At 38.3% G+C, this 72,089-nt stretch overlaps 2 protein-coding genes across 2 annotated transcripts; both read left to right on the top strand.

The window, feature by feature from the left end:
* The first annotated feature begins 2,178 nt into the window (after positions 1-2,178).
* On the top strand, positions 2,179-4,923 carry LOC143887175 (PTI1-like tyrosine-protein kinase At3g15890). Its single transcript, XM_077391276.1, has 4 exons — positions 2,179-2,471; positions 2,573-2,717; positions 3,729-3,991; positions 4,077-4,923. Exons 1-4 carry the CDS (start codon positions 2,422-2,424, stop codon positions 4,705-4,707), a joined length of 1,089 nt encoding a protein of 362 aa, XP_077247391.1. The 5' UTR covers positions 2,179-2,421; the 3' UTR covers positions 4,708-4,923.
* A 10,383-nt stretch (positions 4,924-15,306) lies between these two features.
* On the top strand, positions 15,307-57,619 carry LOC143887815 (Nucleotidyltransferase family protein). The gene is made up of 6 exons (XM_077392007.1): positions 15,307-16,446; positions 21,478-21,849; positions 27,493-27,716; positions 27,832-27,895; positions 44,060-44,256; positions 57,147-57,619. The coding sequence occupies exons 1-6, from the start codon at positions 15,364-15,366 to the stop codon at positions 57,355-57,357; spliced, it is 2,151 nt and encodes a 716-aa protein (XP_077248122.1). The 5' UTR covers positions 15,307-15,363; the 3' UTR covers positions 57,358-57,619.
* The last annotated feature ends 14,470 nt before the right edge of the window (positions 57,620-72,089 follow it).

The raw sequence follows: 72,089 nt of genomic DNA, 5'->3' as shown, positions 1-72,089 counted from the left end.
GCTATATATGTGGACTCCCTCGACCCCACTGTGTAAATATTGTCCTTCCCCAGTTTTGTTTTCTAGCAGCACTACCATGCCCGGCCAACTCCCCAGGGCTCCGCCCTTTGGAAATGCAAAAAAATGCGTCTACACAATTAAGGGAGAGAGTCCACATATATGATGTAACACCTGACCCCACAACAACTAGATAAAATTTTATTACATTGAATTGTAGATTAAACATAGACATTTGTAAGGGAATTTGTGACGAACCGACCCCAATGTGTAAATACTGTCCAGTTCCGGGATTCCTGTCCTCCTCGGTTTTGTTTTCCAGCAGCACTAACATGCCCCACCCACCCAGCAGGGCCCCACCCCTTGGAGTGTCTACACACTTTAGGGAGAGTCCACATATATAGTCCTCTCTATAAGCACAATCCCTCGTGAGCACTGATCTTTCTTGATTGTTGCCCAAATTTATGTTGATGTGGTAAAATAACCTAACGTTGGCAATTTGTGTCTCTGAAAAGAAGGGTTTATATGTGTCTGTTAATAAAGATTGCTTATGGAAATCCAAAATTCTAAAATACTTGTGAAAGTGTGCTGGAGTGTTCACATTGACCAAAAAAGGGTCACAATTTCAGCTCTTCACCTACCATGACTAAAAATATTTCATTATTTTAGTTCTTATGATGCAATTAGAGCTTATTAGAATATAACCAAATTATATTATTTAAAAGCAAGTAATCGTTCGGATAGTAAAATAATATTAATAGAAGAGATATTCCAAGTTCTCGATTAAAAAATTTCCAATGCTTGGAAACTCCGTTCAGATTGAAATTTTTCTGAAGAGTGTGATGCACAGATGACCAATGGAAGGATAAATTTCACCAACCTTAAGCTATGCTTCTTGTCACCTTCACCTACATATTTTAAATGAACTATTCGAATGTCTCTGGTATCAAACGTAAAAATATACAACACCGTGGGCCCAATAACCATGCTCATTCCTTCAAGCTTTCTTAAAACTAAGAAATATTTTCTTGACCAAGCTCTCTCTCTCTCTCTCTCTCTCTCTCTCTCTCACACACACACACACTCAATTAGCCTTGGATTTAGGCTCAACTGGTGTGTTGCTACCTGATTAAAATACTAGAAAAATGTTACGGTTTTTTTTTTCTTTTCATGTTATTACTATAGGAATGATTTAGATTTTATATGATGCCCAAGCGTGAATTCCAATGCGGGGGGCACTACTCTTGATATTTGATCCAACAACAGCCCACTTCTTAAGAGGCTGCTGTTGGATTAGATATCAAGGTGTACTTCTGTAGTGCCCCCTACATTGGACTTCATGCTCGGGCACCAGATAATCAATCTCTCTCTCTCTCTCTCTCTCTCTCTCTCTCTCTCTCCACACAAATAGAGCACTTATATGATGAAAGGGGTACAAACTACAACCACATAAACATCATCCCATCCTTGATATTTGATCCAAATGCAGCTCACTTTTTGAGAACCTGCTGTTGGATCAAATATCAAGGGTGGTACTTCCATCGTACCACCTTTACATGTTTGTACGCCCTTATCATATAATTTCTCTTATATATATAGTTATTTCATTAATTACTAACACGTCATGTTTTTTGCTTAGTCAACCTCAATTTTCTGTCAAGCCGAGTCAACTCAAACGAGTGTTTTACTAAAATAATTGAAGTTCTTAAACTAAAGCTTTTGGACCCCTTTGGATGCCACAAGAATTGGTCCTTATTTGCCAATAAGATTATTTTTATTTTATTTGCAAATAAGACATTAAGTCCTCTTTTGAAATCTGTTGACTACATAATTTATAAAGCTCTTTGTAAACAATTATATTTAAAATCAATTGGGTATAAGATTATATGAAAATAATTTTTAGAGGTATCCAACTAGCCATGCATTTCCCACATCCCCCATGAGCGAATTTAGGGAGTTGTTCGGTGTCGAGCCGCTCTAGCTGTGTCTGTCCAAATGTTTACTTAACCGGCTGAGCTAGCGAAGGTTCTCCCTTGTTTGTTGCCCTATTAGTAAGCAAGGCGGAGGCCCTATTAAGTTTAAGTCAGTTCGAAGCACTAAGAATAATTGGCTGAAGGTTCGCTTCTGGTTTCAGCCTATGCGTAAAGGGCTAAGCTATCACTATGCATTCTTTATTAAGAAAAAAAAAGTGAAATTTCCTATGAAAGGAACTTGGCATAAGGGGACAATCAATAAAGTTCAATAGTCGTTTTGATTATCTTGTTTGCTTCATCCATTCTCTCCTTTCTATGTCGTCTGTCTATTCTTCTTCAATCATTCAGCCTTGATTTCTCCGGAGCTTTCTTCTTGCTCTATCTTATGATATTGTGTTTTCTCTAGAAAGTTATATCATTATCATCTACAACCCTCGTTTTTACAGTGAAAATGTTCTTAAGGAAGTGTTTATGTTGCCTTTCTGATGAACCCACCTTCAGGTATGTTATGTTACTTGACAATTCGCTTCATCGGCCTCGATTTATTTGGGGACTTAATTCAATTGATAGATATTGAAATTCAATGGCTTTATTGGTTTCAGGTTAAACAAGTGTAAAGATTATCCATGGGAGATTTACACCCTCAAGGAGCTTCTACAGGCCACAAGCCATTTCCATGATGATAACAAGCTTGGCGAGGGTGGATTTGGAAGTGTTTATTGGGGACGAACGAGTAAAGGCGTAGAGGTAAGCCTCTCTTTTTTAGGGGTTCTTCAGAAACCTTTAAAACTTATTTGCATAAAATCTTATGTGAAAATGGTCTTAAAGTTAAATATATAATCATTAGTCTATCGCTTCTATAAAGGCCTTAATGTCCCATTTGCATATAAGATTACATTAAAACAATTTTATTTGAGGGAAGATTGATGTAGCTAGGAGCAAATTTGTTTAAACAAGGTTATAGTGGAGGGTGGTTCCTTAAATGCATGGTTTTAAATTTCGGTTTCGGCTAAAATTTAGGAGTTATCCGAAACCGAAATTTCAGCCGAAATCCCGAAATTTCGGGCGAAATTTGGTATTGATCACAAAATCTCAGATTTTAGGGACGAAATTTCAATCGAAATTACCGAAATTTCAGGCGAATTTTCGGTAATTTCGTTCGAAATTAGTTAACTCAATAAAAAAATATTATTTTAATAGAAATTTCGACGAAATTAATGAAATTTCTAACGAAATTAATGAAATTTCGAACGAAATTTTGTCAATTTCAGGAATTTCGCTTTGGACACCTTTTCGTTTCGGTCCTTCGAAATTTAAAACCATGCTTAAATGTGATTAAGTGGTTGAAGGGTTCATCATCTCCTCTTGGAGGTTTCCTCAGAGGATGGATGAAATATCCGACCAAGTAGTGGGTCACTCTATCTCATATCACCATGTTAGGAGGTCGGCTAATTCTGAAGCCAATAGGTTAGCAGGGGAAGGGTGCTCTAGGCCGGAGTTGGAAGTGTTTGATTTCCTTTCCCCTTGAGTTGTATCTTTGTGGTGTTTTGTTCTTGTTCTAGCATTGCTTTGATCATCTTGATTGGCAGGAGTTCCACTTGATCATTAATATAATTCTTTGCCATTCAAAGGGAAAAAAAACAATTTTATTTGAGAGTAAAGGCCAATTTGGTGGCATCAAAGGAGGCACGGGTGGCAATCTTATTTCGTTTAAGCGCGATTTTAGTTCATTAATACCCTTTTTTTTTCCTCTTACAGATTGCGGTTAAACGTCTAAAGGCAATGACAGTGAAGGCCGAGATGGAATTTGCTATAGAAGTTGAGATACTAGGAAGGGTGAGACATAAAAACTTGTTGGGTCTAAGGGGATTCTATGCAGGTGGAGATGAGAGGCTTATAGTTTATGAGTACATGCCTAATCATAGCTTGATCGCACACCTCCACGGCCACCTCGCCCCTGATGTTTTATTAGATTGGCATCGGCGAATGAACATTGCTATCGGATCCGCAGAGGGATTAGCGTAAGTATATGCAAAATTTTCTTGATTTGAATGGTTTCTTGATCCCCATTTTCCATTAAATATTTTATATTATTTGTTGTGCAAGGTATCTGCACCATGAGGCCAACCCTCATATCATTCATAGAGATATCAAGGCCAGCAATGTTCTTTTAGACTCTGAATTCCAAGCTAAAGTTGCAGATTTTGGGTTTGCAAAGCTGATACCAGAAGGAGTGAGTCATATGACAACAAGGGTGAAGGGGACTCTTGGTTATCTAGCTCCTGAGTATGCTATGTGGGGGAAGGTATCAGAAAGTTGTGATGTTTACAGCTTTGGGATCCTGTTGCTAGAGATAATCAGTGCAAAAAAGCCGATTGAGAAGCTCCCAGGTGGAATCAAGAGGGACATCATCCAGTGGGCGAAGCCTTTTGTTGATAAAGGAAATCTCGATCAGATTGCCGATCCGAGATTGAACGGTAGGTTTGATAAAGCGGAGTTGAGAACCGCAGTCCTACTTGCGATGAGATGTACCGATGGGAATCCAGAGAAGAGGCCTACTATGATAGAGGTCATGGAGTTACTTAGGGGTGGTGGGGAGAGGAAGAGGAAGGAGGTAATGCTAGTGAAAGACATGGTTGAGGAAGACGATGAGGAGGACTATGATGATTATGGAGAATATGGTGTAGCTCAAACTGCGGGGAGGAGGACATGGAAGAGTTCAAGAACAAGAAGATGAACCCAAGTCTGTTCTACATGTAGCTTGCCATTTGGCATTAGAACTGAGGGGTGGATTTGTTGCCTTTGTAACAAAACCCGCAAAAAAACAATGGACTTGGATTTTACCATGTCCCTTCTGTTGTGTTTTATGATGTATATTGACAATAAGCAATTGTTTCCATAGTTTCAAAACTATCCAGGCAAGTTGACTCGCCCGATTCGACTCCATTTTACCTGGGCCGTGTTCTTGTCTAAGTCCACGTACGTTTTCTCCTACAATGTTAATCGAAACTCCTTTTACCCTCCCAAGTTATGACCACATCAAGTGAGTGCTTAGCTGCGTCAACCGAGTACTATATGATTTACTATTGCTGCATTTTTTCTCGCAACCATGGGCGGATTTAGGGGGGAGCAAGGGGGGAGTGTTGCCCCCCTAAAAAATCTCAAAACAAATTTCATATACATTTAAATTCTAAAAATAGTGCAATTGGCCTTTCCAACTTTTGCATATATCGTATCTTTCTGTTTACTAAAATATTTCCCCTTTTTTTGGCCATGATATACTTGCCCACTTTTTTACACAGGACAACCCACTATAGTGTAAAAGAGTTGTAAAAAATTCACTTGAGGGGCTGTCCTAAGTGAAAAAGGTGGGCAATCCCTTTTTGCGCAAAACTATTACTCTACAAAAGTTAAATCGTATCCTACTTTATTGTAGAAGTGACTTTCTTGTAAGCATTTTTCTTTTTGAAATAATGGTTGTCTCTTAGGGGTTGTTTGGAAGAAGAGAATTTTTTTGCCATGGAAAATTTATTTTCAAGTATTTGGTTAACTCATTTTTGTTGGTTTTTTTTCAATATCATGGTGCCTTTGAGGCTTTTAAGAAGATTTATTAATTATTGAGAAAAGTGATCCTGTGAACATGCGCAGGGAGCTCCCTACGCACAAGTGGCTTAAAAAGCCACTGATTGGTCACTTTTTGTGGACCCCGCAGAGGTGGACCTGCCATACGAACCAATCGGTGGCTTTTTAAGCCACTTGTGCGCAAGGAGCTCCCTACGCACGTGCGCAGAAACACTTTCCTCTCAATTATTATATAACAATATTTGTTCGCCCCCCCTTTTGCAAATTCCTGGCTCCGTCTCTGCTCACAACCGCGTTTTGAAATACTGATTGTTTTCATGAATGGACTGTAACCAACCCAAGAAATAGTGATGAGTGCCAACTTGGTAGCCATGTCATGGCTAGTTGGCTTGGATGGCTAGTTGGTTTGGATGGAGTATCCAAGGTTGTTTTGAAATAAAAGCTAGAAAGACGTCTTTTACAATTACCTCATTTATTAGTTCCCGTGAGTTGTATTTCATTAGAGTTCTAATAAGATGTGCTTCATTAACTAGTGTCTACTAAGTTGAGTTTCATTAATTAAGTCTAGTAAGTTGTGTTTATTTAAGTTTAGTAAATTGTGGTATTGAGAATTCTAGTAGTTAATGTTTTGTAGAGATTCCTAAGAGTCGTATATAATGTGTTGTATGAGATGGAGTTGGGGAATTTTTGGACAAAATTATATTATTGATAGGGATTTGCTAGCGTCCATCGCAGAAGGCATTTCGCGGATGGGTTGTGGCATGTGAGAGCAGCCACCTCGTGAATGAAGAGAAAATATGCTGAAATTGAGCCTGCGTGGCTGCTCTCACATGCAACAGCCCATCCGCGAAATGCCTGTTGCGATGGATGTTAGCAAAAACCTTATTGATATTATATCAAGGGAAATGTTTTCAGCACTACTGTATTTTGATGAGGGCACTCCTCACTATATTAAAAGTACGGTATGGCCCGCACCATAGGATGATCCAAACCGTCCATTAGATGGGCCACAGCCTAAATAGGTTGTGCCCCAAAAATCATTTCCATAGGTTGATCTCTAACATTCAGATCCCCTCATCAAAATACAGTAGTGCTGAAAACATTTCCCTATATCAATTTGGTAAGTATTGCTTCCATTTCCTTGTTTCTTCTCTTGTTGTGCTCCTGTCTTATACGTTCATCTTTGCTCTTAATCACCCACATCAAATAGCCTGTAAATATTCGAGTATGAAAACTTGACTGTATCATGTATGTGCAATCCAGACCGTATATCTTGTAGATCATAATGATGCGACGCATATGGTCATGGTCCTATCCCTAATGGGCGCATATGGTCATGGTCCTATCCCTAATGGGTATCCCATATGTAAGATTGTTGTAAAAACATATTGGCCTAGCAAGGTCTGATTAATGGCTTGATTGAATCCAGAAAAGATATAGGTTATTCTGTCTCTAAATTAGCATTGTTTTAGATTTCCAAGGAACTAAAAAACGAATTTGTACTCATCTGTTTTGTTGAAAACGTTGGTAAAATCAGATTTGTGGAAGAAAGGCTGAGTCGTGCAACATTGTTACTCTCCTTAAGAATCGTATTCGCCCCCTACGGTGCAATGGGATCCGCGAACCGACGCTCCAAGATAAAACAGCCAGAAAGGCTCCAGTCCACGTGCACTCTCTAACTAGTCCACCCATAACCACCTTGGAATAGTACTTAGATACAGAGGGAACAGAGGAAGAAGATACCAGAAAACAGAAGCAATTTGTTGTAAAAGCTGTGTGCTCCAATGGTGCTGTTCTCTCCTTTTTATAGATGAGAAAATGACTGTTGGAGGATGATTAATCACCATTATTAGTGCCTACCGTTGTTGGATATGAAACGGCGGAGAGATTAAAAATTGATTTAATTTTAATGGGAAAATAAAAAACGTTTTGGGCACTAAAAAGATACTTTACTCGGACCACGGGTCCCTGGCCAGCCCGTGCGCGCGTGTGTGTTTTGAACATGGATTTGTTATCTTCTAAAAGTCTAGAATCCAACAAATTCTAAGGCCCCTTGAAGGCCCAAGCTTTTCTTCAACTCTCCATCTTATATGGATGAGAAGAATTTTGTTCCAAAGCAATGTGGGCCGGACTATTTGTTTTTTACTTGTAAATGAGAGCTCCCTTTTCAAACACACACACCAAGGTCTTGGGTTCAAATCCCCATCCAAACAAAAATCTTTTACTTTAAAACAAGAGAGGGAAACATTAATTTGAATTTTCCCTCCAAATTTTTAAACTAAAAGAAAAGGTATCTTTGACTTTTCAACTCTTTTATCTTTTAAAAATTTCTAACAAAGATTAAGGCCTGCAAAAATCGATATGGCTTAGCTACCCTTAGCTACCCTCGGGAGAACTAAAATCTAGGATTGCTAGATCAAATGACTAATAGTATTCGATCAAGGTGGGTTCAATTGCAAATTTGCAATGTGCAGGCTATGGTTTAGGTAAGAGGCTCCTATCATAGATAGCATAGCTTCCGCGAAAACAAGTCTTCCTATCAGAGATAAAACAAATGGAATATAAGGGAGGTGGTGACTTTTTCTTCTTTGTCTCTTTCGTGGATGTGAGCAATCACTTATTTTCTTAACATAATTTTTGCATTGGGAAATGATACGTCCCACGCCCTTGTCTTCAAAATGGCACTCTGCACACTACTAAGACTTTTTTTTATTGGCTGTTGATAGCATTTCAGGACTTTTAATGGAATTTAGCAGAATATTCAAACCCTTTACGATCAGAAAAAGGGCATCTGATAGCTCAGTGTGGTTGAAGAGTGGGGGAAACCGAAGCCCCTTACAAGGGCAATTCGGCTTCGACAAGTAGTGGCCTGTCTCACTGTATGAGTTACGAGCTTAGGCCCTATTCGTTTAAGATTATGACAACCGATTGTGAGTCGAATTGATTTTGAGTCCAACAATTCGACTCACAATCGGTTGTCATAATCTAAAGGCCCTGTTCGTTTCAGATTTTGAGTCCTATAATCAGTTTGGGGCCCACAATCGGCTGTCACAATATGAAGCGAACGACCCAAATGAACAGGGAGTCTTAGGCCCTGTTCGTCTGAGATTGTGGCAACCCATTGCCACCCCCAATCTGATTATTGGACCCAAAATTATTGTACTTTTGGGTCCAATAATCGGATTGGGGGTTATCAATTGTTTGTCATAATCCCAAATGAACAGGGCCTTAGATTGTGACAACCGATTGTGGGCCCAAACCAATTTTTGGACTCCAAATTCTTTTGGGGCCCACAATTTGGAGTCCAATAATCGGTTTGGGGTCACAATCGGTTGCAACAATCTAAAACAAACAAGACCTTAAGAGCTTGGTGATGGGCAGTAAGAGTAGATTTCCACAGGCAGTTAATGATCTAAACACATGAGAGTAAGCTTTGATCCAAAGGCAATGGGTACTCCATGAGAAGGTTGCAAGTAGCTCTCCTGTGAATTCGTTTTCGGAATTCCGGAGTTTTGCTCGTAAATTGGGGGAACATAGGCTACTCTGATAGTATTGGTAAACTTTTTTTTTTTCTAACGTCAAGTTAGAGAATCTAGAGACCGTCGTTTAGCTGCCCCTCTCTAGGTTTTTGTTTTACAGTTGAATCTCTCCAAAATAAATCTTCACAGGGGATATCATACTAATAAGGGCATTTAGGGGCGCCGCTTATAGAAAGAAAAAACATTAGTCCTTAGGTGGGGATGCTGAAAAAATCCATAATTGCACCCTTCATACGAGTTGACGTGCGAGAGAGCATTATAACATAATGTTAATCAGCAACAAGCAAAAGATGGCCACATATGAGCATGGTTTTAAATTTTGGTTTCGGTACCTGTTTGAGGAGTAAGCATAACTTTAGAATAAATGGTCCATCATTTCGAATTGCTTCTTGCAAAGGATAAAGACACGGCCAGCATAGATGCCAAATCGGATGACACAATCAGCAGAATTCAGCTTCCCTTGGATGTCTTGCCAAGGCCCTGTTCATTTAAGATTATGAAAACCGATTGTCAGGGCTAAACTAATTATTGGACTCAAATTTAAACATAATTTTGAGTCCAATAATCGGTTTGGCACTCACAATCGGTTGACATAATCTTAAACAAACAGGGCCCAAGCTTTGACGGTGTGTCGAGGGATGTGCCCTTTGAACTAAATGAGATTGCGCCAATCAACCTTGCTACACCTTGAGCGAATAGAGTTCAAAATGCCGCTAAGAGATTAATTGGCAAAAGATGTAGAAGTCCAGACTGCAATGTTAGCTGAATCAAGAAGTAGGTAGCTTTAGTAAGGAGAAATTTACTGAAGAACCACACTACTTTTCCTATGTGTAAATCAATGAAATTACACCAAGTAAAACAAATACGATGACTATAAAAGAATGGGATAAAAAATCTAGCAAACAAATAAGATGGCATACCAATCTTTTTAACTTAATAAACCCTTCAAAGTAATGGGAAAAACTACGTGACCACCAAACCATCGCAATTGCCGTCAAATGGATGAGAAATGCAAGCTTGAAAGGGGCTGGAATCACTACCCATATTTGCATCTATGTATTATATCATCAATACATAGCTTGGATGTATCCTTGAGGTACTTGAGAATCCACTTCCCTACTATCCAATTCTCTTTGCATTTGCAATAAATCTATTAACAATGCCAACGGCGGCTGAAATATCAGGCCTTGTACACACCATGACACACATCAATCTTCATTTGGATGAAGAATAGAGAACTTTCTTCATTATTTATTTTTCTTTCTCACTTCATGGAATTCGTTTAACAAGTAACTTAAACTAACTTGCAAGTGGAGAACCAAAAGGTTTTGCTTTATCCATGTTGAATCTTTTACTGCACCCTTTCGATGTAAATTTCTTGTGAGAGCAATGGCTTTCTGAAAAAGGTCTGCTCTTTCTTCAGCTTGTCAATTTTGTTAGTCAGACACACACACACACACGAAACTTAAAGAAGCTTGAAATCAGCAAGTTTAACTCATGGATATCGAGAACTATCTATAGTTTAAACTCTTTATTTTGCTAAGATGACAGTAGCAGCAGGTCACTTTAAACTTGAACTTTCAACAAGATCCAAAGTTAAAATAAAAAGAAAGAAACAAAATCGGTATTTGTTTGTCTTCGATTCTTGACTGATGGCCACCCTAGTCCCTTTGCAATTTATTTCTGAACGTTACAATGATTCCAAATGTAAACATATATCATATCATAAAAAGACAAAGAGATCTGCATAAGAATCTACTTGGTAATCGGGAAGCTTGACCACTTGCACTTCATGGAATAAGTTCCATAAGAGGCAATAGCTGATCTTCTCTAAAACTGGTACGTGGGTATGGGTTGCATCTCAGTGATCGGATGGTCGGAATTGTCTGATCATTGGATCCAAGAACGATCCTACAAGATGAGAATTCAAGTTGATCACGAAATGAGGACAAGAGACGAATCATGCGAGAGGCCCACAAAGGAGACCATGGCTCGATAGAGAGGGACGAAGAAGCAAGAAATAGATGTCCGAGACATAGTAAGAGAGATGAATCGAAGAGAAGGGGCCTAAACCGGAGCCGCGGACATAAGAAAAAGAGGATTTAAAAGATGATTTAGGCCATCAGCATGAGGAGGGAGAAAGGATAACAAAAGGAGTAGTGATTTAGAGGGAGGGAAGGGAAATCTAGCACTTTCACATTCATATAGGCTAGTCAATCAGTAGTGATCATATATACACTATAATATAAAGATCTATAGACTTGTTAAGATAACTTTATATCAACCTCCCGACTCTCAAGATATAATGTAATAACATCATAAAAATGGATACGTGAAAATATTTTATTAAAATTTTTAGTGCATGCATCGATTCTCAAATAATTCATTCTTCCTATTGAACCTAGGTTACCAACAGTAGATTTGCTTCAACTCAGGATTTAATGAAAAATGAAAAGATTTCATTAAAATTTGCAGTAATACATAAATTCTCAAATAGTTCATCCAATTGGACCTAGGTTTTCAATAGTACGTACAACTTTTATTAAAACTCATTTCCCTTGATAATGCTGCTATCAACTTTCTTCTTAGGCCATTGGAGAGAGAATCAACTAGATTTTTCTTGGATTTCACGTAATCAACTTAAATTAATTACTTCATCATAGATAAAATCTCTTCCAATGCTACAAATTCTTATTCCATGGGGGAATGAGTGATGAATGTATGTTTCCTGGACTTCGAAAAAAATAATACCTCCTTACAGGGGCAGAACCAGGAATTTACACCTGGGGGGCCGGACTAGTTGTAAAAAAAAAGCATGATATATCCTTTTCAACAATAGGAAATGCAATACTTAAAAAAGTAGAATTTTTGCAATTCAAAACAAACCCAAAATTAAATTTTCAAGTAACCAAATATGAAAGGGATAAAGACCAGAGTTCTACTTCCTCCAAGAACCAAGCAAGCTTTACTATAGAAATAGAATTGGTTCTCTTTTGATGAGTGGTGCTATGGAGAGTATATGTTTGACCAGAGTTCTTGGAGGGAGTATATTTTTAGAAATGGTCAGTAATCAATGCCAAAAGGCCAGATTCCATGGAAACTTAATAATGATAACCCAATTGCCTTTAATTTCAGTTCACACCCAAATGGTAAAAACTCATAGAAATGGAAATATAGATATTGGAATAAGTATAAACATTCATGTATGTGTATTAACACTTCAGAGAAAGTTAATGGAAAAGACAAGGTGGGTTAGTGTAGTTGTGTAAACAAATTGGTTGTTGCCACCATATCACAAGTGACGTACAACCAGTTATTTGGTTTAGGAAAAGGGCAATGATAAATTCACTCCCCCTATAGGATTTTTCGCACTCCTTTTAATGTGAATTGGCGTTAAAAGGTGTTAAAGTCGCCTCAATTTACGTCAAAAACGGTGCGAATTATCCTACAGGGGTCCGAATATATATCGTCCCAGGAAAAAAAGGCAATTTGCCCACATGGCACATTCCCCTCAAGTCTCTCCTTCTCTCAGCCTCGTTACCCCTCTGGCCCTCTTTCACTACATTATAAACTATTTTCCCATGGAAAAAATTTCATGCTGCCAAACATGGTGTTAATGGTCCAGAGTCCAGACCCCTCTAACTTCACTTCGACCCTCATATTTCCACCCATCTGACGGATAAAATCGCCTTTTAACATTTTTAGTTAATTTTTAAAGGCAAAAAAAAGGTTAAAGGGGGTGAATTTATCTTCGAGCAGTTAACCACTCTAACATAAACGTTAGGGGGGATTTTATCCCTATTTTAAAGGGAATATCATGGATAAAATTGCCTTTAAAATTATTTGTTAAGTTTTAAAGGCAAAAAAAAACGTTAAAGGGGGTGAATATATCCTCGAGCAGTTGACCATTCTCACAGAAACGTTAGGGGAGATTTTATCCCTATTTTAAAGGGAATATCACTTCCCTTTAATAAAATCCCTATTTTATAGCAATAAATTACCGATAAAATTAAGAGTTTTTTAAAATTCTATCCGAAAGTATACGTTTTAATTAACGATTTTGCAAATCTTTGATATACGTAGTTCCGCCCCTGCCTCCTTATATAGTAAAAATATATGCACTCATTGATATGCACTCATTGACTTGGATTCATTTGGATCTGAAATCCAAGTCGAATCGCTAGCTATAGCTTTCAATCACAACATGCATGATATATTTTAAAATGTAGCTCGACATAAGATAGTGTATATTAGACTTCAGATGGTACTTTAATATTTGAGTGCAACTGATTCTTTTGTGTCCATCATCAGTTTTGACCAAGGTTTTAAATTTCAGTTTCGTAAAGTGTTTCGTTCCTCAACTTAATTTACAGCCGAAATCCTAAAATTTCGGGCGAAATCCACGAAACTAATTAAAATAATATTTTATTCAATAGAAAACTTCGGCTGAAATTACCGAAATTTTGTAATATTGGCTGGAATTTCGGATAAATATTAAATAAATTAGAAAATCGTGGAATTCCTTAAATTTAGGCCATCGAAATTTCAAAATTTCGAACGAAATAATGTAACATTTTGGGCATATGCAATTTAGATTTCGTGGTTGACCGAACCTGAAATTTCGGATTTCGGTCGAAATTTAAGACCTTGGTTTTGACATTTGAATTATACGGAGGGACGATATGATTAAAGTAGAATTGCTCTAATCATTTAAGAACCTTCTATATGTAGCTTAATTGTGACTACAAGTACATTATCTTTTATGATCATCTTTATTTCCAGAATCCCATCAGCTTTCCCGAGATCATTTTCATGTTGAGTTTAAATAAATGATTTTTTCAATATCTAAAATACATTGTGTCTATAAAAAATGAGTAGTTTTGATTGAATTTATTAAACATATACACATTTCTCATCTATTCGGCAAATATCCACTTGAATTGCTTCACTTGTCATTGCTTTGGAACTTGAATTAGTCCTTAGAGTGATTTTATCTGTTTGTAAATTTTATTTCTTACCCTTATAGAGGGCGAGCCTTGGCGCAACGGTAAGGTTGCTCCATTGTGACCTAGTGGTCACGGATTCGAGTCACCGAAATAGCCTCGTTGCAAAGCAGGGGTAAGGTTGCGTACATCTAGCCCTCCTCAGACCCCGCAATGGCGGGAGCCTCGTGCACTGGGCCGCCTTTTTTTTTTTACTCTTGTAGCAAATCATTTATCTAACTCTAATTAGAAAAACAATCTTCACATCCATGTCATGAATTATATAGTTTTGGAAATACATAAGACTTTTAATTTTGACGGCTCTAGCGAAGCCAAAGTCATTGCTTCTGTCATAGCGTGGGCTAGGTCACTCTCTTTGTTCCTATTGGCTTATGAGCATTGGGAAGGATGGAAGGAGGTGTGTGCTAACAAGGAAATCCGCCCAAAGATCAATCAAACATGGAAATGCCCTTCGAAAAGTGGTGTGAAACTTAATTTCAACCGCTCTAGCGAAGGCAACCCCGGCCCTAGCGCCCTGCTGGCATTGGTGGCTTATTGAGGGATTCCGATGGTGGAGTAATTTTGACTTTTTCGGAACCCATTGGCCATTCGGATGCTAGCGAAGCTGAAGTTAGAGCAGTTCATGAGGGGTTGAAAATTACATTTGTCTTAGATTGTGACAACCAATTGTGAGCCCTAAACCGATTATTGGACTCATTAAACCGATTATTGGACCCATTTTGAGTCCAATAATCGGTTTAGGGCTCACAATCGGTTGTTACATTCCCAAACGAACAGGGCATTAGATTTGAGTCCATAATCGGTTTGGAGGCTAACAATCGGCTATCATAATCTCAAACAAACAGGGCCATAGTAGAAGACGTGAGATTGCCAGACGTTTAAGTTGTGGAAGCCAAACAACTAAACAAGCCCGACTCTACAAAAAGAAATGGGGAACTGGGGAAGTGATACATTCCCACCCTGTACTTCCTCAGGCCAGCCCCCTCTAGTCTATTTCTGACTACCCATTTCCAGTAAAGCTGGGTGGCCCAAGGAAGAAAAAGGGACGAATATATCACTTCCCTGTGAGAATATACGGGGGAACAAACACTACACGTCGGATGCGTGGTCGTGTGGTACCAAGTACGGTAAATGGAATCAACGACGCCTTTAACTTTTCTCGATCGCGTCTTTCCCGGAAGCTCCAAATTAATATTGCCACCCCCTCCTTTTTAAACACTGCCTCCCGACCTAACTTCCCTGCTAAGTTTCTTCTTCCTCTTCTCTAACATGGGTGGCAGTGGCCGAGGTGGAGCTCCGTCACCGTTACCGTCATCCTCCCCTTCCACAGGAGGCCAATTCCTCCTCCAATTACTTCAAAATCACCCCTCTCCATCTCCCGATTCGCCCCCTCTCAATCAACAAGACCCCGCTATTGCAGCCGTGGGCCCTAGCCATCCCATCTTCCCATCCCCAAATTTCCCCGATTTCCGCCCCCCTTCCTCCTCTCCTCCTTTCCCTTTCCCCACTAATTTTCTCCCCCCTGGTTTTCTCCCCAACACCCCCTCCCGTCCTCCCCCAGGTTTCCCCGAAAACCACCACGTCCAACGCTTTGGCCTTCCCCACAATCTCGCTCCAAATCTAACTCAAAATCGGATCTCAGTAGACAACACTCTCACATTCGGATCTTTAAAGCCCGAACTTTTGAATCGCGAGGGTTTATCTATAGGTAATAATTATACCGATTCTAGGGTTTCGAGATTTCACTCTCCTGATTTGAGAAGTGATAGTTCTGATTTTAACCAGACAAACCCTGAAGTGAATTTACATGGAGGAAAAGTTTTCCATCATGAGAAAGGTGGAGGGAATTCGTCGGCAAAACAGCAGAATGTTGGGTATAGGAGTCAGTCACAGAAATCTAAGGGTTTGGGGCAATGGGTTTCTGGTAAGGGCGCGAGTGATGGAGAATTGAATGTGGAGAAGGAAGATTCTGGGTTGAATTTCCCTTTTTACGCGAAAGATGAGAGGAAAATGTCTAGAAATCAGGGTCAGGTCTCTTCCAAGTTACCACTTAGTTTTCAGGTTGATCGTCCTGGTCCTCCGAAGGGGAGCAACTTACATTCTGTACCCGCATTTGATATCGAAGAGTCTTTGGCTAATATACATGGCGTGAGTGGTGGTGAAGAACACGGGCACGGAGTTCAGAAGGTGGGAAAGAGGAATATGGATGGAGTAGTTGGTCTAGGCCGGTTTGCGTCTGAAAGGAATGGAGAATTGGATATGATGTCTGAGCAACTTATGAGTTCTTTGATGCTCAGGGATGAATCTGTTAACAAGAATGCTCTAAGTTCCCGTAATAGTTCGCGTGATAAGGTACAATTATACTTGGAAGTAGGAAGTTATTTCTTTGACATGTATTTTATATGTTACATGAGTTAGTTCTTTTCTGAAACTTTAGTTGTTGAGTCTCATTACTTCTGTGTTTTAATGCTTTGGCTGTAATTTTTTTGTATGCTAGCTACTCAAAATATTTGATGTCTGTGTTAATATGTACCTTTGGATTGTAATGCTAAACTAGGGTTTGCAAATCAGATCCGGTGAACTTTTAGGAGCAATGGTAGGGGTTTGCATAATTAAAACAGCAAGCATATGTTTCCCATCTGTTTATACAAAACATGACAGCCATTTACAACAATATCATTCATTGAAATGGGTAACTTTTGAGTCCGAAAATCAATAAAGAACTTAATCTATCCAAGGAAGTGCCATGATGTATGTTAACTTAAGCAACTTTAAAAGAAATCAGATCAGAAATGTTAGATTGGGGATGGATTGTGATGGGCAGTAAGAAAGTTGGGGAATGATTGGGAAAAAGAGCAGGAGAGGAAGAAATGGTGAAAAGGAAACGAAGGAAAAGGGGAGGAGAAGAAAAGGGGGGGATTAGTTAGATAGTAAAAGATGAGAGAGAAAATATGAAAAAGGGAAAAAGAGAGGATGGTAAATGGGGAGGTTGTAGGAATAAAGGGGATTGAGGGAACGAGAAAAAGGGAGGAGAGGAGAAGGGATAAGGTGTACTCGGTAGCGGAGGGTGGACCATGGGCTTGGGTAAATGGGTAATAGGTTTTGGGCTTTAATTGGTGGGTCATGTTGGCCAAGTGTTTAAATTGGGTTTAGGCAATGGATTTGGGGTCATAAGTGGTGGGCCATGGCAAATGGGTAAGTGAAAAAATGTCTAGAGGGGTAGGGGTAGCAAGGCTACCTGGAACGTGGTTCGTTCCAGTACGCGATACGGGAATGGGTACGGGGTACGAGGGTACCCTGGTACTCGGTATGATGAGGGTAGGCTAAGTCGGATCGCTATTTGGGGTTGCAGGCTAGTTTGGAGCGTTAATCCGGGTAGCTCTGATACTCTATAATTCTATATATAATTTTATATACTTTTACAAGAATATCATTCTATAGTCCATACTACAGACATTTAATAAACAAAAGAAAAAACCTCATATATGCCATTTTATTTCAGTTCCAATCCAATCCATAATATATAAAATTTGAAGATCTCCAAGTATCACTAAATTAAGTACCAACATATATTGCATTCTCAATCTTAAATGAAAGCAAATAGAAAATAACTACCCAGTTTTGAAATAAAATATGAAAAAACTAATAAACTATTGTGCATCATTCTTTTCCTAGTCCATCGAAGTGGACCCTTTTGCAAAGCTGGATACATAGTTGTCAACCCGTGACTCGACTCGTGACTCGATTTCTTAATTTTACGACTTGTGACTCGACTCGACTCGTGACTCGTAAGAGTTTTTGAAAAGAGTAGAAATGTAGTTGAAAAAAATATTATATCTCAAAAGATGAAGCATGTAAAAAAAATATAACCCAATTGCACATAGATAAAGCACTAAGCCAAAAATATCCATCTATCCATAATATATACTAAGCACGTAACTTTCCAAATGTCACTCACCTTTTTTAGAAAAAGTTTTTCCTGGAAAGTATTTTCCCCTACATCATGTTTTGATCTTTTGATTGGGAGGGGTGGGGCCATATTCTATACCCAAGAATAGCATTGGTAGGGTCCACTATTTTACCCTTGATCTGATGAGCTCACCAACTCTATCCAAACCCATGCATTTGGGACCAACTTTTTTTTTTAATGGTTTGGACTAATTATTTTACACCTCATGCTATGATGGGGTGGGGCCCAGTATTTATTGACCATGCCTAGGATTGGTGGGGCCCACTGTCTCTACCCAAACTAATGCAAAAAGTGGGCCCACCATTTTACCCCTATTGTTATTGACAAGGTGGTGTCCACCGTCCCTACCCAAACCTATGCATTTGACTGGAGCCAACCATTTTACGTCTCATGTTTTGATGGCGTGGGGCCCACCATTTACTAGTAAATAACTTCATGCTTGTAACTTGCATGAACAAAAATAATTAAGTTTTACGTTCCTACTTCAAAGTTTTCAACCATCAAAGCAAGAAAGCCCAGGCCTAACGACTCGATTCGACTCGTAAGAGTCATAGTTTTTTACTCGACTCGGAGCGACTCGTAAGAGTCACCAGATGACTCGTAAGAGTTTTCGACAGAGGCGACTTGCATGGGCGACTCGACTTGCAAGCCCGGCGACTCGATAGTTGCCTCGTACGACTTGTAAGAGTTTGACAACTATGGCTGGATATGTGAGTTTGTTGTAGTTTGGGTTGATGAATTGATGGTCTGCTTGAACTTGGGGGAGCGAGCATTGTGCTAGAAGCTGGCATCGAAGCATGCGAGGATGATATTATAAACTCTCTCTGTCTCTCTCCCCTCTCTCTCTACAAAAGCAAGGAAGTCGGGAAGGATGTTTTATAATACTACATGGAGTGCATTTCGAGAGGCGATCTTCAATGGAAGTTTATGTCGGAACAAGTTTCAGGTTAGTCTCTTTACCTCTTCTTCGATTCCTTTTTTTTTTCCTCCAATGAGGTATGATTCGATTAAAGCTGGGAAGGAGAGTTGTTTTTTGTTCTCTTTCCCCCTTCTTCCCTCTCTCTATGCGTCTCTCCCTTTCCTGAGGGTTGCTCAAGTCGCCATTTTTGGCAATCCGGGTCGCAAAAGACCCATGTTTCGGGTCGTGCAACTCTGGATCGCGGGTCAGAGAGTGGGAGGGCGACCTGGTAACATTAAAGGGTATTGCGCTATGGGTAGTGATGTTGACATCTCCCGCATCTAGGTCCAATAAAAATATCACAAATAACTAAAGTCTTAACCTCTCCTGTGCGGGATATTTGCGCACTTACAAGCGTATTTCTCAGAACTTGTTTTGGAAGGGACTCAAAGGCGATGTTGAGCGCTTTGTTGCATGATGTGTTGTTTGTCAAAAAAATAAATATGAGACATTGGCTCCGGCGGGGGTTGTGGCAGCGACTACCGATTCCAAATAGAGTTTGGGAGGACATATCAATGGATTTCATTGATGGACTGCAGGTCTCAGCGGGTAAGACGGTGATTATGGTGGTTGTTGATCGTTTGTCTAAATTTGCTCATTTTAGTGTTCTCGGTCATCCATATACCGCATGTGTTGTCGCTGAAGTTTTTGTTCGCGATGTTTCAAAGCTTCCTGGCATGCCGTGCTCCATTGTGATCGACCGAGATCCCATATATATATCAGCAACTTTTGGAAGGAATATTTTCAGCTACAGGGAACCCAACTGAAGATGAGTTCTACTTACCATCCTCAAACGGATGGCCAAACGGAGTCCCTCAACCAGAGCTTGGAGACATATTTGAGGTACTTCATTGCTGATCGGCTGAAACATTGGACGAGATGTCTTCCTTGGGCAGAATACTGGTATAATACCTCTTATCAAACGGCAGCGAAGATGATGCTTTTGAGGTGTTATACGGGCGTCCTGCACCTGTCTTACAACGATATATTGCCGGTACGTTTGCTGTTGAGCATGTCGGCAAGGCTTTATGTGACAGGGATCAGTTACTCCGTGACCTCAAGGATAATTTAGTAATGGCTCAAAATTGCATGAAGGTCCAACATGATTAACATTGTACCGAGCATTTTCAGGTTTATGATATGGTATACGTCAAGCTACAGCCCTACCGCCAATCTACTATGGGTCAACGTGTTAATCAGAAGTTGGCTCAATGTTATTGCGGGCCTTACAAAGTCGTTGCACGCTTGGCAAGGTAGCATATCAGTTAGAGTTACCGGAAGGTTCGCTTATACACCCAGTGTTTCACATGTCGGTGTTAAAGAAACATGTCAGAATCGTTGTGCCTACGTCAAGTGACTTACCGCCTATTTCTTCTGATGGAAGGAGAGTCATCACAGAGGCATTGGTGCAATGGGCAGGTCTACCTACCGATGAGGCTACTTGGCTTGACTGTGACGATCTTAGGAACCGGTCTCCTCACTTAAACCTTGAGGACAAGGTTCATCTTGAAGGGGGAGGGAATGATAGCAATCATGGACCTGCTAAACTGGCTAGAAGATCTTCTTAATATGCTCCTTCCCATTTGCTTTTATTTCATGCCATGTTTAGCTTTTATTTTGTGCCATGTTTAGTTACTTAGTTTGGTAGCTTTCCTCTATAGATTTGATTGCTTTTGGGAACTTCTATATTAGTTATTTCTTTTTTGTAAATCTTTCCATTTATGAGAGTTTATTTCCTTTTGTAATGATTTACCATTTATGAGAGTTTATTTCCTTTTGTAATTCTCTCTACTTAGGAGAGACTAGTGGATTGAATAAGTCGTGAGAGATTTTCTTCAAGCTTTGGGTTAGGAGGTTGGTTTCCCTTGAAGAAACCCATAGAATCATATTAGTTTATGATGTGAAGCATTTTATTTTTAAGTGCATTTCTTGAGCCTCACGGCGGTTGTATATAAATTCCTTTTGGTACATAACAATGCTTATTCTTCCAAGGTTTTGCGGTGTTAATGAAAAATTACTAATTGCAATATTATTACTATCTGCTACCAATAAAAAATATGTGTACACATTTATTATTACTATCTTCTTGTTAGTTTTCTTGATGTGTGGAGTCATTTCGACTAATTTCTCTTTCAAAGTTGTCAGCTTGCTTTCATAACTACTGATTGACTCTTTTTTCCCCATTTTGGAAAATTTGGTGATTATTCATTTTTTTTCTAGTGCCGGTTTCCTTGTTACCGTACTCACTCAATTCTTGTTTTTTTTTGTTTGCATATCAAGCTTGAGAAAGCACTTCATTTATCTTTGTATATTCTATTGAGAGCTCAAAATGTTCTTGTTTTCTTAATAATGGGCCCTGTGCAAGAGATTGTGAAGTACAAGCTATCATGATCTATTTGGACCATATCTAGTACTCTTGAATTATATCTAAGGCTTATATCCTTTATATGCTCAGGATGTCAGGTCAGATTTCCATAGAGGACCCCAATTACCTGGTCAGCGAATGAGGAACCGCAGAAGAGAGGTGGATTGTCGTAGTGACATTGAGAGATTTACGCCTAATTTTCTTTCAATTTATGAATCTCTGATACCACCAGAGGAAGAAAAAGCCAAGCAGAAACAACTACTGTCATCATTGGAAAAACTTGTAAATAAAGAATGGCCGAGAGCTCAGTTGTATCTATATGGATCCTGTGCTAATTCATTTGGAGTTTCCAATAGTGACATTGATGTTTGTCTTGCAATGGATGACGACGATGTTAGCAAGGCTGAAATTTTGTTGAAACTTGCAGAGATTTTAGAATCAGATAATCTCCAGAATGTGCAGGTGAGTTGCGACTGCTTGGTTCCTTGCAGATTCTAAGATGCTTTGTATATTCCATTTATCATAGTTTGTGTAGTAGGTGTTGTTTTAAAAGTGAGCATGCCCTCCATTCATTTACAGTGATTCAGATATTTCTTTGTACTATGTATTGGGGCATTTTTTTCTATGAATGTGACCAGGAGGTTACTCCCGGACATGTGTTCATTTCGTTTGATTGCAATTACTAAAAAGGATTTTCTAGACCCTGTTCGTTTTAGATCATGCCAACCGATTGTGAGCCCAAAATCAATTTTTGGACTCAAATTTAAACGTAAATTTGAGTCCAATAATTGGTTTTGGGCTCACAATCGGTTGGCATAATCTTAAACGAACAGGGCCCTAGTATATAATAGCCAACAGTAAGCTGATTGTTGTGGAAGTACATTCTTTAGTCCTATTGTTTGGCAAAGATGGAGTTTGAATGACTGCAGTTATGTGATCGTAATAAAACCGGATGAGCTGTGATCTGCATAAAGCGAAGAAATTGTTTTTTGTATGTGGTAAACCTTTCAGATCTGTTTAACTACTCCAAGAATAAATATTTCTTGACTGCTGTTTAAAATGTTCTTCTATTGTACAGACTAGAAAAAACAGTATTCTTAGATATCTGTATTATAACTTTATCCATGAAGTTGCATGTAGTAGCCACTAGCCATAATGGAACTGATCACTGTATACGTGGCTGTTGCTAATTCAAAACAAGTTCTTTGTTTGCAATTGTGATGTCTCTCGTTACTCACATGGGCCCATAGAATCCTCGCGGATTTGCACATGTCAAAGAAGCAAGGGACTCTTTGGTTAACTCTGCGCATCAAATATTAGACTTTATCTGTCATTTGGTTGTATCACTCAAGGTGTATTTCTGTGTTTCTTTATCTGTTAGCATTATGTATTTTGGTATTTATATCTGTGTTTCTTTATCTTTTCTTCTTCCATTATGTTTTCAGAATATTTATTGGAGCCATTGGCTGCTGATGTTTGAGTTTTTCTTCTACATTTTGTCTTGTTTCATCTCTTTCTAGAGATGGGGTTGTTTCAAACGGATATATCCACATACCTGCATAAGTTGGTATCCGAGCATTGGTTTCTTGCTGTATTGTTGTGAAATCAACAACTTGAAGGCTGGTAGAAGAGGCCAAGGTAGGTGTGTCTGCGTGGACCCTTTACTTGATGCTACATATGAAGATATCAAAGCCGTCATGAGGCATATACAACAATTGGCATAGAGTCTTGATAGTTATTGGCTTCTGGAGGAAGTTGACAATAGCCATGCTTCCAATGATCCAAAACTTGGTTCTACGTAAGTTGACTTGAACCCACAACCTCGTTGTTGCGACACAAAGCACATTCTTATGATGATCCATATTACAACTAATGCAGCCCAGGCCATCCATGACTGAGATTGAGGTGTTACATGTGCTAATGGAGATGAGAGAAGAGAAAAGAGGAGAAGAGAAGATGGATAAGTTGGTGAAGACAAAATACTGTCTCACACGAAAATTATTATACACACACACATATATGCTTGTGGGTGTTTTACATAAAAGGGCTGAAACACCCCCAAGTGGAGGGTATTATTACATGATAGTTCTCAACTCTCTTCCTCAAGCTGGAGTATATATCATACATACCCAGCTTGTTACATAAATCACTAAGCCTTGCTCTACTTAGATGTTTAGTGAACATATCAGCAATTTGGTCATACGATCTTGTGAAAACTGTGCTGATCTCTCTCATTTGAATTCTCTTGCGAATAAAATGACAATCCACCTCTATGTGATTTGTCCTCATGAAAAACTGGATTAAATGCGATATGAGTTGCTGACTTATTATCGCCAAGGTTTTAAATTTCGGTTTCGGGACCGATTTCGGACCCCACTGAAATCCGAAATTTCCGGCCGAAATTTTTGTATTTCAGTTCGGACCGAAATTTGTAACACTTATAAAAAAAAAAAAATGGCATTTTCTCGAAATTTCTGACCGAAATTCCGGCCGAAATTTGGTAAAGGCTGAAATTTGAAATTTCGCCAAATTTCGGTTTTGGTCCCCACCGAAATCTGAAATTTCGGTCGAAATTTAAAACCATGATTGTCGCAATGGAGAGATGCATGTAATGAGTAAGGTAATCTAGTCTCCGACATAAACGATCTTAACCACATTAACTCTCATCCAGTATATGCCATAGCCCTATACTTTGCCTCTGCACTTGACTTGGAACCCACATCTTGCTTCTTGCTCTTCCATGACTCTAGATTGCCTCTAATGAAGGTACAATAGCCCGTCGTAGATCTCCTGTTAGCAAGAGACCCTGGCCAATCTGCATTTGAATACCCTCTATTCGCATGTGACTATGCTTCCTGAAGAATAGTCCTTTACCAGGAGCTTTCTTCAGGTATCTCACAATTTGGGTAGCTGTTGACCAATGAGATGTCCGTGGCGTGCTCATATACTAGCTGACTACACTAACTGCAAAGGAGATATCTGGACGAGTCACAATGAGATATATCAGTTTTCCCACTAACCATCTGTATCTGCCTGGATCCTCTAACAACTCTCCCTGGTCAGGAGACAGCTTGATGTTTGGATCCATGGGTGTCTCAGCCGGTTTGGCTCCTAGAAGGACCATCTCTTCCAATATATCTAATGCATACTTCCTCTGTGATACCCCCTTACGTGAGTAGACAACCTCTATACCAAGGAAGTACCTCAAACGTCCAAGATCCTTAGTATTGAATTCTTTCTGAAGGAAATCCTTCAGTCTCTGTATGCTTGTATTGTCACTCCCAATGATGATAATATCATCTACATAAACCACCAGGAAAATCCAACCATCCTCAGAGTGTGAACTGAATACTGAATGATCCACAACACATTGTCTCATACCGAACCGTACCACTGCCTTACAGAACTTTCCAAACCAAGCACGAGGAGACTGCTTGAGAGCAGAAGGAGCCTTCCTCAAGCAACAAACAAAGTGCCTCAACTCCCCCTGAGCAACATTCCCAAGAGGTTGCTCCATGTAGACCTCTTCCTGCATATCACCATGCAAGAAGGCATTCTTGACATCCAACTGAAATAGTGACCGGGACATATTAACTGCAAGCGATATTAACCCCGACTGAATGGAATTTTGGCCACAGGTGAGGAAGTATCTGTGCAGTCAATGCCATAGGTCTGAGTGTAGCCTTTTGCAACTAACCGTGCCTTGAGTTGTTCCACTGCCCCATCTGGAAGGTATATGACTGTAAATACCCATTTACAGCCCACATCAACAGAGATCTAAACGAGTGCCAAACAACCACATCCACCAAACAACAACCACATCCACTATCAGCACAAACAACTAACCACCAAATCTTCATGACAGAGGGGGAGGAGGAAATAAGAGGAGGCGGTGTTGGCCATGGCAGTGGTATTGGAGGAGCAAGATAAAGAACATCAACCGTTGGAGGAAGATGAGGCAACTGCTCTGGGAAGGCCCTTTTCTGAAGAGGAAATCGAGAGAGGCTTGTTCTCTCTGGAGAGGGATAAAGCTCCGGGGCCTGATGGTTTTTGCTTAGCTTTCTTCCAAGCTTGTTGGAGTTTGTTAGAGGCGACATTTTGAGATTTTTTCTAGAAATTCTTTGATGGGTTGGAGCTTGACAGAGGTACGGATGCTACTTTTTTAGCTCTCATTCTTAAGGTTAAAGGAGCCTCAACTATTAGTGACTTCTGTCCAATTAGCCTCACTGGTTGTCTCTATAAGTTGCTAGCAAAAGTTTTAGCCGCTCGGATTAAAATGGTGATGCCCAAGATTGTTTCGGATAGCCAGTCCACTTTTGTTAGCCATAGACAAATTTTGGATTGTTCTCTAGTAGCGAATGAGATCATCGACTTCTACTCTAAGACTGGGAGGAAATGCATAGTATGCAGCTTGATATGGAAAAGGCCTACGATCGGGTTGAATGGAATTTTTTAGATTATGTGTTGCTTAGAATGGGTTTTGGCGTGAAATGGAGAAATTGGATTTCTAGATGTGTATCCTCGCCTTGGTTCTCGGTGCTCATCAATGATGCCCTGAATGGTTTTTTAAATCTTCTTGTGGGTTGAGGCAAGGGGATCCACTATCCCCCTTCCTCTTCGTTATTGTGGCCGAATCCCTTAATTGCCTCCTTTCTAAAGGCTCAAGCTGCGGTCTAATAGAAGGGTTCAAAGTTGGCCAAGTGGAAACCGAAGTCACTCATTTACAGTTTGTGGATGACACCCTTCTCTTCTCCTCTCCGGATGTTTCCAAGGTCCTTAACCTTAAAGCAATCATTCGTTGTTATGAGTTGGTTTCGGGGTAGCGCTCTAATTTTCACAAGTCAAAGCTTTTTGGTATTCACCTGGAGTCGGTGGTTGCTCTTGGGTTGGCTGGTATTATGGGGTGCAAATTGGAAAACTTGCCTTCTACCTATCTGGGCCTACCATTGGCAGGTGGTAGACATAGTAAATGTAGCTGGGATCCAATTTTGGAGAGAGTTGAAAGAAGGTTAGGTACTTTGAAGAGAAACCTTGTCTCTAGAGGTGGAAGACTCACTTTAATAAAGGGGTTACTAGCAAGGTTTTAAATTTCGGCCGAAATCCGGAATGAAATTTCGGATTTCGGTGAGGACCGAAACGTTCCGAAACCGAAATTGCCGAAATTTATTTTTAAATTTGTGAATTTCGGTCGAAAAAATCCTAAGAGTTCATTTTAGTCATCTTACTTTTCAAAGCCAATAAAATCTGACGGAAGCTGCTGATATTCTTGTTTTTAAACCCCTTGATGAACGCATGTTACAATTCTTATTCAAAAGATTAATGGCCATTTAGTAAAGCATGTACATGATCACTTGGGATCTGATTCCAAATGAAACTTTGATCGCACAAAAGAAGGCATTTTATATGTTTATTTAATTGTCGAGTATCATTCTTTGTGATTTTATGTTGTTTGCATCTGAATACTAACCCCCGGTAATATATTCATTTTAATTCAGCCATTACAAATCATGGTTCATTATTGTATTCCATGGATCGCCTCGGTCTCTGTTTCTTATCAATGAAAGTCTCTTACCATTCAAAAAAAAGAAAAAAACAAATCATGGTTAAATTAATAGAATGTTTTCAGGAAAAATGCAATATTTTTATTTATTTCTTATTTTTATTCGGAGCTGCTATTGACACTTCCCTCTGTCTTTCATCTTTGGGCACCCACCTATGTTTTCCTTTTCACTACCACTTTCAAAAGAACAAAATTGGTAAGCACATGCATAAGTCAAATAGTGGGTTGGAGACAGTTCCACCCAAGGAAGCGGGATTCTTCCCTGGGAGCCTTCGATTCCCGTTTCGATTCCCGCTCTGGCAACCTTGAGCAGGATTCTTCCCTGGGAGCCTTTGATTCCCGTTTCGATTCCCGCTTTCGATTCCTGCTCTGGCAACCTTGGTTTCACCAAAAGGACAAAAATAAAAAGAAGGGTGTCAACAGGAAAAAATGGGGGTGTCAATAACAACTCAGTATTTTTAATGAAAATTGGGAATTGCAACAAAATCCATCTTTTGCATATTCTCTATTGGTCTCTCATTTGAATTTGTTCACAATGGTTACAGGCACTAACCCGTGCGAGGGTCCCTATAGTGAAGCTTATGGATCCAGTGACTGAAATCTCCTGTGACATATGCATAAACAATGTTTTAGCTGTTGTTAATACAAAGCTCCTGCGGGATTATGCACAAATAGATGCTAGGTTGCGACAATTGGCTTTTATTGTGAAATACTGGGCCAAGTCACGGGGAGTCAATGAAACCTATCAAGGGACCCTATCTAGTTACGCGTGAGTAACATTTAAGCTCATATTTTATCTTTATCCAAGCAATCAGCCTTTGGTGGCATTCACCTGCCTTGGTCAATATCTTGATGCCAATTTAATAATTCTTACTGTTTTTCAGGTACGTGCTAATGTGCATTCACTTTTTACAACTGCGTAAGCCTGCTATTCTTCCTTGCTTACAGGTCTGTAATTTCATTTTTCTTTCTACATATGATATTGAAAGATTCTTTAATGGCTCCAATGTTGCAGTGCCTTTACTTTGCTCTATAAGATGTTTGTTTCATTCAAGGATTGAAATGTTGGTTTCAGCCACAACCGAAGCCGAATATATGTACTTTTGGGGGTCAGGCCGGACTGAAATCCGAAATTTAATACTGTGGTTTCATTTGGTTCCACACCTTTTCAATCTATTGATGGACTTTCTGCTCCATTTCTTTGCTTTTAGTTGTCTGCTGTTCCCAAACAGAAATATAATAATTGTCATCAATTATTTTCACAAAATGTTTGTCATGACCATAGTTACCAGGGTGGGAAACGAAACGTGAAACGCTTGAAAAAAAAATTTAGGGGAAACGAGAAACGAGAAATGTCTTAGGAAACACATTAGAAGCATTTCAGAAATGATAGAAAAAACACACATGAAACACAATGAAAACACGAAATATGTGGTTTTGTAGATTTAAATTTTGTTAATTTTAAATTTCTATTTGAATTTTTCTTATTTTTATTTTTCTTACACTATATGCTATTGTTTTCTTTTTTAATATCTATTCCACAACTTTTGATGTGTTTTTTCCAAAATGATTTTCGTAAGTTCCACATATGTTTCCTACACGTTTAACATGCGTTTTCTACGAGTGTTGCATATGTCTATCGTGCGTTTCACACATGATTTACATAAGTTTCTCATATGTTCCTGTGCATTTCGGAAACATTTCGGAAACGAGTTTCCTACCCACGAGAAACGCGTTTTAGGGGAAACGGGTTTCCCACCCGCCCAAGGAGTTTCCGGCAACTATGGTCATGACCATATTAGTATATGCTTTTCAGTGTTATTGAAACAATAAAATTTGCAGTGACCATGCCTATGGTTGTATTCCTTTTTACGGCAGGTATAAATTTCAAATGATCATGACATGTTACTGCATTCTAGTATTGGAGAAAGTGTATTGGGTAGGCTACTGATATTGGCACTACCTTTTTTGATAATTGTACTAACTCACCTTGTCTTTTCCTTTTTAATTAGCTTCTAAGAACTTTTTTGGGGATTGTGAATTTGTGATAACTGATAACCTTTTACAACAGGTTAAATAGTAAAAGAGAGGTGAGTTAATGCAATTATCAAAACATGGTTTTGTGAATATCAGTAGCCATTGCTTGTTCATCTATGTTAGGACCTTGGCGAATTCCTGTATTATGTTCTTTTGCCGTTTATTTTTCAGATATTTATAGTTGTTTCTTTTTTATAAGTATTTACCATGGTTTTAAATTTCGGCCGAAATATTTCGGTTTCGGCACAAACTGAAACGAAATTCACTTGAAGTCGTTTCTTTACAAAATTTCAGCACCGAATGTTCACCGAAATTCCAAAATTTCGCTGAAATGTCGCCGAAATTTAGGTTGAAATTTCATTTTTGGACTTTTTTACAAAATTTCCACCAAAATTTTAAATATGTACACCAAAATGTTATAATTTCCACCGAAATTGACATCGAAATTTTAGACATTTCGGTCGAAATTAAAAAAATAAACGAAATCATAATCATATTTTTACATGATTTCAGCCAAAATTTCGGCCCGAAACCGAAACGTTTCGGTTTCGGTGGTGGCCGAAACCGACACCGGAACCGAAATTTAAAACCTTGGACGGAAGTCCTGCAGATTAGTCCATGGGGCATGCTTGCTCCTTGGATGACCAAGCCTTCGAGTTTGATGGATCGGGCGGCGGCGAACAATGCCTCGTTCCTTGTTGGGCTCTAGCTATCCGAGAAGGAGAGTGGATGTAACGACCCGATTTCCATAACCGGATCGCTACGGAAAAGAACCTATGAAAATGCTCATAAATTATTATTTTTTTAAAACAATATATGAAAATTAAACAACCATCATTTTTATTCCAATCCCAATAGAGTTTCCTTACAATAGCATCCACTTAAAAAAATTGTGCAACTAATCAAAGTCTCAACCAAACAATCTAAACTAAATGAAAGTGACGACCTATGAAGCACGGGTACGGGGTGCGGGTACGACACGACACAGGTACGTGATTTGCCAAAAAAACCGGGTGCAGGTACGTTCGGGTACGCCGAATATAATAATATATTTTAATATTTTATTATATATTTATAAAAATTTAAAAAAAAATTGTAGAGCAATTAAATAACAATAACATCACCAAAATGGAAAATTCTAATATTACTCTTCATTCCATAAGTGATTAAGTTCCATATTTCATAACATAAGGCATCAATACATCATTCATTAGAAAAAAAAGTCTGTCACCAGTGTGTTGACCAGGTGCCTGACAAGATGAATAATTTTTAGAGACCAAATAATGAGATTTTTTTTACCGGACTTCTGGGATTTAATAATGTTTGGACACGATAGATTTTATGAATTTTTAAAATTTGAAAAATACCCCACCGTTTGGAAGTTAAGAAAGTTAAAATTTTGACCCGACCATTTTTCTTTGAATTTTGTACTAGAACTGGAGAGTTGACTTTTTTTCCTTTTAGATTTGGGTGTTGAAACTATTTTTAATAAATCCAAAAGGGGGGTATTCCGTTATTTACATGTAAATCTTAAGTAAATGGACAATAAAATAGTAAAGAAAAGACATTTTGGTTTACATGTAAATACAGAGTACATGAGTACAGGAAAATATAGAAAAGTACAGGAGAGGAAAGAGAAGAAGCAGGACGTGTCGGGTACGCGTGGTGCGCACCCGACACGCACCCAACCACCAAAAACTAGTTTTTTTTTTTTTTAAAAAAAAATGGGTACGCACCCGGGGCGTACCCGGACGTACCCACACCCCATACGTGTCGGGTGCGGGTGCGAGAGCCCCGGGAGAGTACCTGTGCTTCCTAGGTGACGACCAAGCTGTGTCATCTCCCTTATTTAATCGATCTCATCCCCTACGCTTCTAAATGTCTTCGTGCGCAAATGCACCGTCGTTAATGTCCTCTACTCCTGGTGATGAAAACAACGTTAGAGCAGATTGATAGTAACCCGGCAGGTATAAGAGTTCAATTTAAAACAACAGATCAAGATTCATATATCATAAATAAAACAATTGTATTTTTCTAGAATAATGATTTACCAAAAGTTTCTGCAACTGAATAGAAAAATCATTTTAAGGTGAAATAAATGTATTAATAACTGATAGAGAATAATTCAATAACAATAGGAACAATTATAGATCTACTACATTCTTATTATATCGATTTCATTTAAACCCAAGGCACTCCAGCTCCCACTAGCTTGTTGCCCTTGCCGACACGGCCGACTCCGCATGGACTTATTACGCTAGATCATACCGCCTAGGGACTGTTGGTCTCCGTAGGATTCCGACATCAACTAGTGGTTGCGCGGTTCTCCCAAGTTGTATACATTTATTTACAGGGATAACTCAATGGTTTTCCATTTCCTCGTTGGATATTTCCTATGTTTCCATACGGCTTCCAAGTTATTCCATGTGATTGAAAAATACAAATAAACTGATAATTCTTTATTAGAAATCAGATTCCATTTCCAACATGTAATATAAGAGACAAAATTTCATTTACCATAGAATAACTTAGAAAATAATAAAACTTAAAATACTTCACCATCCTTGTTGCATGAATTGAAAGCCATACGAGAAAGTTAGCTATCACCTACCTTGTAAAACCTCGGATGTGAATATCGAAACGGCCTCTAAGTGAGAGTGTGAGGGGAATTAGCCTGAAGATAAAATCATACCCACGTTCTTTTAAGTTTGACAGAGGTAAAGAACCGATAAGGGGTTGCAAAGACTCAACGCACACGAGGATCTAGAATTGATGAAATAATTTAACTTGTGAAAATTATTTGATTTGGCACCGCACATAAGATTCCTGAGATCTGCCCATACATACTTAATGTATCAAAAAGGCTTTCAAAGATACTTATTTATAAGATCTGTTTTGGATAAATTAATTTTATCTCTAGAGCATTATGAGATCGAAATAACCACAAAAATCATTTTAGGGAATCCTTGTGCCCATACTGACTGGTTAGAAATATGTCCCCAAAATTTTGTCTTATAACTCATATAAGACATGCTATATATACCACACTGGTAAGACATGCTATATATACCATATATATCGTATGTAGAATTTTATGTGCATGCATTGCCTAAATAGGGTATATCTAAAATTTTATTCAAGACCTTATGCGTTTGTATACTGATATGATGGGATACATTCAAAATAGGATTTATTTGAAAACTTTTTAGTCCACTAGTACGAAGGACTTGATGAGGAAAAAGGACAGACAAGGTTCCCCCTATATAATAATATATATAGTCTATGGGCTGATGGAATAATCATATGTGAAATAAAAAACCATTTCGTTTAATTTTCCCATGTAACTGACGATATACAACCTATATAAAATAGAAGAAAAAATCATTTTATCTGTATCCTCCTGAATACTTGAATCATTAGATCACTTGTAAAAGCGCTGCATATACAACAAATAAATCTTTTAATTTATGTGGAACTGATGAATAGACACAACATACTTAGGAAATCTCTTTTGAGTGTGAAACTGTTGAAATGCAAGACATACATAGGAAAATCATTAAAAAAAAATACATATGTACCACACTGATGAGATACTAACCGTACCCAAAAATCGTATTAAAAAGGGATAATAGCATAGAACTGATAGATTAAAATCTATAAAAAATTTCATTGTGTAGAATCTATTAGAAACTGATAAACTCGTGCATTACAAATTTTGGGAAGAAAACTTTGATTGTTCAATTATCTAACTATTTAAGTTATTTATTTAGAAATTAACTCGATTTAGTACATACTCAAATGTTGCCATCCCTTATTAGTAGTTATAGACAAAATACCATATTTACAGTTGATTTCACACATAGGATTCTAACTATTAAAATTCCATATTGTAGCTTTTGGGTAAACAAAAGTTCTTTATATATATATATATATATATATGAGGAAACTGTTAAGCTCACCAAACTTATGGTGAGCTAGCTTGCCCAATCACATGGGGGCCCACTTTGTTAGGATGATCCAAACCATTCATTTGAAAGTCCCTTACATAGATGGGGGGTGTACCAAAAATCAGCTCCATAGGATCATCCTAACCCCTCCATTTGTGGAGGACAAAAATGGACAGACACAAATCTGCCCCATTTTTGTCCTCCACAAATGGAGGGGTTAGGATGATCCTATGGAGCTGATTTTTGGTACACCCCCTATCTATGATAAGGCCTTGCAAATGAATGGTTTGGATCACTCCCCAAAATGTGGGACCCATGTGATTGGGCAAGCTAGCTCACCATAAGTTTGGTGAGCTTAAGCTCAACAACAGTTTCCTCATAGCAAAACCATAGGCTTTCATATGGATCTAACTGTTTAAAAAGAATCGAATTTTCCATTGATACATTTTCTTCCAGTTAGAAAATTTTTGGTTATTAATATCATACGAAAGAAAAATCATAACTTTATATTGATCCAACTGTTAAGATCCTTTGATATTAATCATTAGAAAATTTGAAAAACCCTTTTGTGAGTTTTATTGGTCTAAAAAAAAAGAATCATATATTAATATCATTTAAAATTATAACCCTACACATGAGTCAACTGACCAGTCTTATTTAAATAACATGGTAGCCATAAAAAAAATGATCGACCACCATGGATGGAAGACAAACAAAAATAAAAGAACACCTACTTGATTTTACAAGGTTTGAGGAAGATTAGGGCTCTCCTCTTCTTCTCACTTCTTTTTCTTTTCTAATGTTGTTTTTTTTTTTTTTTTGTTAAAGAAGCTAGGGCAAAAATGAAAATGCAAGTAAGCTATATATTTTAAGGGACAAAAAAAGGGCATGAGTTTTTTTTTGAAATTTGGAATGGGCGTCCATTATGGTTGGGCGTGAGGTGGGGGAAATTACAATATTTTCCCCTCCTTTTTGGTTAAGATTTCATCCCTTATTTTTAGTATTTTGGGTGAGTCACATACTTTGATGAGTTATAAAGATCGTATCCCCTATTGTTAAGAGTTTTTGAATTTTAAATTAAAGAAACTAATAACCCAAAATCTAGAAATTTCCTCATAATATTACTTAGTCTCTAAGTAATCTTATTGTTTGCTAATATAAGGTTTTCTAAAATAAATTAAAAGCAATCACAAAGATTTCCCTATCTCTTAGGTACCATTCATATCCAAAACCTACCTTATTTACTCCTCCTTCTTATGGACTCTTATCTAAGCATATTGGGGATTATCCAATCCACCAAATCCCCACTAATTTAGGCGTGTGACAAAAGGGAAGAGATTACATTTTAAAAAATAAATTTGTAACGCCTATTTAGTTGGGCAGTATTACACGCCCCACTTGTTGTGGCTAAAATTTAATTTCTTAGTTAATTTTGTTTCTTCCTGATTTGCCCCTAATTAACAGTTGTTTTAATTATATAATAATAGCTTAGTCACACCCTTTAATATTTGGGATAGAGGTGGGTCCATAACATCATGTTCAATATTATATATATATATATATATATATATATATATATATATATATATATCTTCTTTATAATTATCACTAAAAAAATGTTGGGTGTTATAGTGGATTTATGCCACAACCTTGCAAATGGTCCCTTAAGTCTTTGAGCTTGGCAGGGCGGCGCGTCTTTGGACCTGGCCTTGCCTCCATATGGTTTTAGCTGCCTTGCGGGACTTTGGTCCCTGCAGATTGGTCTATGGCTTGAACTTTCGGGTTGTTAGACTTGGTGGATTAGTGTATGGCATCGACATGCCTCGCATTGGATAGACTTGCACTTGGCTTGAGGGCCTTGTATTCAATGGATTTGTGATGCACACTGATCACGGAAGTGGGCTCGAAGTTGAGCACGGCAAGAGCAGTGTTAGTAGTGATCGGGAGAACATGCAAAGCATCAAGAGGTGTTGGGCATGTAGGGCCTTCAGGGCTTGGCACTAGAAAAGGTTGGCTTTAGCATATGCGTATGTTGGGGCGCCCCGCAGGTTTGTCTGCGAGAAAAAGAAACGGTCCATCACACTAGGCCTCCAAATCTTCAGGACAATGTTTCTCACAAATACAACTCCTAAGATCGAACTTCCTCTTATACCAATTATGGTGAGCAGAAATAGGTCAGCTAACACAACTTTCAAACTTAAATTCAAATCCAAAACAAAACCGTGCACATTCCTCAATTGAAGATGATGACAGAAGAATATGGTGCTGCTCAATGAAGAAACAACAGAGAGAGTAATACTCTTTGCATAAACTTCATTTTTTGTAATGCTTACAAAACCAACCCAAAGACCTTTTATATAAACTACTATATACTTCCCTCCCTAACCTTCGCAAAAGTAGTGACTCCTAAACCTAGACACTTTCTAACTTTAGAACAAAAGACTTCTATTTTAACTTAGATTCTAACTATACTTAAAAATAGAAACTTCCAACCTAAAACTAGTCCGTAAATAAGCAAAACTAGTCTAAATACCACATTAACCTAGACACTTTCTAACTTTAGAACAAAAGACTTCTATTTTAACTTAGATTCTAACTATACTTAAAACTAGAAATTTCCAACCAAAAACCAGACCCTAAATAAGCAAAACTAAGACATTCCAAAACCCACATAAATTCCATCACAGTTTAAAAAAATAAAAATAAAAATCAGAAATAACAAGATGATGTGTTGACAGAAGTGGTGAGTTTAAATCTCTCTTTTTCTTTTCCTTTTCTTGGCTGGGTGGCGCAGCCCAAATACCAAGATCAAACAATGATGCGTATTGTAGCCCAATAAGTGGCATGTTTGCCCATTAAAACTTTTAGGATTTTTATTTACTTGTCATTTAGTTTTTAAGACTTTTATTTCCATGTTTTAGTTTTTTAGGGATTTTATTTTCCATGTTATTTTATTTTCCATGTTGTTTTTATTTCCAGGTTATTTTAATTGCCTATATATAGGCCCTCATGTATTAGGGTTTTTCTCAGATTTTGATGAATGAATGAATTGAGAACAGAGATTCTCCCCTATACCTCTTTTTCTTCCCTTTATTCTCTTCTCTTCCTTCCTAGTGGATTCTAGGATTCTTCTTCTCTTAATCTTCTATTTCTCCCCTCTAATTCTTATCTTCTCTCTTCTTTCCTAGTGGATTCTAGGGTTCGTCTCTCCTTCCCTCCATCTATTGTTCTTCTCTTCCCCTTGTTCTTCTCTTTTCTCCTCTTTATGCTATTTCTCTTCCCTGGATCACATCAATTTGGTATCAGAGCAAAAGATCCAACCCTATTTTTCTCTCCCTATTCTCTTTCCCCTTGCTTCTCGTTCTCTCTATTCTCTCTTTCCTTCTCTTCACCATCTTCCATCCTATTTATCTCTCAGACCCCACCATCTTCCGCAGACCCAAACCCTCTCCCTCATCTAATCCAATCCCAAAACAGAACCAGAAAAAAAAAAAAACTTCAACAGCACCCTTGTTTCCCTATTATTTAAGCCTTCAAAACACCACCCAAAGCCTCTATCCCCTGCCTAACACAGATCCACCATCTGTCCTAAACCATAACTCCACCACAAACCAGCCACCATTCGGCCTTCCTAAACACCTAGAGTTTAGGCGCAATAAGTCCAAAACCCAGGCCTTCCTTCAGAAATAGAAGCTGCATCAACAAAAGCTGTAATGACTGTGATTAATTTTTTTTGATCACCCTAAGATTTAGGCCTTTGGATCGGTAGATCTAAATTTCAAGCGTGGGGATCGAATATCCATCATTGATCAACCCTTAATCTTAAAAATTTAATCGCTCTCCCCTTGATTATCTTAGATCCATTGCTCTTTTGGATCAATGGCTATTGAAAGGTTATCAAGGCTTGTTGTAACGGAATAAATTCCATGAAAAATGTCACTTAAAATATGAAAAAAAACCGAAAGTTTAATGTGTGGGAAGAGGGCCACGTTTTTCCTTGCTTGGGAAAACGTGCATACTCTTAAATAGAGAGTGGCCCACTTCCAAATTATTCTAATTCTAAAAATAAATTATATTCTTTGATTTTTTAGATATGATCTAAAAATCTAGGTATAGTAAGATATAATTAGGGATATCTACTAACCATGAAAAAGGAGTGAATGAGAGATAAAATAGGAACATTCCAAATTTTATGGGCAATTACACGATTCCCCATGAGGAAAGAATTGTGCACACAACTCATTGTGCACATATTTTCCCTCTTTTGGTCGTTCCTTTCCTTTCTTTTATTTTCGTTTGAAATTTAAACCCCTTAAAGATAGCTACTATGCCTTGTAGATATAGTCAAGGGGTTGGATTGATGGCAATTTACCATAGCCTCTTACCACTCACCATAATTTCCAATCTTAAAGTAAGGAAAGTAAAATAGTATTAAAAGAAAAGTGGTGCACTCCTCCCATTCTTGCCCAAAAACGTGAGAATAGAGAGGGAGGGTCAAGTTTTAAAAAAAAAGAGAAGGGAGAAGAGAAAAAGGGGAAGGAAAAGAACCCTAGTCATCTTAAGCTTGTAGCATCACAAGTAAGTGTCCTTTCATTCCTGTTTCATTCCAACTATGATGATTTATCATTAAAATTGATGGCCACCATGTAATGAAATGAGATTTCTTTGAATTTGTGTCAATAGTTGACCATCCTATTAATTCAATAGAAATTCCTTTCATAATATGTGTCATCAGTTGATGACCACCATATGTATATATTCCATAGAATCCTCTTTGAAAATAAGTGTCATCAGTTGACGACCTTATATTAACTTAATAGAATTTCCATGGATAAATATGTCCTCTGTGAATGATCAGCATTGTATTTGAAGGAATGTTAAGTGAGTGGGTATTATTAGTTAATTTATAAAAAAAGAAATTGATAAAAAAAATTTCCTCGAACAGATAAATGGTTAAAATAAATTTTTAAAGAAGGCCTTTTAAATGAATTTCGACAGTTTGATTTCAAGAACAGGTTACATAAATTAAATAAAAATGATTTTTTTATTACTACTAATTTAGGAACAAATTTAAGTAGAGTAATTTTATTACATGTGTTTTATCCAACAGTCCTATGTTATATGTCAAATAAAATGATTCTTCTATTCCCTAACAATATTTGTATATAGAATAAATGCTAGAATTCTATATATAACTAGACTTTAAATTTCCAACAGATATAGGTACCTAAAGTACATAAGAACAACTTTTCATATGTATATTATTTTTGTTCAAATAGTTCAAAGATATGTATAGTAGATAAAATGATCTTTGTTATGTGAACCTCTTTTAAACAGTATTATGAGTATAAGATAAATAAAGAGCTTCCTTGTTAAATACATATATGTGCTATATTTCAACAGTACCATGTATTTACATATATATATATATATATATATATAAATATATATAAATTGATAAAAAGACTTTTCAGTGTTCGGCCACGAAAATATCAACAATTGTATTCATTAAAATGGGTTTAATGACTTTCTTTAAAATTCTCATAAAGGATTTCACACCTAGATCAAATGATATTTTTCTATGTTATGTCAGTTCTATACATCCATACATATATATATATATATATATATATATATATATATATATATATATATATATATATATATAAATGATGTGTTATGAAATATCAAGATTTGTTTTCATCAGAACGCACATCATCAAAATGATTTTTAACTCCAAACACTAAGATTTATGAAAATATTCTGTGTAACCAGTACATATGAAGTAAAATAAATTTCAATTCATAAATAAAAGAAAACAAGTGTGCTATTCTCGTTCGGGTATATATGTATCTTATAAATTTTAATTTAAGAAAAAAAAGGGCTATTAGGAGAAAGAGGTTAGACGATTCTGACTGTCAATCCTCCTCTAATGTATGCTATAACATTTAGATGGGTATCTTAGCATCTAAATTTATGTCAGGTCTGTCAAACCGCCCTCTTATTTCAAGGCCGTTCCAGAGCATCCACCTCACAGGTTCAATAAAACATTTTCGATAAGGCAGGTGATATCTAAATTTTGCTCGTATGGCTTTCAATTCATGCAACAAGAATGGTGAAGTATCTAAATTTTTATGTTTTCTAAACTATTCTACGAGGAATGAAATTTTGTCTCTTGTATTACATGTTGGAAATGAATCTGATTTCTAATAAGGAATTATCAGTTTAATTGTTTTTATCACATGAAATAACTTGGAAGTCGTATGGAAACATAAGAAATATCCAAAAAGGAAATGGGAAAGGGTGATGGGAAACCATTGAGTTATCCCCGTAAACAAGGGTATACAACTTGGGGGAACCGCGCACCTCCTAGTTGATGTCGGAATCCTACGGAGACCAAGAGTCCCTAGGCGGTATGATCTACCGTAATAAGTCCACGCGGAGTCGACCGTGTCGGCAAGGGCAACAAGCTAGTGGGAGCTGGAGTGCCCTGGGTTTAAATGAAATTGCTATGATAAGAATGTGGTAGATTTATAATTGTTCCTAATGTTATTGAATTATTCTCTTTAAGTTATTAGTACATTTGTTCACCCTAAATGATTTTTCTATTCAGCTGCAGAAGATTTTGGTAAACCATTATTTTGAAAAATTTCAATTGTCTTATCTATAATATGGATCTTGATTTGTTGTTTTAAATTGAATTCTTATACTGGTTCAGTTTCTATCATCCTGCTGACCTTATTTTTCTCCCCAGGATTAGAGAATTCTAATGAGGGTGCGTTTGCGCACGAGGATGTCTAGGAGCGTAGGATGATGGGAGCAAATAATTAAGGAAGACGATACCCTTCGTCAACACTTTGAATTTATTTTAAATTGACTAGTTTGAGACTTTACTTAATTGAGTAAATTGGTTTTAAGTTAAAGTTATTGTAGGGGACATTTTGGAAATGGAATAAGAGCGATGACTATTTAATTTTCATATATGGTTTAAAAATAAATAAAAATTTATGGGTATTTTGGCAGGTGTTTGCTTGTAGCGATCCAGTCATGGAAATCGGGTCGTTACAAAAGCAGTGACAAAAGCTGAAAATAAACCGTGAGTGAAGGGCTTGGCTCGAAAAATTAGGATTTTTCTTCAAAACATCCAACAACAGAGCTATTCCTGCCATTTCTCAGAACTTTGCCCTCAAAGAATCGCATAGGATATTGTTCAGAGAGTACTTTCCATGAAAGGATTGTTGAAGCTATAGTTCCTTTCCCCCCTTCTTAGTAATTAGAAATCTGTTACGTGAGGATTGTTGGGTCTAGGCAAGCTGCTGCTGTTGCCATGTTGCTGTGTTCCACCAAAAAAAAAGAAAAAAGATTCATGGGTGAGTACGTAACTTGCACAGCAAGTTTCACAAAATATAAGGCAAGTGCCAAAACTTATCTGTTACAATTTTGGTGGTTACTTTAGAAAGACAAGTTGCTTGATTTACATCCTTAAACCTCTCAGTTTCTTTACTTGCCCAAGGCAAGTTGTTTGATTTACATCCTTACATCTGTCAGTTTCTTTACTTGACAAGCAAGTAACCTTTTGAGTTACCTAAGTATCCGGTTACCATCAAAATAAAAGAAGGCAGCTCTCCACACCCCCTATTTTTCTCTTGGACACCCCCTTTATTTTCTCCACTTCTCAGTCACGTGGCTGAGATCATTTAATAGGAAAAGAAAAAGGAAAAGAAAAGGATAGATAACCTCCCCCCCCCCCCCCCCCCTTTTGTTCCTTGGACGCCCCCCTGTTAATCATTGAATACCTTATACTATAAGGTAAATTTCCACCCCCTTTTCCTCCTTTAGACACCCCCCACTTAAGTAACTCATTAGTTTTACCCCCATTCTTACCTTGGGTAACTCATTACTTTTCCTCTTCCCCCCCTCTTTTATCTTTAGGCACCCGCCCAAAAAAAAGAACTAGAGTTTTCTTCTCTCTCTAGTCTCTCTATCCTCTCTCCATCTAGTTTCTCTCTCCACTTTCGGGCTATTTTCGCTCGAAATTTGTCAGTGACTTCTCCACGGAAGTTGTTCCACGCAGAAAGGAGAGCACATCCATCTCATTTTCAGCTGCAGACAGTGACTTTCAGCACAATTTCAGGAGAAATCTCAGCTGTTGATCACGTTCCATCATCCGATCGGCAACTTTCTAACATCCGATCGACGATCCGCGAAAAGCATTATTTTCCTTTCGACATCACGGACGTATCTTACCGATGATTTCCACAGATTCCCTCTTGGGTCATGTTACATTGATTCGCCCCACTATGACTGCACCACGGGTTCCATATTTCTATGGTTCCGATGCCTACTACTATCCCTATGGAGATTACGATGTTGCGTGTTCACAATGGATCAAGGCTATTGATGCATACCATACGTACTATGGTTATGATCATCAAATGACCATTCGTCGAGTCAACGATACAATATGCAGAGATGCTAAGGTGAAATGGAGATACTTCTTGCGAGAGCGCAATGATTTAGGCATGCCTTGTTTTAGTCGATGGCAAGAAGTCCGTGATGAGTTCGCGAAGGTATATGCTCGAAAGGCTTATTATCGATATCATCAGAGGCAAAGACAAGTCCAATCACGAGGGGACTGGGAGAAACACACTCTGGCTACTTTGGATCAGCACTTAGACATGATAGCGGCTATGAAAGTAACCTTGAGTCGCATTAACAAGCATCTTGCGCTTAAGGCTCTCAAGGAGGCCACGACTATCAGGAATTCATGCTCAGCCTACCCATCTCCTTCTTCCCATGTCGATGAGGCTGCATCTCTAGAAGGGGAGGAAGATGCCATGACCGATATTGCCGACGCCCACGACATGCCAGACATAAATGATGCTAGTGGTCTGCTAGAGGCCATTGTCTTAGAGAGCCAGACACAAGTATTTTCAATGGTCAGTTAGATGATATTGTTGATGAGGTCGACGTCGATGAGCATGATGATTTTGAGATTCCCTCAAGACCGACTGTCGAGCATCTAGATAGCAAACCTTACACTTCCACAGTGAGGCAGATATTGTGGCTGGGCCACGCGAGGCTGACCCATCAACAGAGCACAATCACGAGTCAGAGGCGAGTGTCCTAACCGATGAGCTACTACAAGAGACGCACATTGTAGAGGATTGCCATATCTTTGAACCGATTGAGCAGATTGCAGAACTTTGTGCAGACACAGAGATATTGACATATATTATTAATGTGGATATGGTACTGCATGTGGATGTTACACCCAACACGAGCGAGATCACCTGTATGTTTCAGTAGATAATTGGGTTGATTGGAATTACTATTTCTACATCCTGCTGCACTTGTCAGGATGGATTGCTTATGGCGATCTCTATTAGGCGGATGTATGACACTGATGGTCTTCTACTATTGGAGTGAGTCATTTATATATTTGATCCAGGTGGACTAGAACTCGAGGCGAGTTCTTTTCAACAAGGGGAGAATGATGCATATTGTAGGCCTAATAAGTGGCATGTTTGCCCATTAAAACTTTTAGGATTTTTATTTACATGTCATTTAGTTTTTAAGACTTTTATTTTCATGTTTTAGTTTTTTAGGGATTTTATTTTCCATGTTATTTTTATTTCCAAGGTATTTTAATTGTTTATATATAGGCCCTCATGCATTAGGTTTTTTCTCAAATTTTGATGAATGAATGAATGACTTGAGAACAGAGATTCTCCACTATACCTCTTCTTCTTCCCTGTATTCTATTCTCTTCCTTTCTAGTGGATTCTAGGATTCTTCTTCTCTTAATATTCTATTTCTCCTCTCTAATTTCTTATCTTCTCCCTTCTTTCCTAGTGGATTCCAGGGTTCGTCTCTCCTTCCCTCCTTCTATTCTTCTTCTCTTCCCCTTGTTTTTCTCTTTTCTCCTCTTTATGCTATTTCTCTTCCTTGGATCACATCAAACAAAAACCAAGAAACAACAAGTAACATGAAGAACTCGTACGAAATCTCAAGTATGCCGTGAAGATAAAATCTTGTTCAATCTCAAAGACTCTCCCAACTCCAATCGTCCATCTCTTTTATTACATTTCTAAAAGATTTCCAAAGTCTAAAAAGTAGCTAAAAATGATATTGGCATATCTATCTAAAATATTAAAGTTTCCTTAGCTAAAAACTAGCTACAAATAAGAAAAGCAACTAGAGCCTATCAAATCTAGTAAATAGCTAAATTAGAAAATGATAACCTTTTAGAAAACAAAATACTTAAGGGAATAGGAAATCATATTTTCCAAATCTTGAAACTTGCTAAATCTCACAGCTTGTAATCTTGCAAGCTTTTCAAGAATGCAAGTTTTCCATATCTCAAAGTCATGTAAGCTTAGCAAGTTTCCATTCCGCCAAAACACCTCCTTATTCACGAAAACTTTCCGTATTTTCCACTTGTGAAACTTCCACTTATGAATCTTCCTAAATAGCCATCCTCAAAATTTCAAATTTATTGCTAATTTTTGGATTGCATCGCTGGGACTTTCCCTCCTTGTGTATGAGGTTGGATTGCATCATTATCCTTCTCAGCCAATTCCTTCTGAGATCTCTGAGCAACATTTCAAGTGCTATGTATACATCCTTATATTCGATTGGCACATATTTTTGTCTAATTGTTTCTGGTATTTGCAAGTACATTGTTCTGACATCTCAGAAACCGAGGAAATGCGTCTCATCTGGCTAAGTATTTTTAGCAATTTTTGGAGTGTTAGGTCAAATCTGAGGTGGTACAGATGTCTTGAAAGGCCACATTGGGAAGACTAAAGATTCCAGTAAGTGTAGCTTAGGGTGACAGATGATTTGTAGCACGGGTCCAATAGATGGTTGTAGCATTAGTCACTCTATGTTGATCTTACTGGTGACACTTGTAGAATATTCAATTTTTATTCTCCACCAAATTTTAAAGGTTTATATATGTTAGTTTTCATTAAGATCTGCAGATTTTAATAATAGTTTTCTGCACTGGAATCTTATTATTTTCAATTTGTTTTTCTTTCTTTAATGTCATGAAGACTGTATATTACTTTTGTGTAAGCAGTCATTGTTGATTCCTCTCTAACTTCTGCTGCTGTTTCTATTTCAGGAAATGAAAGCAACTTATCGGGTAACTGTAGATGATATTGAATGTGCTTATTTCGATCAAGTCGAGAGCCTCCATGGTTTTGGTGCTCAGAACACGGAAAGCATTGCTCAATTGCTGTGGGCATTCTTTGATTACTGGGCTAATCACAATGATTATGTAAATGGTGTCATATCTGTTCGCACCGGAAGAATTATTAGGTGAGGTGTCTTGGTAATCGTTGATACTTTCTTTAAATTCTACAAAGTAACCTTGGATAGTCCACTAGTCGGTTTCCTATATTGATATGTTTTAAAAAACTCGCTGATTATACTATGAAAGCCTGATATGTGGATTGTGGTTGGAACTGTTGCTTATCACTTGCATTATGCGTTCTGTGTCTTCTGTTACTCATATGGATGAAGCTTCAAGTATTAGTACTTCTCTATTATGTCAGGTCTTACAGTGCAATTATTAGTCATTACATTTATATGAAAAAATTTGTATCAGAGTTAACAATATCTGAAAGCAATAATTTATGTGTCATTTGTTATGTTTCTGTGAGGTTCTTGTTATTAGACATAATCTGTTTACGGAACTTTTTATTTGTTTCTCTAGTCAATCCAGTTTTTTCAGATGAAACATGTGCCTTTGTTCCCAGGCGCCTTGGATTTAATAGCCTCTAAAGGAAAATACAGGAAATATTGAAGCCTCTCCTGCCTATACTATATCCAACAGGAGAGGGAGCCCCCCGAGATTACCTTTTGTTTTATTGTAGGACCAAGTTCTTTCTTTTCTGGACCTCTGAAATGAAGAAAGCTTTTCTGATGATAAATGTTCTTTGGCTTTTAAATCCAGTTAATGTCCTCAATTACATTATCAAACTGCATTTTACGTAGTCCTTTATGCATAAGATGCTAACCATGTTTCTGGCATTTATTGAGACGAACTCACCTTATCTTTTCTTTTTTATTGGTGGCTGGGAGCTTTTCGGGAATTGTAATGGCTTTCTACAGCTGATCAAATAATAGAAGACAAGGTGAGTTGGTCTTATTATCAAAACTTGGCAGTGCGAATATCAGTGATCAGTAGCCAATATTTATTTTATTAAATGAATAATGTATTGATAAAAAGCAAATGTGCTTTGGGAGAGGTGGAGAGATGTTTGTAATAGTGCAGAGATCAATCAGAAAATAGTTCAAGATTGGAAGCCCCCCTCCTTCAGGTGATCTAAAACTCAACTTTGATGGTTCAAGCTTGGGAAATCCGGGTCCTGCTGAAGTTGGGGGCATTATAAGATGAGCTTGGAGTGATTCTTTGAGCCTACGCGGGCCCTATCGGGATGACGGACTCCACAGAAGCAGAAGCGCGTGCAATGCATCAAGGTTTGGAGCTTGTTACGAAAAAAACGTTTCAATAATATAGTAGTTGAAGGGGGTTCTTCCAATGTTATTTGATGGCTCAAAAGATCTCAAAAGCCCCCATGGAGATTTGATAGGTGGTTCGATGAATTGTACGACTGGGTGGATTCCATGGAGGTCGTATTTGTTCACGTGCGGTGTTCCGCTAATCAGATGGGGGATGGTTTAGCTAGAGAAGCCTTCAAGGACTCTCTAGCCCTTTATGATTGTCTCCCTCCGTGACCCTCTTTATTTGCATTTTATTTATGTTGCTCTTTCATTCTTTCGCTGTACTCTGACCATCTCGGTCTTTCTTTAATATATTTGGCTACCATTTTCAAAAAAAGAAGAAGAAGAAGCAAATGTGCCTTATAGTTCAAAAAAACAAAAAAATGTGCCTTGTCTGGTTCAGTATGTATGTCTTTGAAAAACTTGGTATTTCTTTTTTGAGGCGAATATAAATGCAAGCAACACCCAAGCTAGATAAGAGGAAATGCACATCTTTTTCATAAGGCTTCCCCTTCATAGTCAAAAAACAAATTGAGGATCATATGGAAAAATGTGAAGGAAAATGAAAAAAAAAATCTACCTAGAAGAATAAAATGAGGGAGACCTTGTGGGGTGGAAGTGATGAGAAGAGGGTATTCCCTTAGTGGGGTGGAAAGAGGTTTGCTTGCTGGTAAAGGCAGCAGGAGGCCTCGGGATCAGAAAGGTGAAAGAAGTAAATATGTCCTTGATGGGGAAATGGCTTTGGAGATATGGGGAGGAGCCGACTTCTCTTTGGGCTAAAGTTATTGATAGCAAGTATGGTTCGGCAGTTTGTCACTGAGAATCGGAGGATAGGTTTTCTAAGCAAGGGCGCATCATGTGGCGAGATATTCTGAGTATTTCTCACTTGTTTCGTGCTGGTACTAGATTCAGAGTTTACACCGGGGATCGTGCCAGGTTTTGGCTTGATAAGTGGTGTGCGCTTCTTCTTTGATGGAATTGTTCCCGGACTTATTTGTAGTGTCTTCTTCGAAGGAGGCTTTTGTCGAAGACTTTTTCGTCCGCAGTGAGGGCAGGGTTGTTTGGTCCCTGCATCTAGACATAATTTCTTTATAGGGAGCTTCCCTCGGTAACCAGGCTGTTCGATTTGCTCGAGAGTTGCTATATAAAGCGTGATGGTTCCGATGTTAGGGTATGAGTTTGGAATTCTTCCGGGGAGTTCTCTACTAGGTCTTTTTACCATCATCTTGTGCCTTGTCCTGCTTTTCCTAGAATTGCTAGAATTTGGTCTATCCCTACTCGGCCTAGAGTTATCTTTTTTGGTTGGGCTGCCATTCTTGAGCGTATTCAGACGGTGGGCTTCTTAAGAAAAAGAAAGATGTTGATTATAGATCATTGTGCTCTTTGCATTGAAGATAGGGAATCAGTAAATCATCTTCTCATCCATTGTAAGATGGCCAGGGAGGTATGGTGTAGCATTTTAGAGAGATTTGGAATCTCTTGGGTCTTCCCCAAGGATTTGTTGCAAGTATTGGACTGTTGGCATTTCTCCCCTTGGTGAAAAAAAGGGAAGATTCTTTGGCATATTTTTTTCCTAGCGGCAATTTCGATTCTTTGGGAAAACAAAGGCAAGGATTTTTAAGGGTCATGTGAAAAGCGTGGCTTTCTCATCTTCCAAGGTGATGGCGCTCACAGTTTTTTGGGCTAAAACGCTTCCTAGTTTCCTTTTTGTCTCCACCTTTGATTTGTGGAATGGATGGAGGGAAGTGTTTGCTAGCGTTGAGATCAAAACCCATGTAGCTCAGGTTTGGAAGCCGCCGGAGAGGGGTTTTCTCAAGCTAAATTTTGATGGCTCTAGTCTTCGTAATTCGGGGCCAGCCCGTATAGGGGATATTTTTAGGGATGAGTTTGGGGAGGTGAGATGGGCTTTCTCAAGGCCTATTGGAGTGGCGGACTTTAGTGAGGTGGAAGTTCGGGCGGTCCATCAAGGCATCAAATTGTTATTGGGAGAAGATTTCAATCGGGTGGTGGCAGAAGGAGATTCACTTAATGTGATCCCGTGGTTAAGCGGCTCTCAAATCTTTCCATGGCGTTTTGCGGACTTCTTTAATGAGATAAAAGACATAGTGGGTCCTTCAAGTATCTTGTTCCGGCTTGATAGAAGATCGGCCAATGGAGTAGCTGATAAGTTACCTATAAGAGGAGTTCTCTTGGAGTCCTTAGAGCAATGTGACTTTCTCCTTCCTTGATCTTTATGTTTGTGTTTTTTGCTTTGCCTGTACATAGCATTGGAGCTTTTCTTTTCTTTTTGAATTTTTTGACCATCTCGGTCCTTTTAATGAAATTTTGACCATTGAAAAAAAATAAAAATGGAGGGAGACCTTATAAAAATCATTTGGGAGTTCGATTTTCATGAAGATGGTGATAGGAGCAATTGAGTGGCACCAACAAATCGGAGTTCTGACAATGGTGGTTTGCACAAAACCCGCACCATAAATGGCCTGTTGATTTATTTTGCAGGCCGAAATCAGATGCTCTTACCAGGAGATTGAAAATTAAGATACAGATGGCATTCTATGTTGCATGGGTATGGATACAAGTGTCGGAATCCAACATTGGTATCGAGTATTGGATTCTGACAACCTCAAAAAAACAAAAAAGGATTCATGGATTCGGCTAATTTTAATTTTTTTACATGCTAATATGGTTACATATTCAGAATTTTGGTAGCTTAGTAAATTTAATGTTTTATTTTCATATAAGATAGATAACACTCAAAACATGTGATAATTGTAAAATTGATTTATCTAAAAATATATATATTAAAGAGATCTGGAAGTGTCGCATCGAATCCTAAAGTATTGGCACCTAATAGCTGTCTGACATGGGTACTTCTCCGATTCTGAAAAATCCATGTAACTTAGGTGTCATTGTAATTTTGAGAATCACGAGCATATGAAATGGGTCAATATCTGTAACGCCATGGGCTATCAGACACATGTAGCATTTAATGAAATAAAAATGAAAAGCATCAAGATTATTGTTGAAGCTCTTGGGTGGTTTTAAGCCTCCAACATATCATGAAGTGAAGGAGCTGCAATAAAAGAAGTAAAGATGTTCTTAGATTTTGGATTTCATATTTTACATATAATATTTATTGTATTTAATGAATAATATATTGAATTAGAGGTATCCTATCTTCCATGAGAGAAGAGATGAGAAGTGGAGTAGAGTTGAGAGAGAGTTGTATATATATATATATATATATATATATGTGTGTGTGTGTGTGTGTGTGTGTGTGTGTGTGTGTGTGTAAAATAGGTTACATGGAAAGTACAGAAATAGCCCCACATAAGTGGGTCTATGTAATAAGCCCACTCTCAACACTCCCCCTCAAGCTAGAATGTATATATCATACATCCCCGGATGGTTATGTAAGTCGCTCAACCTTGCTTAGATGGTTATGTAAGTCCCTCAACCTTGCTTTGCTTAGGGGTTTGGTAAAACATATCTAATATTTGATCATTTGACCTCGAGAACGCTGTGCAAATCTCTTCTTTTTGAATCCTATAAAGGATAAAGTGATAGTCCACCACTACGTGTTTGTCATGAAAAACTGGATCTGGGCAATACGAATGGCTGATAGCCATGGTTTTAAATTTCGGTTTCGGCTAAAATTTCAGACTTATCCGAAACCGAAATTTTAGCCGAAATTTGGTATTAACGCATGAAATCCCGGTTTTTTTGGATGAAATTTCGATCGAAATTACCAAAATTTCGATAGAAATTACCGAAATTTCAGGCTGCTTGAAATTTCGGTAATTTTGATCAAAATTCTTTAATGGAATAAACAATTAAGATTTTATTATAAATTTCGACGGAATTCCTGAAATTTACGAAATTTTGAACGAAATTCTCCAAATTAAGTTTCGGAATTTCTGTTTCGGTACGTTTCGGTTTCGGTCCGGTCCGAAACCATGTTGATAGCTAACTTGTTATCACAATGGAGTGAAGCAGGTGATGAGGACATAAATAACCCCAACCAGATCAACTCGCACCCACCCTGTATAGGCCATGACTCTATATTCTGCCTCCACACTCGACCTAGACACAACATCTTGTTTCTTGCTCTTCCAAGACACCGAATTGGCTCCAACAAACGTACAATAGATGGTAGTAGATCTCATGTCTGTAGGAGATCCTATCCAGTCTGCATCTGCTTAAGGCCGTACAATGCCTTGGTCAACATACTGACATCATTTTTCATCTCCCCCTAAGCAACACACCCGAGAGGTTGCTCCATGTAAACCTCTTCCTGGATATCACCATGCAAGAATGCATTTTTGACATCCAGTTGATAGAGCGGCCACGACATGTTAACTGCAAGGGAGATCAGAACTTTGATTGAAGGATTCTTAGCCATTGGGGAGAGTGTGTCCGTGTAATCAATACCATATGCATGTGTGTATCCTTTGGCAACCAATCTAGCTTTCAATCTTTCCACGGTGCCATCTGGTAAATATTTGACTGCGAACACCCACTTACAGCCACTGCCTGAGCCCCAGAAGGAAGGGAAACTAACTGCCATGTGCGATTAGAATGCAGTGCACCCATCTTTATCCATTGCCGCTCGCCAACCCTGGTGAGCCAAAGCTTCTGCAACAGAACGACGTATAGAAATAGAGGATACCAATGACAAAAATGAACGATAAGTAGCAAACATACGAGCATAAGAAACCACGTTAGAAATGGAATGAGGAATAGAACAAGAACGTGTACGAGATGACATAGGAGCATCATCAGGTGCGGAAGAAGAAACAATTACGTGAAGAACAGTGGGTGGACCAGAAGAAGTAGACGGAAGATCAGTGGCGGATCCGCAGGTGGATCGAAGTGAGGTGGCGGAGAAGATAGAGCAGCTTTATCAGTGGACACCAACTGCAAGGGCGACAAGTATAAACCTTCACCTGTTTGGACGGGGCAGTACGATTGGACTAGGTGAGGTAGGAGGTACTCTAGATTCAATGACGACAGGGCTAAGGTAATGTGGGTAAGGAAGGAGGTACACCAGACTTAGTGATGACAAGAATAGGTATGGAAGAGGTTACCCCAGACGCAGGAACAGAGCCAGTAGCAGTGGGCAAGAAATAGGAGGGTTATCCTCAAAGAATGTAATGTCAGCACAGGCAAAGGCACGCCGAAGGGTCGGACTGTAACACTTGTACGCTTTATGTGTGCGAGAGTAGTTAAGAAAGACGCACCGCTCAAAACGGGTGTCAACTTTATCGAACCCAGGAGACAACCAATGAACAAAGCATAGATAGCCAAAACACGGGGTGTCAAAGGAAATGGATCACCCGAAGGGTGAAGGATGGAAAAAGGAGAACGACCACCCTACACGAAAGATGGAAGACGGTTCCCAAGGAAGCATACCGTAAGAACGGCATCACTCCAAAAGTCTTGGGAAGCCTCATCTGAAAAAGAATAATGCGAGTGATGTCTAATAAAGTTCTCATCTTCCGCTAGGCCACCCCATTGTGCGGGGGTATACTCACAAGAAGACTAATTAAGGATACCATGAGAGTCAAGGCACGCAAACCAGAAGACGAGGAAAAGTATTCCTTGGCATTGTCAGTCCTCAACCAGCGAACAGAACAACTATACTGGGTACACACCTCATGGTAAAAGGTGTGAAAAAGTAGAGAAGACCTCGCTACGATCCTTCAACATAAACAACCAAGTCTGACGGGAATAATCATCAATGAATACGATAAAATATATGTAACCATATATGAAGGAGGTTCTACAGGGACCCCAGATATCAGAGTGAACCAACTCAAAGGGACGAGAAGCTCTAGAGAACACACATCGAGGTGGGAATGACACACAATGGTGTTTACCTAACTCACAAGACTCACAGCGGACGGATGTAACATGACCAAAGAGAAGGCCAGATCGGCGCGCCGTATCAATAGAGGGATGCCCTAAATGATAGTGCGACTGAAAGGCATCATCTGAGGCACTTAAAGCAACAGTGTGCATCGACTGATCCAGATAATATAGGTTGTTCACTCTACGGCCCAAACCAATCGTCCTCCCAGTCACTAGATCCTGAAAAACACATGTAGAAGGAGAAAACGTGACTGAACAATAAAGATCCTTAGTCAATTGGCTAACAGAAAGTAAGTTAATAGGGAAACGAGGAACACATAAGACAGATGATAAATAGATGCTAGGGGAAAGAGAGGCGACCCTAACTCCAGAGACAGGAGAGGCGGTCCCATCAGCTAAATTAACAGAAGTAACAGTCGACGAAGGTCGAAAGGCCGAAAGAATACCAGAGTCACCAGTCATATGATGGGAGGCACCTGAATCAATAAGCCACGGCCTAAAGGAAGAGACAGAGCAAGAGGGTGGGCTAACAGATGGAGCGAAGGTGGCACTACCAGCAGGCTCAGGATGGACAGTGGAGGAGGAGCAGGACTATCAGACGTTTCAACAGAAGTTGCCCCTGTTTTCCGATGGGGGTGCAACTCACGATTAAGATCATAACAAAAGGCAACGGAATGGCCATCCCGACCACAATGAGTACAATGGTGAGAGCCACGACCACCAGAACAACAGCCCTCCCGAACCAGAACTATTACCAGAGCGACCACTACATAAGCCATGAGCATGTCCAGACTAAGCAGCAACACATGTCGGAGTTGAACGTGGGGAGAGAGTCATAACAGAAGCGCCCCAGCAGGGAAACAACAACAAACCACCAACAAGAAAGCACACCAAAGTGACAAAGCACAACAAGGAGAACCGGCCGAACAACACGTCTCCAATAGAACAATAACAACCAACCAACAGGGCGGTAGTTCCAGCCATGGTTTGAAATTTCGACCGAAATCCGAAATTTCGGATTTCAGTCGAGACCGACACCGAAACGTGCCGAAATCGAAACGGCCGAAACCTACCAAATTTTGGCAAAAATTTAGGAAATTTCGTTGAAATTTTGGAAAAAATATTAATTTTTTGTTCCCGTACCAAATTTCAGCCGAAATTTTGGTCCCAAAAAACGACATTTCGTGCCTCTTTACTGAATTTCGGCCGAAATTTTGGGATTGCAGTTGAAATTTCGATTTCGGCTAGGTCCGAAATTTATGCCGAAACCAAAATTTCAAACCATGGTTCCAGCAACGACCAATCGACAAGTACAACACGATCATCCAACAACAACAAAGCTGACAACCATAGTGCCACACAACATCACACGGCTCTGATAAAACACGAAGGGGTGGCCATGGCAACGAGTATGGCAAGCCACAAAGAACGACGAAGTCGTAAAGCAACGCAAACTACCACAACCACTGAATGCATAAATCCACACAAAGCAACAACACACATCATGGAGAAGCACCAACAAACATCATGCGGCTTCGAAGCACCAACAAACACCGAGTGTAAAAGCAACCAACCAAAAAAGTGTAGAAGCAACGAACCACCAACAAACCACGAGCAAAGAGGGTGCAACTACATCAATCAGAGTTGCTAACAACACAACACTCCATCAGAAACAATCAACCAACAAGAACCGATCACCTCCAAAGACGGACACTAAGAAATTTCCAATAACAATTCACGATGAATCATAAACCATCAACATACTCCAACATATGGATCACGGCCAACCACTATCAACAGAAATCTCATCCACTATCAGCACAAACAACGAACCACCAAATCGCCAACAAGACCATAAAATCAATTCACCAGCAACATATCAACATAGATCCACCACGATGTCACTAACAGAAGACCCTATAGATAATGTCACCACCAATACCAACTACAAACCAATCACCGCCAACAACACAAGTAACGAGGTACAATCGATCACTATCAAAGCCAACAAAAATTCTCTCAGACATTTCATCAAACAGTTGGCGTGCACTTATATCACCAACAATCACCACCACTTACAAATCCACAGATAAAGCCACTTAACAATCACTTTTGAAGACATCAAGATGCGGTTTCAGGACAAACAAAGGGTCTAATATACCCAACAAACATAGGAGAAAAAGAAGACCACCAACCAACGTCCCGGAACCAATAATAGAATAAAAGAGAAGAAGAAACAAATTTAGAACATAAAGAGAGAGTGGGATAGAGACTGATTTGAATAGAACGCGAAGTTAAGAGATGATATCAACACAAGAAGAAGAGAAAATTGATGAGTGAGGGAGGGTTGTAGCGTTAGGTTTGAGAGAAAAATTACATTAGGAACTTTTAGGGTTAGGGTTGTTATTCAAAAGGGACTTTTTTTTGTTTTTTTGTTTTTTTTTTATGGGTAAACTGGAGTTAGGCAGGACCCCAAACCAGATATATTAAAAGAAAATAGAACCATACAAAGCTAGGGGGGCTCGAAAGCCAACAAAAAGGGAACAATCTCCCAAAAACAATACCAACAGCCAAGAAGGACTGGGGATCCATAAACGGATCTACAATCGAATATATTGGGTCCCATTGGAATCAGCAATAATAATGTCCAACAATTGACTGGGTAAACTATCACATGGAAGGTCTTCTCCTTCATAGCAGCAATCAGGTTTAGAGAGGAAATCTGCAGCAGCATTGGTTTCCCTTCAAACATGATTAACGGTCCACGTCTCCATTTGACTTAGAACTTCCCTGATTTCCACCAACACTTGAATTGCCTTCCAGGGACAAGAGCACTTCTCATTGATAACATTTACAGCAGTAAGCGAATCAGATTCCACCCAGAATGGATCTCCACACCCAAGCTGAAAAGGAGCACTGAAAGAACAAATGATTGACAGATTCAGTACCAGTGTTGCATAGGAGACAGTTCTGATCTCTGTTTGCTCCAAGGAAGCCTAATCTGTCTCGAGTGCTGAGACGATTGTTGAGAGCTTGCCAGGTAACGAGGCTGTGCTCAGGGATATGGCCTCCTCCCCAAATGGTTTTGGCCCAAGGGGATGGGGGGTGGTGCTCCCTGATTTGATCCCATGCTGATCTGAGGGAGAACTTCCCGTCAGAGGAAGCTTTCCAAATCACCTGATCATCAGAGTTTTTCATATAAATCCCGGTTTTAATGATTTCTTTGAGTTGGGTAAGATGGGGGAACTGTTGGAATTGGTCCCAGCTTCCGTCCTCCTGCATCTCTGCAATAGTAGTTAGTTTCATCAGATTATACAAATGTCCCTCCGAAATCTGATCACAAACCGGCCCATTGGGATGTCAAGGTTGCGTCCAGAAGTTAATCCCTTTCCCTTTCCCAATAATATAGCAGACATGTTTCTTTGCAACGTCCCTGCAATTGAAAATGCTCCTGACCCCCAGGGAGGTTTCGATGGCATTGGCCTGTCCCAGAAGTTCTTTTTCTTGAGGTACTTTAATCTGAACCAATTAACCCAGAGAGACCTCCTATCATCAACTATCTGCCACAGAAGTTTCATTTGAGCTGCACGATTACTATCTGCCACAAAAGGGACTTTTGGGTTGGGAAAAAGAGGAAATAGTTGGGCGAAAATTATTGGAAGGTCTATAAAGCGGGGGCGGCTAGGGTAGAATGAGGAAAAACTAAAAAAAGGAAGGTTTCGGCTAGGTTTAGGGTTGAGGGAGGGGGCGCATAGGGTTAGGGTAACAGTTAAGGTTGTGTGGTGGAGAAAGATTAGGGATAAGGGTAGGTTTAGGTTTTATTGAAAAACCGAAAAAGAGTGGAGAAGGGGTTCATCTCGTCGCGTCACATCTTCAGATGGTGTGAGTGGCGCGTCTCGTCGCATCTTCACGATCATTGACTCTCACTACCATTAGCTCCGATACCATGTTAGAGGTATCCTATCTTCCATGAGAGAAGAGATGAGAAGTGGAGAAGAGTTGAGAGAGAGTTGTATATCTCTCTCCCACACGAAAATGATTATATATATATATATATAATAGGGTTACATGGAAAGTACAGAAATGCCCCCGCATAAGTGGGTCTATGTAATTAGCCTACTCTCAACAATAACAAGCAAATGTGCCTTATCTGATTCAGTATGTATGTCTTGGAAAAACTTAGCATTTTGTTTGTTAGGCGAATATACATACAAGTAACACCCAAGCTAGATAAGAGGAAATGCACATCCTGTTCGTAAGGCTTCCCTTCACAGTAAAAAAACAAATGGAGGATTATATGGGAAAAATGTGGAGGAGGCTAGAAAAAACAATCCACCTAGAAGAATAAATGGAGGGAGCCCCTTGAGAAAATCTTTTGGGAGCACGATGATCATGAAGATTGTGATAGGAGGCACTATGAGTGGCACGGACAAATTGGTGGAGTGCAGTCAATGGTGGTTAACTCAAAACCCGCATCATAAATGCCTTATTGATTTCTTTTGCAGGCCAAAATTAGATGTTCTTACTAAGAGATTGAAAATTGAGATACAGATGGCATTTTAATTTTGTGAATCACAAGCATATGAAGTGGGTCTATATTTGTATTGTCATTGGTTTTATCAGACACTTGTAAGTATTTAATTCAATAAAGTTGAAGAGCTTCAAGATCATTGTTGAGGCTCTTGGGTAGTTACAGGCCTACAACGTATCATGAGATGGAGCTGCTATGAAGGAAGTAAACCATAAATTCTGTTTGGATAGTTATAAAACTACAAGGACATATGGTTTTAGTATCATGCTTGACAGTTGGACAGATCAGAGGGTAGTAGTTATATTAATTTTTGGGTGTACAGTGTACTGTCATCAAGGGAAGATTTTTTGGGAATCCATTGATGTGTTAGACAACTCGCGGACAAAAGTTATCATTCAGTTACTTGATAGGGTGTTTGCGGATGTCAGAAAGGAGCTTGTGGTAACAAACAACTATGCTTCTTTAATGGCAGTTGGATACCTAATCATCGTAAGTTTATTTATTTTGGACTCTGTGGCACAATGGATTTGACATAAACAGACACTATCAAACTGAAGGTTACATATTTTGTTTTACCCAAGTGAAGCACAAGGACAAGTTCCATTTACATATGCTTTTACTTGGCTTTTTTTGTGAAAGGCATGAAAAAAGGGTAATTGTGAAGTCCAAAATTAGTATCTTACTTACTGCTTGATGCATTGAGCTTATACATGCATAAAAATGCTCGAAGCTTAGTGTTCATATCGGAGTCTAGAGCCAAACCCCACGATCGAGATGCTGAGTCCAAAATTCATCTATTACAGTGCCGGCATCTTCATCGCAGTGACTTGTCAATTGGATCAACACCTTCACATTCTTCTCTCCGTTGGCAGGCACACTGTTAAAAATAATCTCCTTCGGTCCTTCCACTTCCTCAATATAGGTCCTGAAAGGAAATTCACGGGTTTTCTCGCCAGAAACTGTCTGATGATGCATTGAGACATTTTATATCCCAAATCAACTTCCCATTCATGCCCCACTTGCATATAAACATTTAATTAAATTAATTAAAAGGAACTTTCCAATTCTCATTCCATTTGGCATTTAGAGTGGAACAAACTCCATGTTCCAAAATACTCGCAGAAAGGATCCTTGCGGATTCAGTGGTGTACTCTGATATCCTTCTATTTTTCATTGTAAAATTCCGTGGTTGAAACATGAGCTGCTATGCAGTTCCAGCAAAATTGGTTTTGTAAAGTTGGTGTATTACTAACCGATATGGTGTATTACTAACCCATATGATGATCTTCATTTTATACAGCAAACGCATGAAAGACTGGACAAGGCGAATAGGGAATGACCGTCATTTGATATGCATCGAAGATCCATTCGAGACCTCACACGATCTGGGCCGGGTCGTTGACAAGCATACCATAACAATTCTTCGGCAGGAATTCGAACGGGCCGCATATATACTGCAACATGATCCAAATCCCAGTGTCACTCTCTTTGAGCCCTATGTTTCTAGTTAGTTTGATTGGGGTTAATTGTAACTACAGTCCCCCGGCTTGTAAAGTTCTTTTTATTCGTAATATGTAATTATGGTGTGAGGATTTTCAAGAAAATTCCTGTAAAGAAAACCATGATTCTGTACAGCTACTGAGCTAGGTTTCTCTACTGCTTTAGTAATGGTTGTCTTCTTTTTGGGGTAGGATGAAGTGAATTCTGATGTGGTAACATTATTATGAAAATGCACAAACGGGATAGACCTTGAATCTATTCCACCTTATTTAAGGAATGATTATTCATTCTGCTGCTACTTCACTATTCACAGGATACAATCTTCTCAAATCTGTACCTTTTGCATCATATGACAATTTTCCAAATGTATTTTATGTTGCCTCGTAAATTGAGCTCTAGAGATTGCCCAACGATAGGAGAAAGAGGGGGAGAGGAAGTCTATTGGTCAGGTACCTAATATTTGGTATCAGAGCCAACATTACATCTTGTGTTAAGAGTCACGGAAGGAACGACCTGTGAAATGTGCTTCCTGGAGAACAGAGTGAAAGATGTCACAGAGTGGGCTGCTGAGGACGTCGATTGAATGTTACAATCTTAGGTGGTTTAATGGCCTAGTGGTTTAAGGGCCTAGCCTAACGCATTCCACCAGCCTTGGGGCTTTTGGCATAACTGTTAGGCACTGAACACATGCAGAAAAATAGCTAACAAATGGAATTAACGCTAGATGCAATGGCGTTTAGCCGTGAAACCAATTTATAGAATTTAAAAGATTCCATGACTTTTCATCCTAAAGGTCCTGTTTTGATTGCAAGAAAAATATTTCTAATGGAAAATTCATTCTTGGGAAGATTTTTCACTTCACGATGTAAAGAGAAATGATATGGTTATGGTTAATTTATACATGTATTATTATAAATTGAAGGTCCCTCTAGGTAAAAGTTGAATAGGATTAGTTCAGGTAATCATTTTCCGTGTGTAAGAAAAGTAGTAACTCTTACAAATATTTTTCCTTTCCAAGATTTTTCCATAAAATTCCTGCAATCCGACAGGACCTAAGTGTGAGACCCGTGGCTATTATTTAGTTTTAGGGGTTGTTTAGCATGTAATTTTCTTGTAAATTAAGTAAAGTATTTGCTGTACTTTGGGTGGAAATATTGATAATGTCAGTAAGAGTGAGTGTTGATTTCCAATATAGCAAAGCCAATGTTGATTTCTACCCAACGTACACCAAATAGTTTCTAGGAGGGAGTGGGTAGGGCGTCCTTGGAAACTTTTGGCTAGGGTCGATGTTGGTGCTTGGTTTTTATGTCCTTGTATTTGTGTTATGTTGGCTGTACTTTCTTGATCTTCTCAATGGCCCAGGTCCCCTTGGTTTCTCTCTTAATTCAATTTTTTACCATTCATAAAAAAGAAGAGTGAGTGTTGATTTTGGACTAATAATTATTAACTTTTCACCTAGAACTCTTATTTAATTACTTCTATTACAGCTACTGAGTAATTTGGTTAAGGCTCACTCCTCATCAAAAAAAAAAAAAAGGCTCACTAGTCTCTACCCAAAAGCTTCTAGGACCCTTTCACTTGCAACATTCAGTCCACATCAGTGGATACAGCCAAACATCTTCTGCCAAAATAAGTATAAAAAAAAACATAAAAATAATAAAAAAGTAAAAGGAAAATACATCCTAGTTCAAAAATTATTTTTGCATGGTATGTGATAATTAATAAGTAAAGTAAAACACAGTTCAAGGAATTATGTGCCTCTCAGGGCATAATACTTGAAACTATTGCTCCTTACTCGCCTCAATCTCATGGCATAGTTGAACGTAAGAACATGACGTTAACTGAAATGTTAAACTCTATGTTATTGACAGTTAGCATGCCTACTAACTATTGGGGAGAAGCAGCTTTAACTGCAAATCACATCCTGAATAGAGTACCACAGTCTAAGTTGACCTCGACTCCTTATGAGATATGGCATAAATATCCTTATAGATATGACACTCTTAAGACTTGGCGCTGTATTGCTTATGTCACGATACAAGACCCTAGGAGACCTAAGGTAGGACCTAGAACCAACACTTGTGTTTATCTAGGTGGTGCAGAAGATAGTGTTGCTGATCGGTTTTTGGATCTATCAACCAATATGATTGTAGAATCTATAGATGCAGTATTCTTTGAGAATAAATTTCTCAGAGATCATAGTTTGACCATACCTGGCGATACTGAGATGGTTACATAATCGAATGTAGAGTCTGAACAAAATATTTCTGAAACCCGTCCTACACTGATTTCTGAATCAGAACCTTTAAGAGTTTCTACAAAAGGTAAAGTACCCAAGAATTTTGGTGATGACTTTATGACCTACTATTTAGATAATAATTTATCATCCTATAAGGAAGCGATGAGATCTAGGGACTCTTTGGTATGGGCAAAAGCCATTGATGATGAAATGAGCTCTCTGTTACAAAATTAAAGTTGACATCTAGTCGATTGCCAAAAGAGGCTAAGACTGTGGGTTGTAAATGGATTTTGATGAAGAAACTTAATCCTGACGGATCAATAGCTCGGTATAAAGCACGTTTAGTAGCTAAGAGCTATACTCAAGTCAGTGGGATTGACTACTTTGATGTCTATTCACGGGTCTGTCATTTATCCACGATAAGAATTCTTCTTGCTTTGGCATCTGTTGAGTAATATGTTGTCATCAAATGGATGTAAAGACGATCGACTTTCCTTAATGGAGCATAAAGTTTGTAAGTTAAACAAATATTTGTATGGTCTTAAACAAGCACATAAAATGTGGCATCAAAAATTTGACAAGGTAGTAAAGTGCTTTGGTTTTCAGACCAGTTATTCAGATAAATGCCTTTACTTACGTTCTGTGTCGAATAAGGTTGCAGTTATTTGCTTGTATGTAGACGGCATGTTGATTCTTGGTTCCGATCTCTCTGTAGTAAGTGACCTGAAATCAATGTTGGCTAAAGAATTTGACATGAAAGATTTCGGTGTGGTAGACACCATTCTTGGTATGAAGTAAGTTTTGAAAGGCAATGGATCACTCTTAGCCAAGCCCATTATATTGATAAACTACTTTCTACATGGGGATACAGTGAGTGTAAATCAATTGTGACACCATTTGATTATACCAAAAAGCTTAGACCTAATGAAGGAGCCAGTGTGAATCAGTTGGATTATTCTAAACTGATTGGCAGTCTCATGTATGCGATGAGTTGCACTAGACTAGACATAGCCTTGTAGACACCCCATTTTGACCTGACACTTTTCCCCAAAATCGAATACATTTCTAAAGTTGAGTCGAAGTGCCAAAATAAAACAAACCCTAAAGAGTTCTCATTGGTGGATAATTTTCGAAATCTCTTGAAACCTGAATGGTCCCCAAGCGCCTATTGAGACCCTTGTTTAGTTGCCCCAATATCCCTGACCATTGTTATGAAGCCTAAATGGCTTTGATGCCGGTACCCCATTATTCGAGCCTTGAATCGCTGACTTTGATACCTCGCTCTTAAATGTGCAATTCAGGTAATTTGAAGTTAAAATTTTTGTGAAGAAATGAGCTTAATTGGCCTGAACCCGATCCGATTTTATGTTGAGGGCATAGCTTGAATCTCAGGAAATTTAACCCGAGTTGCCCACCAATTCTTAGTTTTATCCCAAAACCAATGCAAAAGAGAGGTGAATTATCCAGCCAGGGTGTGCCATTATTAACATCGTATACAATGAAAGAGGGCCCAGATGCTGATCCATGTTCTTTCCTAAGCCACTCCCTATGTTGAAAAAAAATAGTTACAAATATACTATGTATGGGCTGTCCATGGAATAAGGAGGGGTGTAAATTTAGCATCTTGCTTGTTTTCCAAGCAAACAAATTAGGGCTTTCAAAGAGGGGAGTCTCATCGTGGCAGCCGAACAGGAGAGAGAGGATGTAGGGACTCGTTTCCTCATCATCCTCAGATCGGGGTCCTCATCATGCGCTAGTGATCACATTGTTTTCCTTAGGACGCGCAGCCTAGTTACACATAGGTTATAGGAACCACCTGCATTAGCTTAGGGCTAACCTGCATTTAGTTAGGGCATATAGGGTGTCCTAAAATCTACAATCCATTGAAATTTAAATAATCGCACAAGAAGCATTAAGAACTAGTCCGGTCTTTTAGATCGAGTCTAAGATAGAGGTCTAGGTGTCTTAGGCATCATAGTTTAGAATAGGTGCGAAGAACTACGTTGCCTTGATTCTCGTGGAGGCGGGGATACGTAGACTTCTTTGGATGAATATCAAATCATCTAAAGACTCGAGCTGAAGCATTAGAGTCTTAGGTTTTGTTGATAGTACTTTAGGACTTGTATTTGCATATTGATGATGATTTTCGCATAGGATCATGATAGCGTGTGTTCATTTCCTTGCTTACCTACTTGCTTAGTTGTAGCTCTTACCTGCTTAGCTGTAGTTCTCACATGCTTAGCTGTAATTCTCTATCTTTATTAGGTTACTGATTATTATCCTTTACTATTATCTACTGATGTTTGCTCATTGTGCATGTTTACCTTCTTAACTATAGCGCTTTACTGCTTTTACTGCAATTGCTATCTGTCACTTACTGCTTTCTAGATGAGATGTGTTAGGTTTTTATATTAGGCGCTATGTATTCGCCCCAATGTAGATAGGCGCTATATCTGCGCCATAGGTTTTATTTCATTATTCTATTATTTGCTTGGCATTTTTGTTTGTTCCTAATTTCATTTACTATTCATGATCAACTGTTAATTTTAGATTTTGTTTCCTGTACAGACTTATACCTGTAGCTGTAGCATGCATGTGTTCGTCCACCAGAACTTAGACACCTATTAGGCATGTCACTAGTAACCTAGCTATTCTTAGGAGACATTTATTTCCGGTTTTTTTGTGTGTGCATATTTTCATCTCCGAGACATGCATGATTAGATAGACGTTTTCTCGGAGATGCGTGTTCCCATTTCACATGATTTTCGCCTAAAACTCTTCAAGGTTAATAATAAATGGCATAAGAGACCAAGTGTTTGCACTCGGGCAAATTGGGGGTTCTCTTCGGACCTTCTCCATTCGTCATCAGGCACGGACCTTCTGTATCTCTGGTTATCTGTTGCAAGCAGAGCATTTGTTTTTGGTTCCATGGCGTCTCCATGGATGGCGACTCTGAGTTATTTTAGGTGCGTCTTGGTTTGAGCCTTGGTTTCGGATCAAGAGGTATCTCTTTCTTTTTTTATATCGCCACTCGTGCTATGCTATGAGGGTGGCACCGTTCCGAGAGTTCCTTGTCAGAGCTCTCTTTATTGTGGAGATCTAGAGGATGTAGGGACTCGTTTCCTCATCATCCTCAGATCGGGGTCCACAAGCCTTTACAGTTGGCATGCTGAGTCGTTTCACTAGTAATCCTAGCCATGAGCACTGGGATGCCCTTATGAGGCTGATGAGATACCTTAAGGGTACTCAAGATTATGTTCTATGTTATAATGACCATCCTCCTATCCTGGAAGGATATTCTAATGCATCATTGGACTCAGAATTAGGAAACAGTAAATCTACCAATGGTTATGTATTTACCCTTGGGGGAGCCGCTGTTGCATGAAAGTAAAAGAGACAGACTTGTATTGCTCTATCATCTATAGAATTGGAACTTTATGCTCTAGCTCCTGCAAGTGATGAAGCAGAGTGGATAATGAATCTGATCATGGACATTCCATTGACCCGTTTAAAGATTAACTCTTTAAGTTTGTTTTGTGATAATCAAGCTACAATTACGATTGTGAAAAACTCACTCTTTAATGGTAAGAGGAGACATGTCACGCTGAATTATCTTATAGAACAAGGTATTATCACTTTGGTTGATGTGAGATCGAAGGATAATATGGCCGATGCTTTTACAAAGGGACTGAACAAAGATCGAATATTCAAAACTGTGGGAGAGATGGAGTTAAAGACTGTGTAGACATGTCTTAACCTACATCCATGCTATTTTGAATTTTTTGAATCTCCCTTTCTTGGCCAAGATAAGCACTGATATGTTTCAATGATGTTTACAGTTGTCTTTATGTCATTCCATATTTGATGACATCTCCTTCTTGGGACGGATATTTCATTCAAAACTTGATAATACAACTTAACTCAATTTTGATATGATGGCTGTAACATTCCAGATGGAAACATGGAATGGTTCCTTACAAAAGAAACTATTTAGGTCTTGTTCTTGTATTGAGACTTGACAATGATGCTTATTGATATTTTTTTAGCCAATATGATATTGTACTAAGTTCTTCTGGTAGAACTAGATACTTTAGTATTTTACACAAATGATTGGATTCATTTTCATGAAATTTATATTTGGTAATTTACTAGAATTGGCGAAAATGGAGGAGCTTGCCTCGATCTGGATTTTGATGATGATGACTTACTTGATGAGTGAATCCTTATAAAGCATTGAAAATATTATTTTCTTTCAGTTGATTAAATAGTTCACTTACATGTGAAAGTGCTTTTATTTGAGTTTAGATTATTTCTAAAACTCTTGGTTATTTTTATAAATATTCTTGTTTTCAGTTGGATTACAGATCTTCTTTGATACGGTGATATGGATTATTCAATATTTTGTTTGGACATCACATTAACTATCTATTGGATTGTGCTATATGTAGAACATAGGAGGAGATTGTTGGGTATATAATATAACCCGTGTATGTTCTAATATAAGCCCAATAAGATAATGGACCGGTGTAGTGGGCCTACATGGGCTAGAGTCCATTAACCAGTCATTAACCCTAGTATATCTCTATATATAGGGGCTGGAGGCAACAAACTTGGTATTCCAAACTAGATACCTTGGGTGTAATGCTTTAGGCATCCTTGCTTAAACCCTAATTCTTTTCACGTTTTGCACCAAAAAAAGTTTAAGTAATTGATTGATTGATCATCTTTTTGTTCTTCAACATTGAGTTTACTCTGGATTAATCATCCCCTCCTCGTAACCATAAGAAAGGGGTTCAATAGAAAGGGGTTCAGTTTAGAGAAGCCCTCCTCTACGTTGGAATTCTAAGCTTGACCACTTGGGTACCTTATCTCTTGAAAAATAAAGTTCTAAGCCCCATTAGACTGTTGCTACCTTGGGACTTACTACATTGAGTCTTGCTACATTGACTCTACTACATTGGGAGCTTGCAACATTGACTTTGCTATATTGGAAATCTACTTTATTTGGAGTTTATATTCTTGACATTTAGTCTTTGTTTTAGACTTGTATAAGTCATTGACTTTATTTATGTTTGACATTTGATAGTGTGTTAGTGGCTGCTTAAAAAAAGTTACGTAGAGTTTAACGTTAACCTCATATTTGAATTATAGCCATTTTAGTGAAATTTGAAGTCTTTTGAGTAGTACAACAAACTTAGCCTTCATTGTTTGTGTGTTTGGCATCAAGAGAACAAGTTTCTTCTCTCGAATCTCATCTTCTCCCTCCTAGTTGGTTTCATTTCAACACTACTCCCAGTTGGGTTAATGCATTTCTTCCATGTCATTTTGGATAAAGATTTCACAGATCTATTTTGGTTTTTTGATGAAATAGGATTTACAACATGGAAATAAAGAAATTTGAATTTGGTCATGCTCTAAAGCCGAAAACTGTACGAGAAAAAATACTAAAAGCTTCAATTGCTTGGTATAGTTGCCAAGCTGAAACTGAGTTGATAATTGAATTTTTTATTTCATGGGATATTTTACATTGATCAATTCCATTTGAGAAACATAGATTTATTTCTTTCAATCTCATTTTCAATGTTTGACTCAATTTTCTCGTGTATGTTTGTACATTGTATTCGCTATAGTTTAGAAGTATTGAAAGCAGACCAACATTCTCAAATTAGTATGACCTTGTGCCATATGGCAGTTTCAAGTTTCAAATATTTCTTCACATGAGATACCCAATAATATGTGATCTAATTGAATTCACTCACCCTTCTTTTTATTAATTCAAAATATATTTTTTTAAGTATGAGAATAGTTTAATAACATCCAAAAAATTAGAAGAATGCTAGACTCACAGGAGCCCTTGCAAAAAAACAAGGAAAGGGCGCTCCCATTGGTCAAAACCCCTTTATGATAGTTATGCGAGTGATTTTCTGCGCCATCCTAAATGGGTTTTGACCGATGAGGGCACCCTTTCCCTGTTTTTTTGCAAGGGCTCCTGTGAGTCTAGCATTCCTCGAAAAATTATATGCAGATTAAGGATAACCAAAGCTCAATTCAAACTATACATTGAACATTCCCCTCTTCATGTATATGGCATTTAATGCATAATACCTTTTTAAGGGTTATAAATTTGTAATAAAATGGCTTGAAAATTCGTAGTTTTGGAAAAAAAATTAGAGAAAAATAAATATTTATATAGATAAGGCGCGCGAGAGAGATAGTAATTAATTCAATATTAATGTTAAAATCTTTGAATTCATTTTCTCATCTATTTGTGTACTAAAGTCGGACGGTGATAAAAAAAAGAGGAGGGATCCTAATATCAAAGACATTTTTTTGGTTAAGGCCCATCAAGGGTCATATGGATGATTCGGCAGGATCACGATGGGGCCTATGCATGTAATTTAGTATGCATTTATTCATGATGTTGTTACATATCTAATTGGATTGATGGGAATCATTTTGAATTTTCTAGTGAGCAAAGAGAAGATCTTACTCGATCAAACATCGATACCGATGCTCGACCCTCTCAGACAATGACGGAGCCAAACGAAACGGCGTAGAAGTAAAGATACTTATAAGTTTCATTAATAGTTAGCTAAACTTATAAGTATAAAAGTAAAATATAAAAAATATATTTTAAAAGCATATTATCTTATAGGATACAAAATTAGGGCATGATTTGATTGAAAATAAAATATTTTTTACTTTGCACACGCAAAATATAATAGACAGGGAGAATTTTTTCCAAGAGATGCTTACTTGTTGCAAAAATGCACAGGAAATTCATTTATGTGATGTTATTCATATAATATTTTATATTTTGCGTGCTAGCAATAACAAAATGGCACAATAAATAAAATGTTTATTGTGCATCATATCACGTCGGATTCTATTGTATGTAAAGAAAAGTCTCATAAATTTACCTAACGAACTTCGAAGGAACGTTAAAAATTGAATTTCTTAAAGTTTTGTCGATTATATTTTATTTTTAACACGACATATTGCGATATTAGCGCTATATATGGAAACATTGTCTTGTATCAGGATACCAATGTCTTTGTCATATCATAAATTCAAATTTCTTGACAATATTGATTACTTAATGTGCAACAAAACAATTTTTTGAATAATAGGGCTAGGAGCCATCGAGGAAGGCGCTTAAATCATGGCTACTGAGATGTCATACACAATCCAATTTTATTTTTATTTTTTTTACCTTCAAGTTTGTGAAAAGCAGCCCATGTTTTTTTTAATTTTTATGTTTTTTTGTGTGTCATTTCTAACGAAAGAGACAGAAAGAGAGGCTTGGAAATTTATAAATCCTATTTATTGGGTTTAGGTAGGCGGCTTGGTATACTATTTTACGTCCATTATGAGGGTTTATCGTCTTATACTCTTTGTATTTAAGGTGAAGTTCTTTTGAGTGTGAAGCCAAATAATAGACTAAAAATCAAAAGGGATTGTAGTTAGGGTTTCCCTTTTAAAATTTCTATCTAAGTGTGCGTGGCTCGTGGATATTATTCTGGTTTGTAGGTTACACAGCGTGTGATTTCCCAAAGATTTTAGAAACTCTTTGGTGGAAAATGAAGGTTTGATAATTAATGTAGTAAAAGTGAATGATTAGTTTGGAATATTATAACTTTTCACCCCGGATGATACGAGAGATGAACCCTCAAGGTTTCTAATACTTGGCTCTATCAGATAGAACTAGGACCAACAAAACTTAATATTTGGCTCTATAAAATCCAAAAGGCTTCGTATATTTGGCTCTATAAAATCCACAAGGCTTCTTATTTCAATATTTTGGCTCTATTGCAAAAGCCTCATAATCACTGTCATATAAAAAGGGAAATGATTTCAACACAAACATGTTTTGATACATGAGGCTCATGTTTCTCGTCTTTTATATTTAAAGAGCTCTAAAAGGCTTTTTACAGTCCCCAAAAAGCACTTAGGCTCCGTTCTTTTCAATGTAAAAATGGACGTAAAATTTGTTTTATGTTCATTTTTACAACATAAAACAAATTTTACATCCATTTTTACATTGAAAGAAATGGAGCCGACAATTAAATGCTAAAAGACAAGATACATGAGCGCAAGTATCAAAACACAGTTGTGCTGAAATCATTTCCCTATCAAAATTGAGAGGAAATATTACTAGCATACGATCTCATTGTAATACAGCTGCACCATGTTGGAGATTTCAACATTAGAAAAAAAATTTAAAAAATTTAAAAATAAAATGTTTTTATTTTGGAAAATGGTTGTTTTTTAAAAAGGTGTAGAAAGAGCTTGTCGGAAGACTAAAAGTTGAGGAATGATAGAATGAAGGGCGCCCTTGCAAAAACCACTTTCAAGGGTGCCCCATTTGTCACTTTCATCAAAGTGTATTTAAGACGGCCCCGAAAAAAGTGGATGGCGCAGGAAAAAAAAATGGAAACAGTTTTGACTATTGCTAAACCTAACCAATGGGAGCGCCCTTGAAGTTGGTTTTTGTTAGGTACCTTACAGATACGCCAAAAGCTCCAGAGCTGATGGAACGCGTTAGGCAAGGCCCTTTAAACCTGTCACATACAAGGCTGGGTCCCACTCGGTCCCATACTTAGGTGGGTCCCCACTTAGGACCGTAACATACCACCACGCTTCCGCATCTGCCGTTCTCGGCGGCCCACTCTGTGACAGCTTTCACTCTGGCCTTTTTTCCAGGTAGCCCTTTTCACAGGTCGCCCCTTTCGTGACTCGAACACGGGACGTGGTGGCTGCTTTGATACCAAATGTTAGGTACCTTACCGATACGCCAAAAGCTCCAGAGCTGATGGAACGCGTTAGGCAAGACCCTTTAAACCAGTCCCATACCAGGCTGGGTCCCACCCAGTCCCAAACCTGGGCGGGCTCCCACTCAGGACCGTAACATACCACCACGCTTCGGCACCAGCCGTCCTCGGCAGCCCATTCTGTGACAGATTTCACTCTGGCCTTTTTCCAAGTAGCCCTTTTCACAGGTCGCCCCTTCCGTGACTCAAACACGGGACGTGGTAGCTGCTCTGATACCGAATGTTTGGTACCTTACCGATACGCCAAAAGCTCCAAAGCTGATGGAACACATTAGGCAAGGCCCTTTAAACTTGTCCCAAACCAAGCTGGGTCCCACCCAGTCCCATACCTAGGCGGGCCCCCACTTAGGACTGTAACAGTTTTTGTAAGGGCCCTTCATTCTATCATTCCTCCTAAAAGTTTCGTCCATATTAGAAAGTGAGAAGAGTGGAAAGGGCTTAACAAGTATCCACCCACTCCTCTCTCTTCTCGTGCTTTAAAGTACGTGTTATTTTGTAAGTGGTGGGGTCATAGGACGGTGCGTACTCACTTGAGCACTGGCTTGTAGGGGCAAAAGATCTATGAATTAAGATTTCTATTATCATTTCACTGTAGCTGTGCACAAAATTCTAAGACAAATGAAGCAGTGGCTATTAAGAAGATTGGGAATGTATTTGACAATAGGATTGATGCAAAAAAAAAAAACATTACAAGAGATCATACTCCTTAACATTATGGACCATGAAAATGTACTCGCAACAATCATATGTTATTTTTGTTTTTGAAATTTATATCCTTGTAGTTGCTTTAGATCCTTGTCAATTGTTTCTATTGCTATGTCCATGATGTATGTCCTTCTAAAACCATTTCTCCCATGTAGAGATTTTTGTTTAACTTTATTTCTTTTCTTTATACTGAATCATTTTTTACAGAGTTTATTGAACTGTTCTCGGGTAAGATTACAAAGATACAATTCCCTAGTTCTCTATGTAAATTTGAGGTCTGATTGTTCTTGTGCAAATGACATATGCTTTAGTATGTTTATGCTACTTGAGGACAGGATTGCTGGCATCCAAGAAATTCCCAAGCTGCTTTTTCATGCTTTTAATAAATGTGTTACCTCTTCCAAAAAAAATTATAAAAGAAGAGCGGTAAGTTGGACAATTTTCATAATATAGGTATTTTGGTCATGTTATGAGATAGGAGTATTTTGAGCATTTCTTATGAGATAGGGGTATTTTGGTTATTTACGTAACTAGAACAGATTTTGTTTTTTGGGACTTATTTTTATTTGTGAGATTTAAAAATTCAAATCTAATGGGTAACAAAACAAGAGATTTGAAATCCAAATACTCAAGATCATCCAAAGAGAACCATTTACAAATGTGTTAATTTGGACATTTTGGATTTCAAATCCACGGATTTTTAAATCTTAGATCCAAATCCAAATCTAAGGGGCATCCAAACTGGCCTTAAGTTCATTTGAGACAAGACTCCATCCATTCAATTACTTGGCCACCCAAGTTCAGAAATTAGGAATTTAGTGACCTATCTCATCCTCCTTCATAGCTCACTTGCTGCCTTTTCTTACTAAGGCCTGTGCTCCCCTGCACTTTACCCTGTATCAGCTGACCCTTTCCTTGAAGTGGGTCGAAAGGCTGATCTTTCCTCTAAGAATTTCAATCACGTTGTGAACTGATTTAGATTTATAACATTTGGCATCGGAGTAGCTCGATCCAGCCTTGTGAATAAGCAAATCGGATGAACAATGGATCATTTAGAGAAGACAATGAGAGATCAAAATTTTGTTAGCTTCACTAATTGTTAGTTGCAATTGAATGCCATCGGCGTTAGACCTAAATCTAGAGGAAGGTCCATGACTGATGAAGCGGATACAAGACTTAAATTTGTGCAGCAAGAGCAATGTTGAGAAGGCTACCACAAAGTTTGGCAGCGACTCTCGTGCCGATTTCCATGGTGTAGACCCTGCGGACAAGGTCCGTCTAAAGGGGTAGGAGATGTTGTGTCTCTTTAGGAGTTGTTATTTCAAGAGTCTATTAAGAATTGTCAGTTCTATGGGATATGAGTTAGAGTTATCTTTTCGAAATGCAAAAACGTTTCATTAGGGTTTGTCCCCTAAAGTTAGATTTGTCTAGCAATTTTTGCCTTCTTCTTCTTAACCTTTTCTGGAGCATTGAAACAATGTACTGCAAGGGGTTCATTGTAAAACTATAGATGTGTTTCATGTATATACCAAAATCCAATGGTTGGAATCGTTGTTGAATCACTGGAATCTTCACGATAGAATGCAATAGTTTGGATAAGGCAACCAAGCCTGATAATGAGGAGAAGAGGCACTCACTTTTTAGGCCTTCTCTTTATAATGACACCCAATTTAACTTTCCACAGGCTTGACAACTAAACAACCCCCACTTTCACTTCACTTATTCCGGTATATTAAGATGTAGGTATTAAAACCCAAATGAAGTGACATACTTCAATTAGGAAATCCCAATTAAGAACTTTATGTTCCTAATTCCCATAGCTTCCATTTGGCATTTTCTTTCTTTTGTAGAACAAGTGATTTCCCACTTTTCCTTTTTTTTTTTTCTTTTTTAATCATCCAAATAGAACAGAAATGTTCACATACATGTACAAGTTATTTGATTAGGTATATTAAAATACGTTGGGGCTCCACGTGAAAGCAACAATCCCACTTCGGAGAAAGCACTCGATGTGGAAGGGCTTTTAAGGACTTGGGTACCCTCCCCTTAACAACTAGATAAGGGTGAGTTCTACCCGAATGCCCAATAAGTGGTATCAGAGCCAAGGCATGGTAACTTGGGTCTACCCTCGAGGATGGAGAAAATCCCTAGGGAAGATCTATCAGATCCCATGTTCCTCCCATGCGGAGGAGGAAATTGGTGGGGTTCCATGCGAAATCAACTATCCCACATCGGAAAAAGCAATTGATGTGGAAGGGCTTATAAGGACTTCAGCACCCTCCACTTAACAGCTACCTTTATAAGGGTGAGTTCTACCCGGCTCCCCAAAAAATGTGATATTTAGTAATTTGTTAAAGGGTCATGAGCTAATAACCATGGTTTCTGGTTTCTAGAAAGACTTGTGGGCTTGAAGATTTCTCTTTATATATCAATGGATACAACCAAACAGGTACAGCCAAAAGATCATTCTATCTTTCTAAAGTAAGAATTATAGTCAGGCATTAATAAACAAGTTTGCGATATTTTTGTCATGGCTAGGTTCTTCAAGGGTTGAGTTGATTTGGGGTATTCATCATATATTTGTTTTACTACAAAAAGAAACACATATAGTTAGTTGATTTGAAAAAGACATTTTCGAATAGCGTTGGTGTAAATGGATATTCGAAAATTCGATTACCGTCCGCATCCGAATCCGTTTAAAGCGAATATTATCCGGATCCATTTCAAGCGGATATTATCCGAATCCGTTTATGAGATATCCGGCTCTTAGCGGATGCGAATCTAATAAATGGTATATCCGATCCGGTTAACATCCGAATCCGAGAAGTAAATCCTTTTTATTTATTATTAATAATATCATTAATATTTATTTTTAGTAATGACACTATTTTTTGTTTCTAAAAGAAAAGTAAATTTTCTTTTTAGAAAAAAACAAAAACAAAAACAAAAAGCGTTTTGGGTAGGAAAT

This window comes from Tasmannia lanceolata, unplaced genomic scaffold (assembly GCF_043159265.1).
Source record: "Tasmannia lanceolata isolate RefF3 unplaced genomic scaffold, GAP_Taslan_0.1 ptg000012l, whole genome shotgun sequence".
Lineage (NCBI taxonomy): Eukaryota > Viridiplantae > Streptophyta > Magnoliopsida > Canellales > Winteraceae > Tasmannia > Tasmannia lanceolata.
This window is presented reverse-complemented; position numbering and strand designations above follow the sequence as displayed.

Bases quoted from the DNA above. Each gene is read 5' to 3' on its own strand.
- LOC143887175 (XM_077391276.1), top strand. From the start codon at position 2,422: ATGTTCTTAAGGAAGTGTTTATGTTGCCTTTCTGATGAACCCACCTTC. The intron at 2,718-3,728 runs GTAAGCCTCTCT...TTCCTCTTACAG, and splicing joins GAACGAGTAAAGGCGTAGAG to ATTGCGGTTAAACGTCTAAA. The intron at 3,992-4,076 runs GTAAGTATATGC...TTGTTGTGCAAG, and splicing joins GGATCCGCAGAGGGATTAGC to GTATCTGCACCATGAGGCCA.
- LOC143887815 (XM_077392007.1), top strand. From the start codon at position 15,364: ATGGGTGGCAGTGGCCGAGGTGGAGCTCCGTCACCGTTACCGTCATCC. The intron at 27,896-44,059 runs GTCTGTAATTTC...TTTCTATTTCAG, and splicing joins CTATTCTTCCTTGCTTACAG to GAAATGAAAGCAACTTATCG. The intron at 44,257-57,146 runs GTGAGGTGTCTT...CATTTTATACAG, and splicing joins CGCACCGGAAGAATTATTAG to CAAACGCATGAAAGACTGGA.